The sequence below is a fragment of the Colossoma macropomum genome, unplaced genomic scaffold, assembly GCF_904425465.1.
Source record: "Colossoma macropomum unplaced genomic scaffold, Colossoma_macropomum, whole genome shotgun sequence".
Classification (NCBI taxonomy): domain Eukaryota; kingdom Metazoa; phylum Chordata; class Actinopteri; order Characiformes; family Serrasalmidae; genus Colossoma; species Colossoma macropomum.
In genome coordinates, this window is record NW_023494792.1 from 10,865,954 (window position 1) to 10,933,055 (window position 67,102).

General features: G+C 39.3%; 1 protein-coding gene across 1 annotated transcript; it reads left to right on the plus strand.

Annotated features, from left to right (window-relative positions):
• The first annotated feature begins 6,177 nt into the window (after positions 1 to 6,177).
• On the plus strand, positions 6,178 to 51,357 carry pdhx (pyruvate dehydrogenase complex component X). Its single transcript, XM_036575917.1, has 11 exons — positions 6,178 to 6,345; positions 14,140 to 14,223; positions 19,843 to 19,943; positions 27,778 to 27,971; positions 32,527 to 32,625; positions 42,236 to 42,431; positions 43,695 to 43,842; positions 45,516 to 45,574; positions 47,226 to 47,384; positions 49,412 to 49,476; positions 50,508 to 51,357. The coding sequence occupies exons 1-11, from the start codon at positions 6,210 to 6,212 to the stop codon at positions 50,776 to 50,778; spliced, it is 1,512 nt and encodes a 503-aa protein (XP_036431810.1). The 5' UTR covers positions 6,178 to 6,209; the 3' UTR covers positions 50,779 to 51,357.
• Positions 51,358 to 67,102: the final 15,745 nt, after the last annotated feature.

The following is a 67,102-nucleotide window of genomic DNA, read 5'->3' on the forward strand; positions in this document are numbered from 1 at the left end:
GGGAAAACTATAGATAAGTCAATGAGCAGCAAACTAACAAAAGCAACAGCAAAAAGGAAAGCTGCAGTTGCCTTCAAGAACATCCTGGAGTTATATGAATGAGAGTAAGAGGCTACAGTCACAAAGGATTTGGAAACACTGACTGTACAAATGAAATATACACTCATTGGTTGACAAGTGCAGCCAACATTGCTCTCACTGGATGTCGGTGAGGTAGCTCACTCTGTAGAAATCACTTGATCTTCATGTTCAGGTTCAAATGAATCATATGTTCACATGAAAAAAATGTTATTGAATTATTGAAAGTAATGAATATGTTCTGATGAAGCTTTCTTTAGAAACACACACACACACATGTTCTGACACACACACAGAAACGCAGAAAGGGGAGAGAGTTGCCGGGGTGACATGTCATCTTGGCAAATGAGTCAAGGCAAATCTGCCTAACTGATGTCTCCCATCAGGCACCTCAAAGGGTTTTTTGACTGTGGGGTGCAGTGATAAGAGACTATGATTTGGTATCTGCAGAAAGAACACAATAGCTCCTCTGAACTCAGAGCAGCTAACAGGTCTGCCGTCTGTGCTGTTGTCTTTACTGCTATCTCCCATCTCTTCCCTGTTCTCACCACAGCATCTGATTGCATTGATGGCCTCCCTCTTAAGTGATAATTTTCAGAGGACAATATGCATTGCCCATTCAAATGCGAGTATAATATGGCCCATGTTTTAAAATACTGAATGTGGGGTTGGCTGGGTCAGTGTACGGAAAAGCTTTTATAACCTTAAGGTAATAATGGCTTCAAATGCTTGCAATAAATAATGCATAATGCAATATATCGCTGCTGTTGGAAGAAAATCTCGTATCTCCAAAATGATAACTTTACAGGAAAAGGACAAAACTTTACTTTTAATGTAAGTCAATGGAACCAGACTTTTTTCAAGTCATTTTGGGCTGTTTCTTTTGGTCCATTCATCATGAAAAATGAGGGTTTCTTCCGACAGCAATGATATGCTCTGCATATTTACAAAGGACTGCTTATTTTTAATATACATTATATGGTCAAAGGTATGTGTACACCTGACCATTACACCTATATGACCTTGTAGGACATCCCATTTCAAAACCATGGACATTAGTGTGAAGTTGGCCCAATCGACATTCCAATTTAAAAAAAAAGGGGAGTAATGTGGTGAAAAGCATGAAGGAGATCAGAAATCATCACTTGTAGTGAACATATATGGCAGTGCGGTTTATGCACTGTGTGAAGTAGATCACATTTCTGCAATATGGACCTCACTAAAACTTTGATCCTGGTTATGACCCTATGTGATATCATCTGCCTCATACACAGCAAAAATCCTGAAGCACAGGAAGATGTGATAGGAAGAGTGCTTGTTTATAGTTTCTGTACGTGATACTGCTTGTCCAACAAAACTAGCAAGGATCTCTAAATGAAGTGAAGTGCTGGCTCTAAAAACACAAAACATGCGGAACTAACGTTAGGCGTAATTGCCAACATTCTCTACTACTTTCTACGTCTTAGCCTCAAGCTATCCTGTTATTTCCTGTTATGATCACATGCCTTTGAGAGGGGTTTCCCCTTGTGGGCTAACCCCCCATGCAAATGGCAGAAAAAAACTTGCTTATTTCCTGGAACAAATTTAGTTGTTTGGATAATAAGCTATATTTTTAAAAGTTGTTGTTAAGATTGCCTATAAGCACTTCGGATTAAGGATAACTTTTTTATTTAATTAATTTTGCTTATATTAATTGTACACTGCAGTAAAAAGAGAAATGTGACTTCTCAGAAAAGAGCCTACATGCAGTTTTAGCAACTGTACTTGAATACATCTATAGGAATTCAGGTCAAGAACCTTGGTGTTTAAAAGCACAAGCACAAAGGTGTTTCAAACTACAGTGTTAAATTCATAATTTAAAGGGAATATAAAGAAAACAGGACATTGCCACTCAAAATCTCAATCTTAGTTCAGGATAGTGGAATTCCTGGACTTCCTAAAGTCATGATTAAAAAGTTAAACAGGTTTGTCTGAGTTTAACTGAAAGGAAGCAGATGAAGTCTATCCATTTTTATGGGTCAGCCAGAGTGAAAAAGAAAAGATGTAAAGATGTGTGATAAAAGTAAATGTTGTACACAAAACTTGTGTAACAGGTTATGATGTTTCAATCAATACTCAAAGTTTGTCTTACTTCATGAAGAATGGACCAAAAGAAATGGGCCAAAATGACTTGGAAAAAAGTCTGGTTCCACTGACTTGCATTAAAAGTAAAGTATGTTTTTTCCTTTTCCTGTAAAGTTATAATTTTGGAGATATGAGGTTTTCTTCCAACAGTAATATTTCAAACAAACACAGTTAACAGTTCAGATGATCATCAGATGTGTGAGGACTTGACAAATATTAAAGTGTGTCCAGTGTTTTTAAATATCTTTGTCATGGTTGGTCCTGGTGCTGTGTTGGACAGTCATGTTTCAGTCTCTTTTTCTACAAAGGGCAGTGCCGCAAAATCTGCATGCCTGCTGGGCCGCTAGAAGGAGAAATAAAAGAGAAAAATAAAACTTATCTGTATTCAGGTATGCAAACAAGTAATCAAATCAGAAACATAGCATGGAAAAGACCAACATAGTAAAAGTGAATATACAACAAGAATGTCCACACTACAGGATGTTTTCTCCAATACTGCACACAGGGGCCACGTGTTCAAGGTGTTAAATCAAACTCATAATACTTAACTGGTGCATAAAACTGAACCACATGTTTTAAAAGGGGAAAAAGTAGCAAAATTAACCAACGTCAGACCAATGTAGCATGACATACTGTACTGGAGGAAGGGTTTTAATGAACATAAGAACAACAGACAGACAGCTTGGTTAAGGGAGTTAGGGGGCTAGACAGAGTGTCTCTGACCACACCTGATACATAACTGCTCACCATGGTTGCCAACCCAAATTTTCCTGCATTTTCCCAAATTGGGAGTAACTAGCAAGCTCAGTGCACATTTTCTGTGAGCTTTCTAGATAGCTTTTCTAGACTTTTTTTTTTCTCATCTTGTTTTGACTCATTTTGTTTTGGTGAAACATTTCCAGCAAGTTAATGAGGTCAGTCTGAGGGAAGGTCATTTATACTGGCTGAGTATAAATGTGAGGCCTAACTAGCAGCTATCAGTGTTCAATAAATTACATGAAATCTTTCAGTCAAAAATTGTCACTCAATATAAGAACGTTATATATTGTCAATCACTCAACTATAAGAACGTCCAAAAGCTCATATAATTTGAATAGCCTTTTAGTTTACTTAAGTTAAAAACAAAGGTTCTTTACCTGTGGGTTATTTTGTGATAAATTAGTACAATTTGTGTAACTGGTCACCAGTAAACCAGCATATGTTGAGTTTTGCATGGTGGTATGCTTGTCAGCTGCCAAACCAGCATATAGGTGACCAGCTAAACCATCACCAAACCAGTATAAAACAGTTTAAAGCAGCATGGAGAGAGAGACAAATAGCTATCAGCTAGTGCAAACCACCACAGACCAACTTTAAGGTAAATTCTAAAGGAGTATTTTTCTCAATCTGTTAGGGAGTAATTTAGTAGTCAAGCAGGCAGGTGTGAGCCCTCAAACTGAAAAAAACAAAACTACAGGGTAAAGGCAAATTACTTTACTTCTTTTGAAGTTAATTTCTAAACATTCAGGGAAGACATATGCAAATACATTTATTTGTTTACTTTCGTTTTCTTTGCTAGCCTCCGACTCCTGTGAAACCTGTGTGGTTATTAATTTGATTCACTGAAATAAGTTGACAGGCTTGTGGAAACTTGTTCTCTGTGCCAAGTAGTGGAAGAGGAAATTAAATATTATTTGTAATGTTGCATAATGTGGCGACCATATTGTAGTTTGTAATACCTTTACAGTCCTAATAGAATGTCATGTAGGCACAGAGTTAAAGCCAGTGACTAGCCAGGATAATGTGTGCGGTTTTCAATAAGCTGACTATTGTAAGGACACTTACACAACATGCATGTTTTTGATAACATTTTTTGCACCCGTCAAGTTGCTGACAAATCAGTGTTACTGAGTAATATAGCACCAAACTCTTATAACTATAATAACATATGTATACGAAGTGAGGCTTATTATCATCACTTTATGAAGGTTACAGGTGTTCATGCAAAGCGCTTCAAACGGTGAAAAGTAGTTTAGAAGTTTTGCTGCCTTAGATGGAATGTATATCACTGCAGAAGAAGTCTAATGAGTTTTAAGACCATATCAAATATTTTGATTTATTGCTTCCTGTTGAGCTGATTGAGTTGAGTGTGATCTTGTGTGTTCCTCGCTTTAAAAACTCCAGGTAACTGCATGCAGTGGCTGTGTGTGTGAGACATTAGACATTGAAGAGAAAGAGATTCTATATGCACAGTCAGGTCTATAAATGTTTGGACAGTCACACAATTTTTGTAATTTGCACTCTGCACACCATGACAATGGATTTGAAATGAAGCAATCAAAAAGTGATTGAAGACTTTTAACTTTCTACACTTCTTCATCCTTGTGAAAAAAGCTGTATATTTAATATGGTTTTAGTTAATTTAAACTATATACAGGACGCTCCAAGTAAATTTTATTAAAGTGTAATTTATTTTAAGTCTGTTAGCTAGCTGTTCGAAGCTTAGCCAGTTAGCTTTAGTTACAATGTTGCATTTAATCTGCTGCATGTACCTAACCTGTATGGATTTGACATTCTGTGGGTAAATTCAAATGACAGTTACTCAGGTAGCTTATATGTATGAATAAAACAAATTCATTTTTTGCTCAGCTTCACTTTATGCTGAAATCTTATCTCTGTTGGTTCAGCTCCTGTTCTGCTTTACTGTTGCTCAAACCTCTCACTTTTTTTTTATTTTGGACCAAAGGGATCTTAAAAGAAAATAACATCTAACAAACTGATGCTGAATGTATTAAGTTCAATTGAAATTCAATTCTACTTGAAGTTTTTAAGGCTTTTGGAAGTTCTTATTGAATTATACTGATACTTTTTACTTCTACTATTCAAGCTGTGTTTGCTCTACACACCTCCGACAAAATCCTATTCATAGATGCTTATATGCTTATAAAATTTGAAAACAATATATATTTTGTACAGAGTGTTAAAAATGTTTTTTTTTCCTTTTCAAGAAAAACATTTATTACATTTATTATTATTTATTAAGAAAAACATTATTGAACGCCACCAGAAAGCAACAGAAATTCTAGTTTTCAGCAGGGCACAAAATTTTTATCAAGTCAGCCATGAATCATTTTAAACCAAATTTGAATTAAATTGCAAACTAGGGATATTTAGTAGTGTTCTTATTATTGAGGCAGATTGTGCTGGACTACCTCATTTTTTTAGTTAAAAAAATTTACGAAGTCCAGAATAGTGCCACATCTCTGACAGTGGCACAGACATGCATTTTAAACCTAACGCAATTTGGCGGGAAACCGCGAACCCGGCAACTCTGCGGGTGAGTGTAGTAGATCATCACAGACTGGAGAGCAGTGTGAGAAAAAGGTGGACAGTGAAATAATTCTATAACGACAGAGGTGAAATGTTGATGATAATCCACGGGACTATACACAGAATAGGCTCACAACGGCTGTGTCCCAAACTGAAGGCAGCTGTCTCGATGCCTTGCTGGCTGTGCTGTCTCGTAAGTGCTTAAGAAGGCGGCGTAGTTTTATCAAAGTCTTTGATTTTGTACAAACCTGACTGGGTCCCTTCGTGCCTCAGAACACTGTCTGAGTGGGCACTGTCTGTTTTAGACACCGCCCATTGCTTTTCTAATTATGATGAATAAATCTTGTATTGTGATTTATTATTCGATCAATTTTCTTTCTCATATTGGTCTATTCATCCTCCTACAGCTCTACTGGGGAGCTCTCTGGGAACTCTGACACTGTCGCTACACTAGATGGCGCTATTCACAGCATCATCTGGGGCTGTCAGTGCATAATTTCTTCAAGGACACTGAAGATTTAAATTTATATTTTATATTTGAGTACGTTTGTTACAAATAATGAGAAAAAAGCCGGATGTATCTGATTAAGTGCACGTCTCGAACAGGCCGGTCTTACTCAGAACAAATGAATCAAACTTCGCGCTGATTTATCGTCAGGCGGTCGTTTGAACACACTTAGGTGCCAAAGGACACAAACATGGCGGCCTCCTTATGGTTGGGGCGTCGAGCCGTATTAACCGGGCTGAGAATAATCAAAATTAAAGAATGTCACTGGAGTCCGCATGGGGGTCGGGGTTCATTCAGGCAGTTATTTCAGTCCCCGTCTTTTCTGGGTAAGTGTCTCTCTTAGTTGTGCCCTTTTTGCCGGTTTTGTGTCTGGTAGCTGGACAGCTGAGCTAACGCTAACTGTCAAGGCTGCTGTCAAGGTAACGTTAATCAGCTAGAAAATCAGTGAAGATTTAGATTTTTCAGCGGTGTGAATGTTTTTATCACATCGGTTGTTTGTTTTGTGTTCCCACGTACTGAGATTTGAGGAGCTGTTTACGTGGTATTGTTTTTCAGAACAGAACTGTGAGCTCATCTGAGGGGAGGTCATTTATACCGAGTAATCATTCAGCAGGTTGAGTAGATGCTGCTGCAGTACGAGATTACAGTAGTTAGCGTGCTGTTTAAGTAAAGTCACTGGTCAGTGTGGTGGGGTCCATGTCCAGTCCTGCCCCTGCACTGCACAGCGGGAGTCTAAGCAAATCAGCCCCATATGAGAGCAAACAATCCATAGACACTTTGCAGTGAGTTTGGCCATCATTGCTTTACTGGGCATTACTGTGTCTGTTGGCCAAATCTATGTGGACACATATATCGCACCCATATGAGCTTGTTGGACGTCCTATTCCAAAACCATGGGCATTAATGTGGAGTTGTCCTGCCCACTTGTGGGCCACATCCTGGCAGAGTGTACGGCTGGATCCTCAGCCCAGATCTGGCCCACACACTGTAAAATAAGTAGAACTATTGAACCCAAATCTGGTCCAACTACATTGTCGGTCCACAACATTCATGCCATAATTGGTACACAATTGTTGCTTCCAGAGGCAGTCACTTGGTTTTTTAGTTCAGCCAATTCTACTGTCAGTGTTTGTCTAGGGAGATTGCATGGCTGTGTGCTCGATTCTATCCATTTGTTAGCAGTGGTTGTGGCTGAAACATTCTGACTGGTTTGCACTGGTCTTTACTAAATCCTTAGTTAACACCAGATACTTTCAAACTATCCTTTTACGAAATTTGGTTGCACCACAAATCTGAAAGTCGTGAAAAAATATCCAGCATAGGAGAACGATGTGTACAAGCTAAGCTGAATGAAACGAATGATCTATGGCCGTTTATTCTTTAATATTTACCTGAGACAACCAAATACACAGCATTTTAAATGACGTTTTCTGCCTAACCAACACAACAGCAGATCAGTTTAGACGTTTGGGCAGCTGCTGAGCCTCCCTGAGCTGGAGCTGTGGGTGTTAAGTAGTTACTACTAAGCTCAACATTAAAACTAGTTTGTGTGGTGCGACTCATTCTGATTTAGTAATGCATAAACCTGAACTTGGTTAACACTTACATTACAACTAGCCTGTGTTTGAGCTTAAGCACAGCTGATGCAACTGGCCACTGAACTCAATAATTAGGAGGACTGTCCACATATTTTTGTCTAATAGCGTAGTTCACAGCAGTAAAGCTTAGAGGTGGGCGATATGGCAAAAATGTAATATCAGGATACTTTCACTTTTTTTTTGACATTTTACAAGCTGCAACAGAGAAAGAAGAACCAGTAGTGCCACATTTCAAAAAATACAATGATCTTTATTCAGTCTCTCACACACTGAACTAAATCCAGTTAAACAAGACTGATTGTGCTCTCTTTGTAATGAAGCATGCAGGTTGTAGTGTTTATGAAGTACTGACGATATCCACAATATGCTCAGAAAAGCATATTGTGAAGTAATATGATTTGATTTGTCACTAATATTTCCAGACTCTTACCCTAATCCCCAGTACTCTGTCCTTCACTCCCTGTGTGTACACATGAGTTTTTTTTCATACTGTGGGTTGCACTTGATCCCTTTTTGGGCGTCTACTGCTTCCTTGTAGTCCTCGTGATGTACTTTGGCAGAAGGATTTATCTTGTACAGTACCTTTTCCATCTGTGTCACGTTGATTTCATGTGTGTTCTGAATTCCCAGTTAATAATGCAAACTTGATTTTTTTTTCCCCCATTTGTACATCTGGCTGAGGGAGGGTCTTGGACCTTGGACCACTCTCAAAAGCAAGCAGTTGTTGAGAGATTTTTGGAGCATCTAAATGTGTGTGTGAGTTGAGTGTTGTGTAACGTATCATTTTTAAATCAATATTGCAGTACTGGCCTTTGTAGCAAGATATGTCAAAAGGTCATGATATGCAAATAGTTGCCCTACAGAAATCACTGAAGCCTCCCATGTGAGCAACCAATCACAGATTTTTCCCGATGAGTGATTTGCAGGTGTCCTATCCATTTCTGGCAGATTTAGTCTTTGTACCTTATACCTTTTTTGTTGAAATCACACAGTTCTACTGTTGCTGACTTGTTTTCCCAGTTGCTATTTTGTTAATGTTTTATTATGACACAGTTCTTATGTGTTTCAACATAATCACGAGATGATACTTTGCCAGTACATTGTAGCCCTGTGTGAAATAGAGAAACAGGTTGTGACAGTATTTAGTCTTTTCTGTTGAATAGCATATTGGCTTGCAGTGCTTTGCAGCCTTAAGACGGTCTGTTTGTGCTTGTTCCATGGATGTCAGGAAAGGTGTCGTATGATGTATTAGTACAATACGATGTGTTATATTGTGTGAGTTATGAGTTATTATTATGAGTTTTATAGCTTTCCATAACTATAGTTATATAGTAGTTCTGGGTGATATTGATGAAATTTGCTATCACAGTATTTTTGAAACATATCATGGTATCAGATGATGTTTAAGTTAATAAAATGAATGATCCACAGAAGGGGCAAAACAGAATAAAAAAACTGAAAATAAACTGCTTGGAAATGGAGACACTACTATTTTATTGGAATTTTTTATGCACATGTTGCTCATTATCTGTCACAAATATTGCTAAAAATACCACCAAACCATCCCATTCCCACCCCTTCACCCCATTTCATCCAAGTACTTTAATGTTATGAATAGCTGATACCAATCAGATCTGATCTTTGTGTATTCGTAGATAATACAGCCACATAATTTAGGTAAGAAATGCTGGTAATGCTAGTATACTATAATATTACAATGCTGCCTAACTTGTGGAGTGCTAAAGTTCTGTTACAGAGTTTAAAAAAAGCTTTTGCAGTTACAGCACATTTGGCTTAGCATAGGGGTTTAAACTGCTCTGTTTGAACTGGTCTTGTGTGTCATTGCATCTATATGCTGATGTAAGTGATCAAAGATTTGTTTTAAGTATACAGTGCTGTGAAAAAGTATTTTTGCTGATTTGTCACATTTTAAATGTTTCAAATCATCCAACTAATTTTAAGATAAGATAAAGACAACATGAGTAAACACAAAATGCAGCTTTTGAATGATCACTCCATTTTTTGAAGATGAAGATTAATTCAAAACCTATGTCACCCATGTAAAAAGTAATCGCTCCCTAAACCTAATAACTGGTTGTGCCACCCGTGGTGGTAACAACTGCAATCAAATGTTTGCGATAACTTGCAACAAGTCTTTTAAATCGCTGTGGAGGAATTTTGGCTCCCTCTTATTTGTAGAATTGCTTTAAGGGTTTTTCAAGCATGAACTGCCCGTTTAATGTCTTGCCACAGCATCTCAATGGGATTCAAGTCACTTTGACTCGGCCACTCCAAAACCTTAATTTTGTTTCTTTTGAGCCATTCAGAGGTGGACCGAAGCTTGTCTGCTTTGGATCATTGGATCATTAAGTCACAAACTGACGGGTGGACATTCTCCTTCAGGATTTTCCGAAGGGGGGGTAGATTTCAGGGTTTACTCAATTATGACAAGTCGTCCAGGTCCCGCATAAGTAAAGCAGCCCCAGACCATCACACTACCACCACCATGTTTGACTGTTGGTATGATGTTCTTATGGTGGAATGTGGTGTTAGCTTTATGCCAGATGTAACAGGAGCCATGTTTTCATGTTTTTCCAAAAAGTTCCACATTTGACTCATCAGTCTACAGAATATTATCCCAAAAGTCTTGGGGGTCATCTAGATGTTTTTTGTCAAATGCGAGTTGAGCCTTTGTGTTCTTTTTGGTCAGCAGTGGTTTGTGCCTTGCAGTTCTCTCATGGATGCCAGTTTTGCCCAGAGTCTTTCTTATTGTGGAATCGTGTACATTGACCTTATCTGAGGCAAGTGAGGCCTGCAGTTCTTTAGATGTTCGTCTGGGTTCCTTTGTGACCTCCTGTATGAGTTGCCAGTGGACTCTTGGTAAAATTTTGGTAGGCTGGCCACTCCTGGAAAGGTTCACCACTGTTCCCAAAGGCTCTCACTGTGGTGAGTCCCAGAGCCTTAGTAATGTAACCCTTTCCAGACTGGTTCCAGACTTTCAATGACTTCGTTTCGCATCTGTATCTGAATCTCTTGAGATCGATGCATCATGTGTGGCTTTTTGAGACCTTCTCTCCTGCTTCACATTGCCAGACAGATTCTATTTAAGTGATGTTTACTCAACAAGTCTGGCAGTAATCATCCCTGGGTGTGGCTTGTGAAACTGTTGCCAGTAGTTAATTAAATTTGGTTAACTGGTTGAGGTTGGTAGGGCTGAACTGCATTTTTCTTGATGAAGTCATTGTTTGAAAAGAGCATTTTGTATTTACTTGGGTTATCTTTGTCTAACATTCAAAGTAGCTTGATGTTCTGAAACATTCAAGTGTGACAAAAATAGAAGAAATTGTGAAGGGTGCAAACGCTTTTATACAGCATAAATGTGAATAATTTTGAAAAACTCCAGTGGATAAGTTAGTTGAAATGATCATATCTCAGGTATTGGAGGCCCATATGTTGTACAGCTCAGCCTGTCCATACTTTGTATCCCATATTTAATCTAGTAGTTTAGTATGTGGCATTATGAGCCATTGTGTAATACAACTCACTAGCTAATAAATCTTTAGTGGCTGTGTTTGTTTGCCCACTAGGGGGCAGCAGTACACCACTGTTAGGTTTCTTATTTGGGCTTACAGTACACTCTTGTCTAGTGTTTTTCGTACCGACTTGTTCGTGCTCTGTCACTCATCAGTGTCATTAATGTTCCCTAAATTACTACCATTTCTTAGGCTGATCTGTATTCATCATAGCCCACACCTTGAGTCCTCTTACTTTGTTATGGAATGGAAACTAGGCCCTGCCTCATAGATCACTTTTTATTGTTGTACAAGGTGTCCATTTCATCATTGTGTTTATTTTATGAAAGAAAGAAGACTGCAAGAAGTGAATGTCTTGGCCTGTAGTTCCTCAGTGGATATGGCCTAGTCAGAGCTGTCTCTGTGACAGTACTCAGGTCATGTGTGAGTCAGGCATGCATGACCCTGTGTGTGTGTGTGTGTGTGTGTGTGTGTGTGTGTGTGTGTGTGTGTGAGAGAGAGAGAGAGAGAGAGAGAGAGAGAGAGAGTTTGATGGGGAAATGGGGAAGACGAGGGCATATGACACATTTTAGTGCTAAGGGGTTTTTGACCTTATGCGTGCTTGTTTTGTCAACTGAATAATGTGAGAAGAATAAGAAAAATTCGAAAGGAAAGTTTTTTTGGCACCCTCAGGGTGTTGACACTGTGTATTAGGACCAAAGATTGTGACTGCTTTACTGTTGCATTTTTAGTCACACTAAGCTAACATTGCAGGATTTTGCATCATCTTTTGGTCTTAGGCCCAGGTCCCTGAATTGTGAAATTAAGCTTAAAAGTAGGTCTACAGGTGGAAAAAATATTGCTGACCACATACATACTATGTTTATTAAGCTCCTTTTACACATGCACATTTACATGGAAATGTTATCATAATTAAACGAAAAGGGATTAAGTCTCAACACAAATTTAACAACACTTTATTGTAAAATTCTTCGTAAAGTTGACAGAACAATTTACCTGCACAGGACCTGGTAAAGTTCCCAAGAAATTACACTGGAAGCGCAAGGGTACTCAAGTACTCACTTATCCATTCATGAAGCCAGTGTTTGAATACTGAAATCACTATTCAGGTAATTCATTGCCTTCCATCATGGGAAGATATACAGTCTAATAATTCAGTGAAAATCAGATTTTATGTTTTAACAGGACAGTAAAATGTGAAAGTTTTGCTGTTATTTACGAGCAAGTTATATGATACTTTACTACTTTAAAATTTGAATGCCTGAACATTTGTGCCTGAAGATAGCCATGCTGTTATTGTTAAAAAAGATAAGTTGGTGCTAGGTACAGGAACAGTTCAGTTTTATTTCTTTATTTTTCGTATTGGCACTGATGTGGAAAAGAACATCTGAAGAAGATGACAGGTTTCCATCAGCTTTCATTGTTGAAGCTGTTGGCTGATGTTGATTTGCTCATCTGAGGCAGACGTTACTCATCTGTCACAAAAAACTGCCAATTTCCCTGAATAATAATAATTCAGACAAAATCCATTTTCCTTCTTTTTTTAGATGGGTTTTTTTCCCTCCTTCTCCACAGTTAACGGAATATCTGTTCATGGTCTCTTATGGATACTCGGATATCAAAATTAGTCAGAATGTGCATCTCTGGAAATTACCGGTAGCACTTATGTCTGAACAGACGGCAATACTTTACTGGGAAATATGAAGACCTCTAGACCAGTGTTTTCCTCAGGACCCCATAGAGTGTGTGCATTTTCCATCATCCCTATGTGTTATAAGCTAGGTTTTAGCAAAAAATGTGGACTGTCTGAGGGCCCTGAGGACTGGGTTGGGAAACACTGCTGTAGCCAGATGAATGTTTCAGACTTTTTTTATAGTTTAATTTTTTTGTGGGTCAAAACATCATGGGGGTGAAGTTTGTGCAGGACTCTAGAGAGAAGTGTTACTGTTTTTACGATTAGGTTTTAAATTTTTTAATGACTGTGGGATTGTATTTTTGTACTTGATTCAGAAATGAAATTGGCTGTTCATGCTGAGAACATCACCTCCTCTTTACCAGGATTTTTGGCATAAATGAACCATACATCCTGGTGAAATGCAGTTTAGCTCACATTTTTAACGTGGAAGAGGTTTTAGTAAGAGACATTTTCTTCTGATAGCATCTTTTGATAAACTACAAGCTTTAAACTGCAAAGTGAATGTATTTGCAAGGCTTTTGAATAAATATGAGTTAACGCACCCAAAATGATTCTCCACAGGATAGAATGCATAATGTACTGTGTGTTTAGGATGACCTCTTTATGGCTGTGCATTGATGTATGCATGTCTAGTGCTCTGCGTTACTTGCATGTAAACTAGTCTATGTAGCTGTTCTTTATCTCTTAAACTCCCCTGTGGTGTTCCTGTTCTTGCAAATAGACTCTTGAGTTGAACAATTGTTTTGAAATTTAGGCGAGTGAGTACTGTCACTGCTTGGGCAGATTGGTTTTTAAGGGGTTAGCAACACACACACACACACTTATATACACATATGTGCTCATATATATGTGGTCTGGTGCCGTTTGGGGGGGTGTTGGTGAATGTGTGTGTGAAAGATGGCAGCTGTCTGCTGGAGCGTGAAGCCTGCAGCGCTGAGCTGGTGCTGCTCTCCCGCTGGCCTGCAGCGTGACACTGATGTACTCTGATTCCTTTATTGTCTGTGTGCATTTACTGTGCACTTCACAATCTTCGCTTGTGGTGGTCAGTCACATTTTTTTTCCGGTTGAAGCAGAGTGCTGCAGTGATATTCATACGCATAATTTAATAGCAATATCATTTTTACTCCCTCAATAGATAATGGAACATATTTGCCTATTTTCACCTGGGAGAATTTCTCCTATCTCATGTAGCCAAATTATCTTGTGCACCCAAATGTAGACTATTAACCTAATTAAATTTCTTCATTTGCTGGTCCTCTCTCCTAATAGTGAAATTCTGTGTCTCTCCTGTAGGGGCCGCCCCTATCAAAGTGCAGATGCCGGCACTCTCCCCAACCATGGAAGAAGGCAACATTGTGAAATGGCTGAAGAAGGAAGGTGAGGGTGAACCACTGGTTCTTCGTTTCTCTGTCACTGCAAAATATCAAATGTCCTCTGACAAACTACATTACTATTTTGAACAAGCAAATGCATGTGTCAAAATACAAATCGCATATCAGTTGCCCTTTAATTACACATTTTACTGTTGCCAACGTGAACATTGACCTGTACAAACTTGCCTGTTAAGCCCATCAAACTGAACGTCCTGCTGGTGATCCATTTAGAGACTCTGGCAAAGTGTCTGTGTAGTTTCTCCAAATTACCACACTTAGCCTGGACTGGAGCATTTTGGCTGTGATGTAGTGTTATGTGAGAGATACACCGTTCAATAACAAAAACAACACTGCGCACAGCAGGTTTTGTTACTGCATTAGAATGAGATCAAACAGGATAGCCCTACTGAGGGAGCTCTAAAATTAGCTAATTGCATAATTCAATTCAAAATTATTACTTGTGGACTTGTCAGAAAGCTAAAATTTGTAATCATTGTAATCATTTAAATTACAATCCCCTGTAAAATTAAATATAGCTAAAACCGAATTCAAGTACTCATTTGTATCAGATCCTGTGCCTCTGGCTCCTGCCTCTTAACCTATTGAGACTCCATCTCTACGGCATGGTTTGTTGACCCATGTTGGTGATAAGTGCAATCATCTTCACTATGAGGGCAAATTACTCTACTTCAGATCACAGAGTAGCCGGAAAGCCTTTTGCAGCCCATTAGGCTTACAAGTAAGGGTTGAGGGCTCCTTTCAATTCATCACAGAGCTACAGCACTGCCCATGCTAGGGCACTAAGCTCTGTGTCATATATCACAGGCTTACCCCAGGCTGCTTACAGCAAGGCTTAATGTGCCAGCATCAGTTTTTTTTTCTTTATTTTTTCCTTTTTTTTCCTTTTTTTTTCTTCGACTCCAGTAAAGATGAATACAGAGACAGGGCAGCCAGTAAGCCAGTGCATACATGTTTATTAACATACACATACAGATGAGCTGAGTAGCGAGATCTTTGCTTCAGTAAACAGTCAATATAAGAAAGGTGTCAGCAGGCTTTGAGTTAAATGCCCAACAAAAGGTGAGAAAATAGATTTTTACTCCCTGTAAATGGAGGGGTAGTGGATACAAATGTCAGTGAAACAATCTCCCAAGACCTTTTCCCACTTTCCACATTGGATTTTCTTTTGTACTCACCAGTTTGTGTCATTGCCAATTTCAACCGTTTATCTGAATCTCGCCTGTTGTGCAACACTGATTGATCTGAGGAGTGTTAAAGCAAGCTTGTTCTTATTTCCAGGTAGGTCAAACAGTGTTGAATGCCTAAGCAGAGATGGGTCAGAATTTTTTAAATAGCCATGTAAGTGTAAAAAAAATCTTATAGTAAATTAGGATTTTTGATAAGTAAATTAGCTTCTCTCTAACATAAGAGATTCTCATGTTTAAAGCTGTTTTAACTTCACACTCTACAGAGGCCACTGAAGACCCCGTGTCTTACATTTTGGTCAGATTTGTAAATCTGTTACTCCAGTGAAGAAAAGATTGAAAGACTGCTGTAGCCATCTAAAGGCACTGGACGAGCCATGCAGCAGCAATAGCACATAGGAAGCATTGCACAGCCACACTTGAACATCAAGCTCAAACTGTTTTTACACTCTACCCGTGTAGATTTAATGGTATAAAATGTTCACCTTAATTTAGTGAGTGTCAGGGTGTCTGCAAGGTCTGCAGGTCTTGCTTTCTCTGAATTTGCTTTTTAAATTAAAGGGCCTAAAAAGTTTCACACTGTCTAGGTAGCATACATGGAGACATGATGATGTGTCAGTGAGTTACTTGAGTTACTTTGAAGACTGTTTTTATATTGGCTTTATGGTAGCAGAGTTGCATTACAAAGTTTAAAAGTGTTACATTTAATTTAAGGAAGCCCTCAGACACTGTGGTCATGGAACAGAACACTTTTCACAGTTCTGTTAACACGTAGCTAGTGTCGCATCTTCTAATTATAAACTTATTTGTTCCTTTTTTTCAGCAGAGTTCTTTTTATGTTGGCAGTGCAAAGAAAGAAAAAAAAAGCAGTCTCATTTTGGTGTGAAGTGTGAAAGCAGTAAAGAAGGACTAAGTGACTTAGACTGTTGGCTTGTAGTGTGTCATTGTGTTGTTGAGGGACTGACTTTTTGATGTGGTTAGGGTGGGATCAAATGGATTTCGGTTTAATAACTGACACAGTCTCTGACCCCTAAAGAGCTCACACATCCCCCTCTACCCCCTCTACTCTACACATGAATGGCTTTCTTTACTCCTTTAACTCTCGTTTCCTCATCCTTCATTTTTAAATATTGAATATCAGCTGCCAGTGACCCGATATTTTTTCTTTAAAATCTAGTAAACTTTAAATTTAGCTACTTTTTAAATGAAGCACTTCACTTAAGAAAATCTATCATTCTGAAACCTCTCAAACGCTCAGCTACCCAACAGAAAGAAATACACAGCTGACATCATATCACACAATGTGAGAGCGCGCGAGATTTGGCTAGGTTTGTTACAGGATTGAATCAGATTAATTCTTTTTTTTGACCGACATCTGACACAGCATTTCCTGCCTGATACCAGTAGCAACGCTGAAAGGCCATCTGTAGTGATTTACCTCACAGTATGTTAATAAGTACAGGCATCATAATGCAAAAAGTATGACTTCTTTGTAACAGCTACTCTTGCACAGTAATGAGGAGTGTGCAGAATCACTTACACTGCATTAAAGGCGCACTGGATTGTACTTCATCTTTCTCTCATCCCTTTACCTTTCTTTCTTCCTTCATCTCTCTCATATCTTTCTCTTCCTAAAGAAGGATCCAGTCTGAGAACACTGTTTGAGGGGAAACTGTATTAGTGCCTAAAAAGGCAGGGCCAAAGATGTGAAATAGGTGACAAAAGCATGAGTGCATCATTTTATACCCAGGTAAAGTTAAATGAATGTGGATATGTTGGTACAGGTCTTATTGTGTTGCTGAAACTGTGAGCCAAATGATGCATTTGGTTTCAAAGGTTCAGTATCTGTCAGCTGACATTTTAGCGATAAATATTGCATATCCTGGTCATTGTTAAGCCGAAATGTTAGTGTGTTTTGTACTATACTGTCTCACACACGCTTACACACAAATATACAGTGTGTGCTCTGGCCTAGACTAATAGTCTGGCAGTTCTCAAAATGAGGCTGCTCTGGTACTTGCTCTCTTTTACTACCTTCTGCCTCTCTCCTGAGCTACTCTTGCACAGTAATGAGGAGTGTGCAGAATCACTTACACAGCGTTAAAGGCACACTGGATTGTACTTCATCCCTGTCCCTCATCCCTCTACCTTTCTTTCTTTCTTTCTTTTTTTCTTCCTTCACTCTCGCTCATATCCTTCTCCTCTCCCTTGGTCGTTCCCTGTCTGTCAATACAGGATTAAATGGAGTAAGATTGAATTTCAGCTCCCCTGATGGAAAAACAGAACATCAATATGTGCAATCCACTGTTTCAGGCTGTGCTTCTAGAAGTGTGAATGTGGGTTTTTGTGTGTGTTCATACATGTGGTGGGAGAATTTCCTGGTCCCTGAATGGTGTCTAGGTAAAAGTAGGGATGGGCAGTATGGCAAAAGTGTCATATCAAGATAGTTAATGACATTTTCACGATAAAGATATGTATCACAATTTTACACACTCCACTGCACTAAAACCAAATAAACAAGACTAAATATGCTGTTTTTTCAATGAAACATGCAGTTAGAGTTCTTTAAGTACTGATGATATCCACAATATGCTCAGAAAGGCATATTTTGTTTATCACAATAACGATAAAATATTGTCATATTGCCAACCTCTAGGTAACAGTGTATGTTGCTTCTTTTGGCTGAGGAGTCCATTTTTCAAGCCAGACTACATACTATCATCAAAGAGGCTGGTGGGTTTTGTGGCCAAAAAACATTGACAGAAAAGGTGAAGAATATTTTAACTGACGTGTGAAATAACTAACCACAACCGGATCTTCCACTATAGTGTATTGGAGCAGGCGATTCTCAAAAATGAGGCCACTCTGGTACTAACTCTCTTTTATTAGCAACTGAATATTTGAAAGAAAACTCTTCACCACATTTTCCAGATATGTGGCTGGTGACTATATATTGCTCTGGAAGGCTCATTGTTGTTGCAGCGCTCTGAGCAGGTAACTGTTTGCGAAGTGTATCTCTGTTAGATGGATATAAACTGGTGCAAGGAAGTAGACAGCCAATCAGAAAGCGACGAAACCTTAATGGCTGTGTCTGGCTAGTGTTCTAGAGCTCCGATGGTCCGCGTACTTCTGTGAGCAGAGCGCCTGAGGCTGAGGCTAGCTTGTAGCTTTTGCTGCCGTGCTCTTACTACTTTGATTCATATTGTATTTTTCCCCAGGCGCTTTTCACTCTAACAGCTAGTTAGCACTCTGTCTACTGCTTGATCTTTGTCTGATGCAGACCATCAATAACATCACTTATCTGAGTTTTAGGGTGAATGAAGTTTTTGTTAATTATAGAAGGATAGTATTATCTGTTATGGCGGGTTAGTCACTCAGAGCTGTAGTTTTCTCATCAGTTTCATCATCCACTTTGTTCTAAGCTCTTTAATCATGCTGTCTATGTCATCTCCCCCTCTTTTTCTTCTATCTATAGTATACACACTGCCCTGAAATAGAGCGTACATATCTGTGCGTGTGATGGAGGAAACCGCTGTCTCCTAATCGCGGTAGTTTTTCATCGATAATCAAATTTAAATGTATTCATGAGAGCTCCCAGCTCTGGAATCTAAATGGAGATAGTGGTACATTACTGTGTGCTGCAGTGTTTGATGGCCTGCTGTGCAGCACAAATGAACTGGGATCATAGAGATGGGGGTTATGATGGTGTGGAATACATCACGTAATAAGTCTTGTGGCTCTTTTAGTTTATGGGACTTGGCTGTGGGCTGGGGATGAGCCTCCCAGAGAAGCTCTGAAACAGCACATATCCTCCGCCTCCATGATTAAGGAATTCCTTGAAATGTATTTTGATGCGCCTTTTGCATCTCCTGTATCTCCAACATTTTACAACAGTGTAAAGTGCTTCTGACTTGCTTCCATGATTTTGCTGTGTTTGCTACTGAATTCAACTCTACTACATCCTAGAGACATTGCTCCACTGTTGTTCTCTGGGAAATAAATGTGATATCTGGGGATATCTCTGATAGTTCAGGCTTCAGCTTTTTCTATTATTTACAAACACCTGGGGACCAGACACAACACCATAGTGGCAAAGGTTGACATCCTGCAATGAAACTGTTCTGTTCTTGCAAGCTGGGCATTAGGCATACAGTTGAGCTAGCAGGTTAGCTGTGTATTGTGTTTATTTTCACATGGGTAGTCTCACATATAACTACAGAAAAACTACAGAATATCTCTGAAATTCCCATTGGTTTCTGAAGTACATCAGTACTTTGGATTGGATAAATGATAGTAAAAGTATTTCTTGTTTTTGTTGAAATCCAGTCAATTTTGAGTGAATTTTGGAGAAATTTTCTTTATTTATTTTTATTATTAAATTATACATTTTTGTGTTTTGTGTTTTTGTGAGTGAACAGGTGAAGCAGTGGCAGCTGGCGATGCTCTCTGCGAAATTGAGACAGACAAGGCTGTGGTTACCATGGAATCCAACGATGATGGTGTTCTAGCTAAAATTCTGGTGAGTGAGTGAGTGAGTGAGTGAGTGAGTGAGTCATTGAGTGATTGAGTGATTGAGTGATTGAGTGATTGGGAGTCCTCTGGATAAAAGCAAAAATGAGATGGTTACAGAGTGAAAAAGAGATGAGACTTTTTGATTTTGCTGTATTGACTTCAGTCTCCTGAGTCGTTTCACCATCAGCTTAGCACCTTAACTCGTTTAGAAGCAGTTATAGAAAGTGTGTGTGTATGTGCGTGTGTGCGTGCTTGCATGTGGGTCTTTATTAGTGCATGTGCCTGCGTGAGTATTCTCGGCTCTAATTAGAGCTACTCATTAAGGTTGCTGAGGACTGGAGGAGCAAAAACAAGCCCTCTCTAAAAAGGCATGCTAGCTCCATTTTATATTCGCTCCCTGCATGCTTAATGCAATAATGAGTCAGTGTCTCTCTCTCTATCTCTCTTTCCCTCTCCCTCTCTCTCTCGTTTCATGTGTCGAGGAAAGCTCCTGAAGAAGCTGCATTCTTCGAAAAGAAAAGATGAAAGGGAATTGCCTCTTTGTTGTGAATTCCCTTCCTTTTGTCTTTTGTCTTGTAGAAAGCCTTCCATCACCAGATAATAGAATTGTCAGCGATAGTACCTCATTTCCATAATCCAGTGATCTCTCCAAGGAGTCTAGGAGGCTTCCCACGCTTAAAACATTTCTTAATGAGCGTTTTGTTTTCCACACATTTCCCTCTATTTTTGGCCTAATTGTGGAATGTCACTGAATGTGGCAGTAGGGAATACCTTTTGAATGTATCTCTGTGAATGCCAAGTGTGCATGTTCGTCCGTGTGTATACATGTTCATCCTTGTGTATACGTGTTCGTCCGTGTGTGTACGTCTGTCCGTGTGTGTGTGTCCATCCGTGTACGTCTCCACCTGTGTGACTGTGTGCCACCCATGTGTATGCTTATCTGTGTCCATGTCAGTGATGAACTAAAACATCGTAATCCAGATGTATTTTCTCTACATTGGTGAACGTGTCCTAAAGTGGTCTGTCAGTACTGTCGGAATGAAGGCTTATCATTGCTTGGGGCAAGAGATTACACACAGTGAAGTCTGTCTGTCTGTTTGTCAGTCAACAAATATAAAACACAACGTATATATATATATATATATATATATATATATATATATATATATATATATATATATAATAATATATATATATAATATATATATAAAAGGGTTCCAAGAAATTAATTTATTGGTGAATTAGCTTGATCTCACACTCAAAAGATCCTAATGCCCTCTGTTAAGTATGGTGGAGGGTCTGTGATGCTGTGGGGCTGTTTTTTCTCCAAAGGCCTGTGAACCTTGTTAGGGTGCATGGCATCATGGACTCCATGCAAGGACATTTTACATCAAAATCTGTCTGCCTCTAAAAATGGGCCGTCATTAGATCTTCCATCAGCAAAATGATCCAAAACATATGTCCGTACCAACATAAAAAATGGTTTACTGAACACTAAATCAGACTTCTACCACGGCCTGATTTGAACCCCATTAAAAAAACCTTTGGGGTGAGCTAAAGAGGAGAGTGCACAAGAGAAGACCTTGGATCCTGGACAGTCTGGAGAGATTCTGTGAAGAAGAAAGGTCTCTGCTCTGTATTCTTCAACCTTATAAGATGTTACAGAAGACCAAGTGCTGTTTTTTGGCAAAGAAAGGTTGTACAAGGTATTAAATGCAAGGCTGACAATAAATGTAGCACATGCTGATTTGTAAAAAAAAAATATTTCTTGATGAAGGATTTTTTTTTTCCTGAGAATGAATTTACTTCAATTAAAGGTTTGGATTTTTCAAGATGAGGTTAAGCTAATTCATCAAAAGGTGAATTTCTTATAACCCTTATATATTTATATAGTGGTCTTTCTGAGGATTTTTGTCAACATGCTAAAAAGAAGAGCAGATTGCAGGATTGAGAACATAGAGAACGGACTCAGATGGGTTCAGGTCTTTATTACATCATCAGTTTTACGCATGTCTAAACACGTGCACCTTGAGTGGTCTGTAATAAAGTCACATTATAACATTACAGTAAAAACATTGACCTGTAGGCCATTGAGTGTGTCACGTCGCCTCCTTCTCACACACATTTCAGCTTCCTCTGTGAGGGAGTTTCCATGGCAACAGGCCAGGGGAATGGAGACTGGGGAGGGGGAGTTTAGGAGCAGAAGAAAAATGGCCTGAATTAGATAACCAGCGTGATCCTGCAGGGCACCTGCCTCGCCAGCCAGCTCACGCTCGCTGCACATTTGTGCGTGTGTATGTCTGTGTGCATGAATATGTTATAGGGGTGGGAATCTTAATTTATGGAGAGGTCAGTCTCACCATGGCCCCCTAATCACTGTCCACAGTGCTTTATAGGTTTAAAGGTGTCCAGGGAAGCAGCAATATGGACTTCGGTACACATATTATCCCCCCCATCTCTGACTGCAGGCTTATGCCACTTTGACCCCAGTGACTTCTATCTGAAAAGGGCCATCTGCCAAAGATTCAGTCGCTCACATAGTGATGAGATATTGACATGGAGAGAGTAGCTAGATAAGCAGAAAGGTGGATAATATATGGGTGGAAGATGGGGTTAGAGATGGCATGGAAGAGCTTAGAGATGAGCTTATGGTTTGAATGTCAGTATATGATCCCATCCTAAAATAAAAATGTTATTTTGCTGTATTATAACTCTAATTTTTCAGTCTTTATTAAATGTAAATTATTTTTAAATACCTTCAAAGTAAGACTGTTTTTCTCTCATTCTCTTTCTTCTCTTGAACAGTTGTTATTTTGGTCCAGTAGTTAATTTCTCATGAAATCGAAGACTCATTTTTTTCGCAGTCCATAATACTGGATTTTGGCATTTGCAGTGTGTGACTATAGCAAACATGCTATCTTTTAAAGCACTAATGCATATCTGTTCGACTAAATGTTTCAGTCTCTGATGCTTGCCGCTGCTCCACATGACTTCCGTTTCATTAGCCCAGCAAGGTACGCCTCCGTTCCACAGCGTCCCAGTTCGGTGCTTCCTGCCCTGGGTACGTGTGCCAGCCGCTCCCCTACGCCCCATGCCGTCCACCATCTGCGGCTCCATTTCAATGGGACTTACTCAGTGCTATTTTTATCGTATCTTGCTGAAAGCTTACTCACTGGTTCATTGAGAAATAAACAATTGTAGGTGGTAATTTTTCTTATAAAGAAAGAGGCTGAGGGGTTGTATTGTTAGGTATATTGAGATTTTATAGCTCATGGTATAGTTGTTATTATTGTAAACCACGGATAAGCATATGGCTTTTTTCCTCCATAGTTGTTTATATTTGTTGTTTTTTTTCCTTACTCTTCCCAACAGATGGCCAGCAGAACCCAAGCTACTTTATTTCTTTTCCTCTGTCAAAAGCAGCCCTGAAGTGCTAGGAGCCTCTAACACATTGTTTGTCAGAAATCAGAGGCATGCATTGATGTTTCTTGTAAATCGCCCAAGTCCCCTTTGGACGCTGTTCTGCCTAGTAACAAGCACAAGGGTGTTTAGTTCGATCATGGCAACCCTCACCACCCCTTTGACCAGATCGATGTAGCTGGTGTGTTTTTATAGGCTTGGAGTGAGGAAGCCAAACCCCCAGGTCTAGTGTTAGCTCTGAGACGAGAATGGCACTGAAAGGGGGGAGGGGTGGATATTTATGGCTTACGAAAACACAGACTGCCATTAGATTAGAAGCACATTTCTCATTTTGCTTTTACCTTCAGCATGTAGTTTTGCTTGCTTCTTAAATATAAAGACATAGTCAATGTCTGTCAGTTAAGCTCTCTAGATGAATTGAAACAAAAACCGAACAAGATGATAAACCCGTCTGCAATTACTTTGACCATCCAAGTGATGGCAGTGTTGAGCTCTTCAATCCACCCGGCGACCAATTAAGCCAGTCTGGCCATCTGTGAGAAGAGAAATAAATAGCAGAGAATGGTGGAGCTTACCAGCAATGAATGAGTGAATGAGTGTTATGTTGCTAGTAGCAGTAGAGTGAGAGTTACAGCGCATGAAAAGAATTATTAAGCCTGTATAAATTCTGTTTATTGATAGTGATTTGTGTTTGTGTGGTACTAACCTCCCAGAGGTCTGGATTTTTTTTTTTTAACTGTGCAGCACTTTTTTACCATTTCTGTTTGTGTATTTTTTTGCGCAGTTCACAGCTTGCGTGTTGCAATGCTTGCATGATTCTCTTATGACAGGGCTGGAAGGTGAATCCTAAGAGAACTGGTCATGAGAGCTGTATTAGGCATTTCATTAAAGGTTTCTCACCATATACTTTGTAATCCTAGTTAGTAATAAGATTACAAAGTCAGAGATACTCTGTTCCTCACTGACTGCATACTGTTCAGTCCTTTGTAAAAGGTGGCCCCCATCCCCAAGTCTTCAGGGTACATTGAGAGTAAAAGGCATGTGTAATACAGGCTCTAAACATTTTTCTTGTATTTTATTTCTTTCTTTGAAGTCCCATTGTGGCATTTGTGTTGTCCTACTTGCCAAGGACAGTTATTCATTTTTTACGAGACCATTTTCCAAACCTTTCTTTATCCCTTAGAACTAAACAGGCTGTTTCCTTTGAGAGTGATATATGTAAGTGACCTCTCTTCTGATTGACTGCTCTAAATTGTGCCCAGAACACTCCTTATAACTTCAACGTAGATGGGCAAGGCTAAACATTATTATTATTAAATGCATTGGGGTTTGTGGCATCACAAATAGAATGTGAATTAGTTTCCATATAAGGGAAAATGTGTTTTTCCCTAGTATGTGAATTGTTTCCATATATGGGATGGTAAATTTTAAAACTTTGAAAATGTTGATGTACTGCAGCAAACTCTTTTATTTAAAAAGTGAGAAAAATTAGTTTTTCCCTTATGTGGGTTATGTAAAACAAAGTTATAAGCTGCAGTGATATAATAACACATGCCTTTCTGGGTTACCAGAGATATCAATCACAGACCAAACAGAGGTGAGCACCAACATCTTCGATGATGTGCTTTATAGCAATACCCTTTTGCTACATCAATGTAGTTTACAGATTTTGCTGATCTGTTGGTTATTTCTTAATATCTTTAGCCTCTTTTTTGAGGTTTCTGTATAATATGAATGTGTAAGATCCACAGTAGTGGCAGGAGAGCTCCAGTAGCTGATGAGATTATTCCTTGGCGTTTGTCCATGTAGTGTTAGGAAGTTGTAAACAAGGCAAAATAGATTCATACACTGTTAACTGCCATGGCAACAATGTGTATGCGCCCAAACATGTGTTCCTCATTTGGCTGATGCTGACTTAAGTCTCAAAACAGCCCACAATTTCCTAAAAATATACTGAAAGCAAATTTCTGGAAGATGTTGTTAGGCTACCTTCAATACAATAAACTTTCACAATACCACAGAGAGGAACATGTCTGCAGTGACCCATGTATGACTAACATTCCAAATAAAGATCTGATTAAGCAAATCCTCAGTTAACTAGAAGACTTTCCCTGGGAAATACATCACAGTGTATATATGTTGATTTCCAATTCATGTTGCCTAATAGACTGATTTAGCCACAGAATGGCATTTTTACATTGCAGCTATGAAAGCAGTCAGAGGTGGTTTACTGATCGTCTTGACTAGTGTGTTTAATATTGGGTAGTCTTAAAAGGTTTGTTGAACAAAACATGATGTAAAATCCTGCCATATTCCAACCATAATCAGCGCTGGAGATGTGCATGGACATGTCTTAAAACTGGTACTGGATCACCTTCCGCTTAACACCAGAACAAACACTCTGATTCCTGGCAGACTGATCTTACTGAGAATAAAGCCTGTTCTCAGTTTTTTCCTCCCTTGGTAGTGCTCCACCTTGTGAAGGAATGGTGACTCAAAATCCATTCACATTTTCCAAAGCTGAACTGTTTAAAGTGCATGGTCTTTCATTTAGAACTAATCTGTGTTGACCGTGTAAGAACAACAAAGTGTTGTGTTTGTTAGAAGGGTTTGCTTTTTGACAGTTATGGGTCAAGCCAGGTGGTAGTTGTGTCGTCATGTCCAGCTGCTTATATCCAAAATAAACGGTTGTCAGCACACAAAAGCAGAAACTAATAGGAGGAAATTGAATTGAGGATATGTGAGGTCTGCTCATGGTCACTTAGGTGGCATAAATAAATTGAATGTGGAGTCTCTCTTTCATGCTTTCTTTCAGTCCCCTGTTTCTCTCTTTCACTGTCCTGCTCACTCATTAGGTATTGAATGCACAGGCAAATATACTACAGAGTCAGCAATATGTTGACTCGATGATGCTATTGGCTGAAGACTCTTCCTATTTCATCTGTACTGGTATTGACAGGTGCTCCTCCAGTATTGCTCTGAATCTGATCTCCTCCAGATTCCCTGACTGATGGTAAACAAAAAGGATGAAGGACAACAGGGTTTGAACTATTTTGCATAACCTACTTTTTCAAACCAATCCTATAACACTTATCGATCCACATAGACATACAAACAGTCCACAAATGTTTGGATGTCGACAGAATTATCATTATTTCAGCTGTGTGCCACAGCATATTGGATATGAAATTAAACAATTAATATGAGCTCATAGTGCAGACTTCCAGGTTTAATTTGAGGTTTAATGCCATTGCCGTATATAGCCCCAATTTTTAGGGGCTCCAAAAGAACTGGACAATTAGCTGCTCAGCTATTTTCATGGCCAGATGTGTGTGTTACTTCCTAATTATTCACTTACAAGTAAGCATACATTTCAAATGTGACATTTGCATGAAGCATACCGGAAACATAGTGCAAATGCAACTCAAGACTTTTTAAGGTAAAGAAGTGGACTGTTCTGCACCCAGAACAAACAGGAACTGAAAACCAAGGAAGAATCCCAGCGTCTATGGGATCCAGACTTCAGGCAGTCATTGGCTGCAAAGGATTTGCAACCAAGTAATAAAAATGACCAGTTAGTTAATCATCGTTAGTTACTTTTGAGTCTCTAAAATGGGGAGCTGTGTATGATAATGGTATGGTAATGATAATGCAGTAGTAGGCATCTAAAATACCAATAACTTCGTTGATGTCTAAATATTTATGGACCTGGCTGTAGTTTTTAGACCCTATTATAAGAAAGCAAATAGGCCAAACCATATGGCTGATATGAAACATTTAAAAAATAAAATTTCAGGGTGTGATCCATAACATGGATTTACATAATTTACATAATATAGTAAGCCGACCTTTATTAATTAGTCTTTTTCAGGCTTTTCAATCAAGTCTTGATTGGTTGTCTTTACTGAATAGAACATTCTGCATATCGGCTGATATGTCAGCTAGGGGCAACGATAGCTCAGCTACAACGTGGTAGACCACACAAACTCACCATGCACGGCTGCCAAGTGCTAAAGCGTGTAGTGTGTATAAATCGCCTATCCTCAGTTGCATCACTCTCTACTGAGTAGCTGTATTAATGACTATGGTTTTGGAATGCAGTGTCCATCCAAGCTAGGTGTGTTGGCCAGGTGTCCACATATTTTTGCCATACAGTGTATATTGTACATCTATAACATTAATTGCAACGCTGTTCTGCTCCTAATTCGCCAAAGATGTCTCTTGTCACCTTGTAAAATAAAATGAATGTGTACTTATTAATTAGTAAATTTGTACTTATTAATTGGGCAAACAGCTTGAGACAAGTGATAACAAAAGCTCATTAGAACTTAACGCAGTTTTCAGAGAACTGATAACCGATCTCTCTCTCTCTCTCTCTCTCTCTCTCTCTCTCTCTCTCTCTCTCTCTCTCTCTCTCTCAGATAGAAGAAGGTAGTAAAAATGTGCGTTTAGGGACTCTCATTGCAGTGATGGTCGAGGAAGGGGAAGACTGGAAACAAGTGGAAATCCCTTCTCTCGTCTCCTCACAGCCTGCTCCATCTCCTCCTCCACCTGCAGCTGCTCCGCTCTCTGCAGCTCCTGTAGCCCCACCCCCCAGAGCTGCACCTGCTGGACTGTATGTAAAACATTTCATTCTGAAATTTATAAACTCTATAAGTGAAGGGTAAAATGTAGTGACTTTTTTGCATTTAATATCAATCTCAGTCATTTATTGCCACATTAGCACTGATTGGAATTTGTTTTTGTGAGCTCACAAACCACAATACATTTCCTGTCAGCAAGTGCAGTAGAGAAGTATTAGAAGTATTACTTTTTCCTGAAGTGAGAAGTGACTTTTAACATTTTAAGGGTGTTGTATAGTCTAACCTTATTCCAGCCAAGGATGGTAAATCACAGCCAGTTACTCCAGAGGCAGAATCAACAGTTTGTCAAGTTCTAATACAGGTCGATGCTTTCATTTTCACTTACTAGCACACTGCTCATGAGCTTACAACCAGCTTGGGCTACTAGCTCTGGTTTCACCAGACTGGAACACTTGCTGGAACAGCCTTATTTTAATATATTCAACCAAAGCCATGTGAATATACTACTGACACTAAGTGAATATTAAGCAAATTAGGCTGCCACCCCAGTGACAGTTCAGTTCCTTCCTAATCTAATAGTAATAATATTTACTTTCAGCTTCTGTTATGTTTGACTTGCCTCTCCAAGTTGTTTTTGCATCCACAAGCTCTGTCATCTGCGCCATCCTTTAGTTCATCTGAGACTAGAAGCAAGAGTATCCTGTTAGTCTCAAGTTGAAGCGCAGACCTTCCTGACAGGTTTTGATCTGAGAAGCGCAGAGCCCCAAACAATTCAACTTTAAGAAATTTTAAGTTTAAGAAATCTTTTTTTCCCAATAGAGGTGACTTGCCTTCGCCACATGCTTTGCCACATAACTCCATGTGCTAAAAGAATGCTACTTATGATGTGTCTTCCACTGTGCCCAGTAGAGCAGTGTCTATTCTGAGCACTCTTAAATCAACACATATTCAGTAGGGCCTGGATACCCATTCATGGCCTCTGAGCCCAGTGTGTTTTTCTTCCCTGAAATCCCACCCACAAGCATTTTGTGAGAGACCTTACTAATGCCTGATAAGCCTTATTTTTGCACAACTGTGGCCGCAGCACTGCTGCAGAATACCTTTCTACACTTGCTAGCCGCACTGAACTCATTGCTCCAATTTGGTAATATTGAGCCAACTTTTATGGAGCTCCTTGATGCTGCTAGTCAGGCACTGGACTGGACAGAGACATTGAGCCAATCCCAAGTATGGCTGGCTCCTGACCTTTTCAGTTGCCCATGCAAATAGACCTTTTACATCTTTGTCAGTTCCAGACTGTACAGATTTTATCTGGTCGAGTAAAACAGCAGTGCACCTGTTGATGTCTCCTCGTTGGACTTCCAGGCCATAATTTCCATTCAAAGAGTCCATCATGAAGTATTAATCATCGCAGCTTCCACTGAGGAAAAAGCTGTTTGTCCCAGTTTGGATAATGGTTCTCAATAGTGTAAAATATACGTGGATATACAATACTATTCAAGGACTGAATTGTATTGGAGAAAGAAGTGTCAAGAGCCTCTTGCTTAAAATGGCAGGTATGGCATTCAGAGAAGTCAGGAGCAAGAGCTATGAAATCACTTCTTTTGAAAATGAAATAGGCCTTTTATTCAAATTGCCTTCTGTAGAAGATATTTTGTGCTTTTTGCACTGCTCTCTTAGATTCCAGTGCAAGTTATAAAAAGGGACATAACACCAGCTGGACAAAAGTCTTATGTCTTTAGGCTTGTGTTAATTTACGAGTGAGTCATGTCTTGTGTAAGTGTTCTGCTAAGCTAAAAGACATATTTACTGTAAGCGCCATGTGGCAAAATGTGCATACCCTGCTCAACTCCCACTGGGCAGTGTGTGCAGTCATTAGTTATTTGTTACACTCATTAATATAAATTTTGCATTGTGTCATTATTTGTGTTAATATTATAACCAAATTTCAATGACTCTCTTTACTAGGTTTTAAGTCTGTTAATTGTTAATTGTTAAGTGCAGAGTAGGGTTGGGCAATATGATGATATTTTATCGTTATCATGATAAATTGTGTCGTCACACACTTTTCTGAGCATATTGTGGATATTATTTGATATTGTTAAGAACATTGCTGAGCTATGTTTCATTACAAAGTGAACATAGTTAGGTCTGTTGAACTGGATTTAGTACTGTTTGTAAAACATTTAATAAAATTGTTGTAGTTATAATATTTTAGGCTCTATTACTTTTACTCTAATACTTTTATCATATTGTCCACCTCTAGTGCAGAGTGCTGTTTATTTCACAAGTCTTGTTAACAACACAGTCTTTCATGGTGTGAGCCGTGACCTGAGTGTATGAATACGTGTACAGCACACAATCATTTTAAATAGCTAAAAGAACTCACAGACTGAATTTTGCTGTTGTTGCCTTACCACTTTCCAGTTTGGACTGCCTTGCTTTGTTCCATTGTTTCCATTTATTATTTTACATGACATCTAATTATGACTGTCATTACAACTGTTAATGGAATGCCTACAAAAACACACTCATTCTAGCTGTGACCATGTCCACTTTTTTGTTGAGTGCAATGCTGGCACAGCAACACCGCTTACCATTTCTAAGGTGATTCACAGGAGTTTGTTTGCTCTACTATGTATTTTTAGGTAACCAAAACATATGGCATGTTTATTATTTTAATGTGCTTCATAATTTTGTTGAAATGTCTTTTTCTCCTTGTATGTACACACTACCCAAATTCATAGACATTTTTGCGTTGTTGATCAAATAATCTGCTAGAGATGATCACTTGAAAACCAACATCAAACTTTGAAATGTAAAGAAGCCAACATGACTGAATTTTTGAAGCAGTTTCTAGAGGTATCTAACAACTTGGAATGAAAGAATGATGACATTAATTTAGCATTAAGTGCTCTATTTTCTTGCACGTTTAGTGGTATAATGCTGGTGTGTAGCTAATTTTTAGGGCACAAGTACATTCTTTTCCTGTTTGTACCCAGTTGCTATTTTGTTGGTCAGATATGCTGAGAATGATAGTGCCTGAAAGAACATGTATGGAGTGGAGCAACAGGGGGTACATCATTCAAAATCCACTAGCTTAGTGATGTTTTCAAACAACTGTGGTCCAAAATTGCGCTTGTGTTACTGCTTCAACAGGCCCACACTGTATGCTTCAATTAGTTTTATATTATTTTTAATGTTATAAAGCAGGGGTTAGGCAATACAAACACTTCAGAAGTTCACACATACAAGCGGAATGACCTAGAGGCCCACCACAAGACAGAAAACATTTGCAAGTTATGTCAGTTTTACATTTACCACTAAAATACTGATGTGAAATCTAAGATAATCAGTTTCTTCACTATCCATAGACGTAATAGAATACATCTATTTTCTTTCTATTCGACAGTATCTGCCATTTGGAAAAAAAATCTTTGAACTGAACTACTGGTACACACTCTGCTCTTAAAAGTAATAAGAGGACTTGATTTGATTTGCTGTTGCTGCAGCACACCTGACCATGCATGCTGATTTATATTTATTAATAGTAACTCCACCCCTTTATCTAGACTTGTAAATAACACTTACACAGTAGCTGTTTTGTGAATCGCTTCATATAACGTTTAAAGTTCCAGGGAACCTAAATCCATGAGCACACAATGTCCATTGTACACTGTATGTCCTGTGAATAACTTTCAGCTGCAGATTAAGTGACCTGAAAATGCTCCTCTTTCAGTGTAAACTAGGAAGTCCTAATCTTGAGTAGTGCTTACATAAGCAGTACTCTCACAAATCACAAGACTGGCGTGGCATGTTATAATGAACTACACTACAGTCTGTCTGTGTCTCTCTCTCTCTCTCTCTCTCTCTCTCTCTCTCTCTCTCTCTCTCTCTCTGTCAAGCTAGCTCATCTGTCTGCTTGTTGTTCGGCCATCAGCTCATCCATCTATCCATCCATTCAGTCAGCTACACTAGCATTCCCTGCTCGGTCATCCAGCAATAAAGATGTCTCCATACAAAGCTATATAATGTTTTTGAGAGTCACATCGGATGCACCACCACCTGTGTGTGTAGAACTGTCATTTCTTCCCATTAAAGCTGTTGTGTCTAGTTCTGCTCCAGTGGTGTAGCAAACTGTGAATGTTGGACTGAGGGCTATCAGTCAAGTATGCTTATTAAACTATTCGGACCATGTCCAGATAGTTCTCAGATAGGTCTGATAACCGTTTTTAAGATGTGTTTTATTACATTTCTGGCTTGTTTTTATTCCATGCTGGATATTTTAAAATAACGCACTTACAAATATAAACATTTTTAATATTTTACATTGTGTTTTGTGGGACTTTAAGCCACATTGTTCGGTTAAAGCAGTACTTTGGCTAAAAGGGCATTTCTAAAATGAATAGTGTCTAATAAAAATCATTTTTTTGCAACAACACTGACTAAATTTTGTAGCCTTGTGCTTCCATTCATGCATGCCTTATTTTACCCTAGAGTCACTGACGTAAGTGCGTGTTTCTCTTTTATCGTCTGCAGCAGTCATTTTCTGTTTATTAATCTTTATGTTTGTGTGTTTGTTCCCAGGTTGCGGTTAAGTCCTGCTGCCAGACACATTCTGGACACACATGGTTTGGACCCTCACCTAGCCACAGCCACTGGCCCACGAGGCCTCATCACTAAAGAGTGAGTGTAAAATAACATGCGCTTGCTCACAGACAGAGAGAGTGAACAGGCACAATATTAACGCTGTTGCAAAGAAGAGATGGAAAGAGATGTATTTTACTAATGCTTGGTATAATGGAGTGGGAGCTGTGAGCATGTTTCTAATGCACTCTGCCTGCCACTGGGGGCCTGCTGCACTACCCAGCATCCCACTGGCCAGTCTCATTAGCAACATGCATTACCATGACAACCCTGTCTCCCTGCTTCTCCTCCATGGAAACAGAGACCATGGTGTGTGTATGTGTGCGGTGAGCAGCGAAAGAGGTCAGGCAACTTCACAGACATTATTGTAACTTTAAGGTCATTTGAAGCTTTAGGAAGTAAACCATATAGAAAGCAGAACAGAAATATAGAAACCCCACACTGAGGAAGGAGCCAGTAGCCCAGTGGAGCAAACCAAAATTCCCCCACATTTCTCAGTATGAACTCCAGCATGTGTTCCCTCAGATGTTCATGCTAAAACCCAGAGTGTAATCAATAGAGTTTTAACTGAATGCCTCTTCTCTCTGCCCAGTGTATACATACACAGGCAGAAACCACAGCTGTGCTTGAGATGGGAGCACCATCATTCCACTCACCATGTTGCTCAGCTTCTGATAAGGGAAATTGTCCATGTGTATGTTTGTATGTCTGTCAAACACTGTATTTTAACCTTCCCTTTTAATAACACCCTCCATTCTTTGAGGCAAGGCCTTCCTCTCTATTGTACTGGTTTATCTGATAAGATTCAGCTCGAGGCAGCCACCCACCCCGCTGCCAAGCTGTTGCTGTGGGTCTGCAAAGTGGGTATAAAAACAAAACACATTACATTAGGATGAGATCACCCCTCATTACGTAATCCCCTGCAAGAGTTAATGAATTAGAGAGAGTGGTGAGTGAGGCATATACGAAGGTGCTTGAAAGACATGGCATGCCTCTTTTATCCTCATATTCTGCGTCGTATATATTTTATTAGTGTAGAATTAGTATAAATTCTTTACTTGACGATTAGAGGGACACTCTGACCAAAATGAAAAATGTAACCGTCGATACATCTGTCGTAAGCATACTTACTCACTTCCTACAGCAGTTCCCCAGTGGTCTTGACAGTGAGATTTTCTGATTTAAACACGAGAAAAACCCCATCTGATGATGTCTCTTTAAGGTGGGGTGGAACAACTACTTTGGTGCGGATACTTGAGGGCGGTTGTGAGTTCAAAACAATGAAGCTGAGGGATGCAATGTTGAACTACAGAATATTACGTAACATGACCAATAATATATTTAATGCGAGTTTTTGGCCGACAGGGCACTACAATGTTTTGTATGAAGGCACAAAGCACAAAGTGCTGTTTGTTTAACTTTTTTTTGTATTTACAAATTTAGTTAGGTTCATGTGCTCTACATACACAGAATAGCATTTAGTGGTCCTGGTCAGTGTTTATTAGAGTTTTATTGACAGAAGACACTGAAACTGCTGTATTACACATGCATATCAGTTCAGTGGCTTTGTGGTCTGCTATTCCAACTCTTAAGTAAATTACAGTGACAACATCTGTTCAATTGTACTAATGTTTTTATGAAGTTATAAGGAAATGTTAAAGGAAACTGTTCTCCTCCAAAGAGACACAAGGTTGCTTCCATCATTAAAGAACACAATGTACTTCAAAATGGCCAAGACAGAAGGGCCTCTTATAACATTTCTGAGACTTCACAGACTCGTCTAGTCTCATATAACAGCAGCACCTATGTTCCTGTATCCGTTCCCAATAATAAAAAAAAAAACAGGCAGATACACATGATTGCCTAAAGACTTACTTTCAGTTTTTCCACACCTCCAAAGTTTAGTCTTAGAAACACTTGTATTTTCTGCACAATCCAGACACATTCAGCGAGGTGGACTCTGGGGTGGTTAGTCCATTGTTCTGAGAACACCAGCAGCTTCTCTCTTTCTTCTTTTTTGTCTATTTTTTTCTAACAGCTTTTAGCAGTTTCCAACAGCTTCTTGACAGCTACACAACTAGATATTTTTTATATTTGAAACTAGAATAAAGCCTGATTATCTCCTGTTTCTCATATATAGCACTGCAGACTGCAACTTCAATTTTTCAGTTACTTTCCTTTAACATTTCCTATTATTCAGGTGGATTATTTTATATCTAATCTCCTCAGAAATACAAAATCAATTAATAACTGACTTTTTCATAGTGCTCTGCCTCTTGAAATCTAGATCAGATGATTTTTAATAGCTATAGTAAAAATTAGAAGCTCTGCTCATTATCAGATCATGAGTAAATGGTGCATGGACAGGTGTATGTTGTAAAATCATGCCAAAAGTTCCACTGTTGCATGTAGTGAATAGTGATCTACAAATTATTTTACTTGGAACCATAACCAGTAGCCCCTTTAAGCTGAAGAGGATATTGTTGCACTGGGTTTTTAGAGAGAAAAGGAGTTGCTCCAGACCTTGCTATATGGCATATAGATAACTCCTGCAGTAACAGCAGGGTTTTACCAATGGTTCTAAGGCAAGAATAAACAGTGTAGTGCTCAAAGGGCACCCATGACATGTTTCAGTGTGAGCTATCTATGCAGTATGGCCATTGTGGAGGCCATTTCATAAAATATGGACAAAAGCCAGAGGATATGCCACTCAGACAATCGGAAGCTTTTTAGATGTTGAGGATATGTGTGGATATGTGCCATGGCCAGTCTGCTCTTTGTGGCCCAATCTGATTAAGACAAGTGAGCCATGGAACCAGCACCTTCTCGTACGGTTTCGGGTCAGATAGTTAATGTGTGATAGTGGATCATGTTAGAACACATTTTTGTGTGGGCTCATTGAGGGGTTGTGTTTTAGGTGTGGTGCACAGGAACTACACGTACTCTTTATGCATGACTTGCTGCGGTTACCTTTAGCATGTGCAGTCAATAAGTCTAATTTATTGGTGTGATGTGTAATACGGCCTTTGTCTAAACACTTCTTATCAATTAATGCCATTTGTACGCTTGCAGACATAAAGCAAAATAGCCAGTAGTTATGTTTCAAGTAGTGCTGTCACCCCACACGGTGAATTTAACTGAAATAGGCATTCTTAGTTTCAAAAGAATGGTTCTGTGAGAAATCAAGTTTATGCACTTTTCGGCTTACCCCAGATATAGCCAGTCATCCAAGACATGGCTTGGTGTCCAAATTTTGCTTCATTTTAATTAGTGTTGGAGCTAAGAGGCTAACAATGCTAATAACCACTAGAAGTCAGTAGTCACCCAAATATTTATGTAAGTCTGCAAAACATGTCTCAAACCGCATACAGAGTTCTTTCTTCATTAAGGTTGCACAGACTTGTCAACGTGGTTTTTGACAATGTGCGAGTTATAAAAATGAGCAAAACCTCACTGTGTAGCTGAATGTTGTGGGCAGCCACTTTAGACTGCAGGCGTTGTGCCAAATTCCAACTCCTCTTCATGTGCATGTCATGATTGCAGTTGAGATTTGTTTGTTTTTCTGTTTATAAGTAACAATTAATCTTGAATTTTCAAAATGAAGGCATGTTCTTAAATACAAACAACAAAAATCACACAATCTGGAGTCCATTTGTCTGGGCGATGTGTGCACTCAAGCCAGATTCTATGAGTCTCCTGTTGCCTAACATGGCTGCCCACTGTGTTTAGCTGCATACTGAAGTTTTGGGTCATTTTTAAAGTTCACAATGAGTCATACTGCGTCCTAATAAAGACCTGGATGTGGTTTTCAATGGTGTCATGTTTTGGCTGATTGACCACATTTTGGGGGTAGGTGGAACATTGTGCAAATTTGGTTTTTCCCCCAAATCATTTCCTTTAAGGACATTGTGATTCCTGAGAGACAAAGACCAGGCTTTTTTTACCCACATCTAGCTCAGTGCTGCTCTCTGATCATGCAAATAAAGAGCTGGCAGTGGAAGCTCAGTGTTGACATGGATCAAAACTTAATCAGCTATGCTTGTTGATTCCTGGTCACAGTGAGAGCCCTCTGCCTGCGATGTAGCTGGGCAGATAGGTGAGTGTGTGTTTCTAGTAGTCTGAACAGTACAGTAGGAGAGTTACGGCTGACTGGCTGTGGGTTTTAATATTCCAGTCAGGTCTGTGCTTCACTTGTGTGTGTATTTGTGTCAGCAGGAGTGTACAAGGCTGGATTGAACTGAATTTCCACAGTTACCACATCTTTGTGAGGGAGAAATGCAGCAAGTTGTTGCTAAGTGTTGGATTGTTTTGTTTGTTTGTTTGTTTCTTTCTTTTTTGTTTTGTTTTTTTTCTTTGCTTTACTTTTTTTCCTATTATTAATAAGAAATAGTTCAGAATATTTTTGTTTTATGAACCCCCCACCAGTTCCCACATGTTGTAATGATGGATTTTCCAATTCCATTGAGTCTTATTTACAGTTTTTCTTTGAAGCACAAATTCCTGCCACTTTTTTGTTATTTTACTTTTCATGGATCCCCAAAAAGGATGTTCAGCTAGGTCTATCACAATTATTAGATAACTGCCTAATCACAATAATTTGAAATAATCAAAATCATTTGAGATTATTACAATTATTTAAGATGACTGCAGTCATTTTCCACAGCCATTAGATTTCAGTCATGTTATGCTACAACAAACACAATGTGAATGGTTTGAGTCAGATTGAGGCAAATAAATGTAAATAAATGAAAGCAAATGCATTCTTTGTTTAAATGTTTATGTTTAAAGGGCAGCTCTGAGAAATGTGTTTATTATTAGCTATATAGCTCATTTTAATGTGTTTAGCAAGTATGCTGGTGGACGGGTTGTGACTGTAGACATTTGTGAGCGCACAGTACTGATTTGACAGTACAGCCAGTGTTAGCTACCAAGCAAACATAACTGGCAAGTAAACTGACTAATCAGCCAATTTGGCCACGTTAGGCTTGTGTTTTAATAGTTGAAACCAATGAACATAAAGACAAATACATTGTTAATCACAATTATTTATGTGACAATTAATCGGCAGCTAAAATATGATTGTGACAGTCCTACATTCAGCACGTGTGTGTGTGTGTGTGCTTTTGCATACATTCATGCTTATGTGTGTACTTAGTGTGTGTTCTCTGATTGCTCCCTGTGGGTCGGGGAATTCCACCATCTCTAACAGTGACTGACAATAATACCAACAAACAAGAGGAAGAAAAGGGAGTGGAGGGGTGTGGGTGAATGTGGGTAAATGGAGAGTCTAGGGGCAGGTGGCTGACACTAAAAGGCTTGATGTATGGAGAGAGAGAGCGTGTAGAGGTCTCACGGCACTGGGCTGTAACCAGAGAGTTGACAGGTAGCAGCGTACCCGATACTTGACCAACGCTCACAGTCTTCTCACTGAACCATAAACCACCCCACTGCCCCCTCCTCTTACTCTCCCGTTTTTGAAGTGACTTACATGCCTTTGAGGATGTGAAGGGCAGGTTATTGCAAAACATTACTGCCATAATGCATTTCAGTTTCACTAAATCCCATAATAACCTGTACTTTTTGTGAGCACAGAGGCGCGATTCATTGTTCTGTACAGTGCTAAAAAGCCCAGGCTAGTGTGCGTTATTTTGACGTGATATTTTAATGTTTTTAAAAGAAATGTTGTCTTGACCTCCCTTAGGCAAAAAAAGGCCAGTTTAATTAACTTTTGATTTTTTTTGGGATAGCAAAAGAGGGGGTCTGAGTTGGAAGCAGGCAGTTTTAGATTAGAATTGTAAGGGTTGGCAGACCTCTCTTTCTGCACCCTCTCTTTTCTTTCAATTGTTTTAATAGGTGTTGTTTAGAAGTATATGAATTTCGTTGTACATTGCTCTGCATAAGTCAGAGACCCTTTCATTTATGTTATTTCCAGTCCTAATAGCCATTGACTATAATTCTTTATTTTTCTGTGTCTGAGGGAAAAAAAGCAAGAAACAGACGGTTATGTGGAACAGTTTAGGCCTCCCTGGTTAAATTTTTGTTTTTGTTGAACTAAAAAGAAATAGACTTTGCACATTTTAATGAACAATTACTGTTTATTTGCTGAACTTTATCATACTGTAAAAAATAAAATCAAATAAATCATGAAATGCGGCCTGGGTGACACTTACGGTCCTTTTTAGATTTTATATTTAATTTTTTTCCCTATATGTTAAATTCGGCAAGTAAATAGAAATTGTGCACAAAAATTTGTAGAAAGATTGCAGGAAAATGCCATATTTAAGTGTGTTCTCTGAATAGGATGCTATATTATACTTATTATCGTAGCTTATTTTCATTTAGAACATCAACAAAACGTCATTTGAGCTGGGGTATTCAAACTTTTGCATACAACTGTATATTTAACAGACAATTACACAAAAGCCTCCAACATTAAGTATAATTTCAACTATGTCATTATGTAATCTGTGTACTCACTCTATTTTGGGCACCCTACTTTTGTACACTTTCATCCTTTCGGTCTTTTTGGTCGTCGTCTTTGACTTGCATAGTAAATTATGGATTGTAATATATGAATATATGAACAATAGACTTAACAGCTAATCATGTGAAAGTTAGTTGCCAAGACATACATTTCTGACTTAATAGCTGGTATTCTACGTACTGGTTTAAGTGGCACAGATGTGATGTGATAAGACATTAAGACATTCCTTTGTTTGTGCTTTGTAATGAAAGGAGAGAGGCATGCCTGAAGGTATGAGCTCTTTGATATCTATAAATGTCAATCAGCTGTGTTTAGGAGATGTTAATCAGGTGTTTTGTCACTTTCTTTTAATCACACATGAGTGAGAACCGCTGAAACGTGCCAATTGCTAATAAAGAGCCTTGTTTGTTTATCCATCCTCTGCTTAATATGTAATAACATTTCTCGTTTTGGATCAGTGAAACCAGTATGCCAGTGTCCGATTATCATGTTTTCATGTTACTCATTCATTGTTTCCTGAGTACATTTCTTTCATGTGATGGTGTGTGTCTGTATGTGTTCTGAGGCTGTCTGGTTTGGAACTGAGAGTTACTGACAGTTTCCTCACTGAGCAGGTGTGGAGCGGTATGTCTGTGTTCTATAATCCTGGCATCCTGCTACTGAAAAGATAGGTCTTTTACCCGAAAGTAACCCCAAGCCAGCTGAACAACATGCTGCAATGTTTTTGACGCGTTTAAAGTTAACAATGAGATCACTACAGGACATGTTAGGTCAGTCTAGTCTGGGCTTTCGTCCGAAAAAAGACAGCCAGACTAAAACTCTTCAATTTATTACCACTGACTGTCATGAAAGCTCTCTTATTTCCTTTGTCCAGTGTTTACAGCAGAGCGTTTTAAAACACAACAGACCATAAGAATCAGAAAGCAGCCGTTGGCCACTTGGTGTAAATGTTTATGTTACTGAACGGTAGTTTAATTTGTGTAAGAGGTTAAAAGGGGTGTTTCTGAGAGGGTGGTAGTATTTACATTCTGCACATTTTGGGGCCAGTGCTCCGGGATGTTTGTTCTAGCACAAGTACATGCAGGGGTGGGGGTGGGGGTGTGTGGAGGAAACGGTTGAAAAATGGTCTCTTGCTAGTTTTTTCTTCTTTACCAGCAGCTTCACTGGCCCTGCAGAGAGAGACACATGTTTACCTCAGGGTAAAAAAAGCGCACGTGCTTCCCTTAGGCTTGGAATAACACAAACAGCTCAAAGCCTTTTTAAGGGAGTTATGTTTTCCTTCCTCTTGGAACATACTCTTTTATGAGCTTCTGTACAGCAACTCATGTTTTCATTATATGTGTGATACTGACCAGCAGGGAACCAGAGGGCGTGTATGAATTCCTGTTTGTGTCGTTGGTATTATTTAAATAATTAGAGACCCTTGCATGGTAGTGCAGTTACAACCACTGTTTTAACACGGTGGACTTTATCTGAGGAGTTTCCCCCAGTTACCATGTTTGATGCCTTGTGATTTACTGGTTATTAGTGAGAAACTTGGGTGTTTCCACTAGCATGTGTGCAGGGGAGAGTGCACACATGCTAGTAGAAACTTGGGTGTTTCCACTAGCATGTGTGCAGGGGAGAGTGCACACATGCTAGTGGGAGAGTGGGTGGAGGTAGAAAAAAGCCTCTCACAGTCTTTTCCTCTGAAACTCTCCTGTTTCAGTCTCAGAAATGAAACAAAAAGATGTGTCGTTCTCTGTGTAACTTGTTATTTCTCTTCCTGCCTTGCAACTGTTCCCACGTAACCCTCTATGTATTTACATTGCAAAGTGATCAGTTTATGGAGAAGATCCTGCTGCGTATAGAGCTGGCCCAAATAATTTGAATGCTCAAGAATTTATTGGTTATGTTGGTATTCATTTCCTTATTTAGTGTTTGGAAGCTTTGTGTTTTGTAAACCCTTCAGACCACAACAGAACGTTTATGGATTCCTCGTGATTTTCAGAGTCAAATGCTTATTTATCACTGTTTCAAGGAAAACATTTTATGATAAAACCAGAAAAAATGGCAGTTACTTAGCAATAAACATAATGGTACACAATGAGTGGCTGATATTCTGCTGTCATTGTCTAGTCCTAGATGGCCTGTCTAAAAATACATTGTTCTACAACTCTCACATCGATAGTCCAACTGCAATCACTTTAGACAAAGTGGTAAACGAAGAAAATGTACTGAAAAAGTGACTTAGAATCAATTAACGTTGCCAGTGCCAAAACATTTACCCATCTAAAGGAGTTGACAAAGGAGAATCATGCACAAATTAGCCAGCCAAGTTCATTTAAAATAGCTCTCCAAATGTCCGTGTTGTGGTCAAATATAATGAAATATTGTACTTTCAATTTTTGTCAGATTCCCTTCTCTTTGTCTTGGGGTCCTGAGTCGAGATTATTCTGTGGAATCGACTCTGTCAATTCCCATCACCAGTCTAATGCGTATTAAGATTTTGTATTAAAGTATTTTTTGGCACGTTTTTTTTTTTCCTTCTTCTTTTGGCCATTTTGTCTTATCAGTCTATTCCTCTGCAGTGGCCACCTGTGACTCAAAAAACAGGCATGCAGTACATGCAAACATACTGCTTTACTGTTTCATATGAGGGCGGCATGGGTAGCAGTGGGTAGCGCTGTTGCCTCACACCAAGAAGGGCCTGGGTCCGATTCCCGTCCAGGGACCCACGACCCAGAAGAATAAGCGGCTTAGGAAATGTGTGTGCTTGTGTGTGTATGTGTGTTTCAAATGTACTGTGGAACTACATGTTGGTGTATATATATCAGGAATGCTCTTGAAATGTTGTCTTTAAAATCAAAAGCATCAAGATCTTAAAATCTTACTGAGGTTAGAAGTTTAGTTGCCAACAAACCTTGTATAACCCTTATATAGTTTTGCTGTAAACTGTTCTGATTTTCAGTGATTTTAGCGCTGCTAAGTGCCTACTGTTGAAGATTCGTACTATCAGAAACGTACAGCATAGTTTCCTTTTATTTACTATTTGCTTAAGGGAGGAGTGCGCATAGGTGTAGTAAGTGGTAACAGATCTCATTGTCGTGTCAAATTTAGCAACCCTGTCACTTGAGTCCGTAATCTCTTTCTGCCCTTCTCATGTCTCTCCCTTCTTGTCTGCAGGGATGCTCTGAACCTGCTGAAGAAGGGAGACGCAGCCCATCGCGTGGCTCCAGTGTCTGCTCCTCCTCCTGCTTCCCCTGCTCCTGCAGCTCCAGCTCCAGCTCCAACCCCTGCCGCCCCCGCTCCCTCAGCCGCTCCAGCCTCAGGCCGGCCTCTCTACCCACCCATATCAGTGCCCGGCAAACCTGGAGCTCCAGTGAGTATCCCCACACCCACATTTTTGTTCAACACTGCTGTTGCTAAGGTGATGGTTAGACCAAATATTGGTGAATGTTCCCCTAAAAAGTCCCTGATGAGTCTCTCTTAAAAAAAAAACTTTCAGATTTCCTTGTTGTAGCTGAATGCTTTGACAGTGTCAGTGCTGTCATAGAAAGTATGTGTAGTAATCTCTGGCGTGGGAACTGCTGTTTCACTGTGGGGCAGCATGGTTTCTCTCATAGCCCTCACTGGTGCATGAAGAAATTGAACCAGACAAGCTCACCCTGTAGGTTCTGATTCACTCTTTACCAGGAGCAAATGCCAGAACCCTCTCCACCTTCTTCCTTTCTCTTTCTCTCTCTCTCTTCATTCTGTGCCATATGCTGCCACTATAACCCGGTCTGGTTTGTGGTTTCCCTCTGGGCAGTTGCAGCAACAAAGCTCACCCCAAGCCCTCTAAAAGGTACATCAGGAGAGTGTGTTCTCTTCAATAAAGCAAGCTTAAAGCACAACAAGTGAGGAAAGTAAGAAAAAAATACTCAGCAAACTGAGCTGTGCAGTTTTTTTCTGGTTTCTGATCAGTCACTTGTTTCCTCACGTTGAGGAAGCTGCTTTTTTCTTTCCATTGCAGTTTAATCATTTCATGCAGTGGTATTGTGGAGTCAGATGTTGGTAAAACATTAATGTCTAAAATCCTGAAGAAAGACAGATTTGCTTTTTAGCGTTCGCACTCAGCAAGTTTCAACCATTTGACCTCTTTCTAAAGAATGCCCCACCCCAGAAACAGCCTGTAGGGAGGGGAGGCTTCTAAAGATGTTGTACTTTTTTTTTTTGTTTCAGTTGACAGAAATCATGCTGTTAGATCCTTGCTTTGGACAAGTTGAAATGCCTTAACATGCTGGATGGTGAAAGGGAGGGAGGAAGTATTGCAATCTGTTGAGGATCAAAAGGTCTTTTGAGATTGCTTTTGTACTACCATCAGTGGGCTTAATTGTATGCTTTTCTCTCATGTGATCTCACTCTTTTACTTTGTCAATAATGCAGCAAATGGCCCTGATCTACAGTGCTGTGATCAATGCTTTTTAAAGCGTTGGAGACTGAAAGGCATCCACCTTTGTAATGACATCACCAAGATATTCCAGTCTCACTTAAGTCAACCAGGCAGTCAATTATTCACTGTACAACATCAATGTATTGAGGGTCTCCCTGAAACTGAATATGCTTTTAGTGGGCTGTAGTGACAGAAACCTCTGATTTCCAGGGCACCTTCACAGAGGTCCCAGCCTCCAACGTGCGGAGAGTCATTGCACAGAGGCTGACCCAGTCCAAAACCACCATCCCTCACGCGTACGCCTCAGTGGACTGTGACCTTGGGGCAGTCTTGCAGCTTCGTAAGGAGCTAGCTCAAGGTAAGAGCGTACAAGTGGAAACACAGAACATGCTCAGTGAGGAAAAAGCTAATTATTTGCCATTACTTTTATATCATAAACACATATAATGTTTTAAAATACATACAATGCAAAAGTCTGAGACCACACTTTCATGTCTTTAATTTCCAGTAAAAATTGCCATTAAGTAAAAGTTGTTCATTTTTCAGTATCAGGGAAAAAAGCTGAAAAATTATACTTCAGCTTATTTTGCAGGAGACTTACTTTGAGCTTTTCCATAAATCTGCAGGGATGTTTTTCTGTCCTTCTTGTAAACACCTCCAAAGTTCAGTCTTAGTAGTTGAGTGCATTTTTTTGCTTCTTACAATCCAAGAAATCTCAGTTACACACTTTGTGTCCTAGTGCAAATTTCTTTTTCTCAGTAATGGCTTCCTGACAGCTACACATCCTTTCAGACTCATAGTCTTGAGTTGTCTTCTCACAGAGGATGGACAGAAACACCTGTGGATCTTTTAGATCTGAAGAAAGAGTGGAGCTTAATTTTTCTCATCTCTCTCTCTCTCTCTCTCTGTCTCTCTCTCTCTCTCTCTCTCTCTCTCTCTATATATATATATATATATATATATATATAAATGCAGTTCCCAACTGAATGTTTTGTATCTCCGTATATTCAGACTGAATATATTTGTAAATCCAGTCTCTAACGTTACACGTTTGGAGCCTACACCTGACTTACATATTGAATACACTGAGGCTAAGAGACGCCCACCAGTCTGATTCTAATGACTCTGACTGAACTTATGATGCAGTTAACACTAGCCTTACACAGTGCCACTGTTGATCTGTTTAATCATTTACAGAGTGGTTAAAAAATGTTTACAAAGTGCTTAAAATAATCAGGGCTGTCTAAACCACAGATCTGGTATGGAGGGTGTGTCTGAAAAGAATAAGCACAGTTAAAAATATTTCAGCAAGAAGGTGAATGATGATTACACTCTGTTCCTTTGCACAAATGTACATAAGATAACCTTTCGGTGAATTCAGTCTAAGGTGCTTCCTGTTTTGGTCCATTTTGTGGTAGAAACACAAAGCAGAATAAAGAAAGCAAAATATAACCAACATGTTTCAGAAAAGTCATAATCAGAGCTAATCAGAGTTGACAGAGGGGCTTTTACAGGATCATGACTTCTGATCTGATTAGTGTTTGTTTTTGTTTTTGTTTGTTTGTTTTTTTTGTTTTGTTTTGTTTTTTTAAACCAGTTTTACCTAATTGTCTCTGGAGGATTGGTTAGTTGTTCCGAGTTCCTGCTTCTAGATCTGTCACATGACTTACCATGCAGAGGATGGCCAGTTCTGTGCTTTTGGAATCCTGGCCATGCTATGGCATAGCTGCGAATCAAATTCTTACCTTCTTAACAGGCTTCTTTATACCTCACTGTGTGGAACTGCTTGAGATTCTTTTAGGTGTTAACACAAGGCTGTAACTACACATCACTTCTTTACAAAAAAAAATAGTTACGTAAGAAATGAATGAAGTCTGTGATTAAGTAGGCTACTGGATAATGTGCAGTTACAGTTTTATAATGGCTGTGACCAATACAAACGCATTGAATGTGGATTGGTCAGTATCTCATTATATTGGATCAGTGCACCACAAGTTTCCTCCTCATATTTCTCTCTCTTTGTCTTTTCAGAGGAGATCAAGGTGTCGGTCAATGACTTCATTATCAAAGCTGCTGCTGTCACACTCAAAGTAAGTCATTAGCCTCCTTTTTATTTTCAAAGCTTAGACATTTAAGTCTTTTCACTGTTTAATCACAGTTGTAATGCAAAATGGCTGTTGTATTATGTTGTATTGCATCTGTTGTATTATATTAAAATATAATATAACAAAATTAGCAAACTGAACTTCACATTAATAAATTGATTCGGCGTTATCTACAGGTTGTTAAATGCGTAGTGAAGGCTGTCACCTCTCTAGGATGGGTTGCAGCTTTAAAGAGCAGTCACCAGCAATATACACATAAAAATCACATCTGCCATCTTCTTATGTAGTAATATTCTGTCACCATCATTTTGACTTTGTCACATAGCTTCAGGCTTTCCCTCTGTTCCCCTTTGTCTTGCCCTAATGCTCTCCCTGTAGATTCATCAGGTCCCTGCTTTATCACATAGACTGTGCTGATGACAAGTCTTTAAATAGAAACTGTTTCAAGTAAGTCCCCTTCCCCTTTTTTCTCCGTCTGTTACTGAGAGTAAAGGGGAAATTAGCAGGATGTATGTCTCTGTAAAGACAGGCCTTTGAAAGAAAGAGGGAAAGGAGAGAGAAAAAGTACTAGTAATGTCTGATTGTCACATTATTGTCTGCAGCTCCCTCCCATCCTGCCTCTGCCAGCGTACTCGTTGATGTGTGTCACAACACAAAGCGCTTAGCTGGGAGATGCCATTCACAGGAGCCATATTTTCCTTCATACAATAGCCTCTTAGCTTGTCAGCTGCTTCCTCTAAAATCACAGACATCTTGCAGCCAGTGGCTCTGTTCTCTGCTTGGGGTTAGTGAAAGAGGAAGAGGCTGAAAGTCTGCATCCTTTAGGCTCGGATCAGTTAGGTTCAGACACCAGGCACCAGTCATGTCTGCAGTGCATATGCTTGTTCTGAGCTGTGAAGCAGTGGCTCTGCAAAAAATCCAGTTTACACCTCACCACAATTATACTCAGTCAACCAAGACATGTAACCACAGTTTGCTTCTTTAGTTTTGCAGTGGAGCTACGAAGCTAATATAATGGAATACAAGCTAAGCTCACAGTCATATGCAGAGGTTTGGGCACCCTTAGTCAAACTGCTTTATTATTCTGCTTTATTATTTTCTAAGTGAAAATGAGCTACATATCCTCTACAGAGAACACACTTCTGCACATTTTAATGCACAGTTACTGTTTACTTGCTGAATGTATTGCTGAATTTAACATATTGGGAAGAAACTAAAACAGTCAAAGGTACCACAGATTGGCACATTTCATTTAATATGTTTTTTTCTCAAATATGTGAAAGTCAGCAAATAAATAGAAATTGTGCACTGAAACTATAGGTATGTAAACTTTCATTACTTGTTAGCTACATTAGCCTCATTGTTCCAGTGCAAAAAAGGTAATTCCGGACACCAAGCATGTCTTGACTGTTCGACTGTATATGGGGTGAAGCAAAAATTGTTTAAAGTTGTTCTTAGCACTGAACTATTGCCAGGGGCTCACATACAGCATTGGTTAACAGTCTCCTCAGTAATCCTGTGCATATGCGATGCTGATCTCTCTTGGTGGTAGAAATCTACTGCTCTCCTTCTTCCATAGTGTATGTAATGAATTTACTCACTCTGTGTGCCCCCTTACTTTTGACCACTTCTACAGGAGATGCCAGAGGTCAACGTGACCTGGTCAGGGGATGGACCTCAGGCCCTCGACTCCATCCACATCTCCATCGCCGTGGCGACCGACCGTGGCCTCATCACCCCCATCATCAAAGACGCGGCAAACAAAGGTGTGCAGGAGATTGCCGCCAACGCCAAGGTAACTGTTGCCATAGCAACCACACCATTTTGAACATTAATGAGGCAAAACAAAAGGTCAGATCTGACTGCATGCTGACGTTTGAAACACCTGTGCTCGCCTTCAGGCTGCTGTGTCAAATGATTCGTAAAACTCTGCTGTGTTCTCTGATGACTAATGTGATTCAATTAGCTTTAATACTTTAGCCAAAGTTTCTTGTCTGTTGGTTTGCATGACGATGCAGTATGATAGATGTGATTTTATATATGTATATATATATATATATATATATATATATATATATACATATATATAAAGCTGTGAAGATTGTCAGAAGAAAACCTCGTATCTCCAAAATGCTAACTTTACAGAAGAAGGAAAAAACACACTTTACTTGTACTGTAAGTCAATGGAACCAGACTTTTTTCAAAGTAATTTGGGGCCATTTCTTTTGGTCCATTTTATCATGAAATTTTGACACAATATAAAGGGCAACAGGCAATTTTGAATTATATCAAAAACTGAAAAACGACAAAAGTGGAGATACAAGATTTTGTTACAACAGCAAGTATATATATATATATAGTGTGTGTGTGTGTGTGTGTTGCTGCTGTTGGAAGAAAACCTTCTATCTGCATTTTTGAAAATGCCTGTTGACCTTTACATGGTTTGTAAATTTCACGAAGAATGGACCAAAAGAAATGGCCCCAAATTACTTTGAAAAAAGTCTGGTTCCATTGACTTACAGTAAAAGTAAAGTGTGTTTTTTCCTTCTCCTGTAAAGTTAGCGGGTAGTTAGAGGTTTTCTTCCAACAACAGCGATATACATATATCTATATATATATAAAAAATACTTTTTAATGGATCAGAAAGAGATAAACCAAAGGAATAACACATTAGGCAGACCTAAATAAGCTAATATGGACCACAGATCTGCACAGACAGCTTGCTTCCCCTAATCAGTGGAATCAGAATGATTGGCAAGTCGTCGGTATCTTATACCCGAATTTGCTGCCATGGTAACAAGAGGACATGAAATTGTCATTCTCCACATTGAAGCTCAATCAGCATATTAGATAACCTCTTGAGTTATTTAGAAGCACTCCAATCAAGTGTGGTGTTTTCATTATGAGTAAAACACTTCTATTAGATGCTAATATTGTTGTATTACTAATATAACATAGTAAAACAATAGAATGTCGCAGAGATTTTCTGTTGTTAGAGGATCCTTTCATTTGCCTGCATTCACAGGCAGTCTCCTTCTGATTTCACTGATGAAAAGCAAATTGCTGAATGTTATGAGTTGAGAGCAGATCCCACAGCGCTGTTTAGCTGGACTGGCTAAATGTTGGATCTGCATTTAAGGGGAATTCAACCATTTTTCTGAAAATTCTGCATAATTCAGTTGTTGAGAATAAACAAAGTGATTTAGAGTGGTTTGCTGTGAATTGATTTGTTTTAAAAAAAAAAAAAAAACTACCAATTCAAAGTCTTTACAATAATGGTGATAGGAACCATGGGTCATGACTTCTACAAAATAAATAGCCATGTTATTTGTTATTCCAAATGACCAGTGAACCTACATATGTCATCTGAGTTTTTATACATAATGTTAATAATGGTTAAATAGTGATAAATCTAAAAAAAAAATATATAAGTTGCTTGTACCTCTCCACCATACAAGGATTTAAGAATATATGTTTAAAGCCAATCAGTGTCCCAGGCATCAGGCAATGTATGCATAACTATTTAACGTAATAACTTTCTATGTAGTATGCAGATACATTAAAGGCTTCAGATGTCTGGTTCCTATTACCACCACTGTGAACACTGTGAAGTTTCTCTAGCGCAGCACATTTCTCATCAAGCCACTCTGCGTTGTTTTTGTCTTAATGATCAAATCATGCAGAAATGTTAATTCCCCTTTAAGTCAGTGCTGATCACTGCTAGGTGTTTGTTAGGTTAGATGGATAAGGCGTGTAGTGTGTGTAGTGTTGCTCATCAGCCTTCTCTTGTTCCTCTCCTCTTCCTCTTATTTCCCCTCCTAGGCATTGGCTCAGAAAGCAAGGGCAGGGAAACTGCTACCAGAAGAATACCAGGGGGGATCCTTCAGGTAAACACCCCATTAACAGCTTTAAATTCCATTTTTTTCCCTTCCCATCTTAATCCTTGTCACCCTCAAAACCCAAGTGAATGACTTGAGGTTCGTCAGGAATGCCTGCGAGTTGGAAGCTGTAACTCATTACCCTGTTGAACTGTGTCATGAACTTTTCTTCCTTCATTTCCTATTTGTCTCCCCTAGTGATAAGCTATTAAATACATGGTTAAACTGGAGGAACACGGAAGACTGCACAGTTTAGGAAGATGTTAAAGACATGCATAAACTGCTGCACATTTTATTTATCCCTCTCATGGCCGTGAGTGTGTGTGTGTGTGTGTGTGTGTGTGTGTGTGTGTGTGTGTAAGAGAGAGAGAGAGAGAGAGAGAGAGAGAGAGAGATTGCACAGAATCATAAATTATGGTCATCAGTTTAATCACTTCCACCCAAGGCACAGGCAGTCATTTTTTTTATCATTACAGACTTAATGGGGTCGCTTAGAAATAAATGGGCTTTCTGTGGTAAAGATAGTCCAGAAATCCCAATAGTAAGCCATCGCTCATTGTCTTATTTCCGGGGTTTGTATCACCTGCTTTGTTCTGATTGTCCTACTGAGCCACATTAGAAAAGACAGTGTGCTAAGCACTATAACGGGTTTTTTCTGCCAAGGAAGCATCCTTTAGATGCCGTCTGTCCTCAAGCATGGAGCAAACAGTGTGCACTGTCTGTGGGCAGCTGAGAAGTGAAAGCATAATGCTACAACATTGCAGTGCCAGTATGACTGGATCTAGTCAGGATTTAGCCTTAAATGACCCATTTATTGTAAAAACCCTCCTTGACATTATGAAAGACTGAACAGAACAGAGTTTAACAATAACAACTTAAGCAAGCACTTCTGTTTGCTGGCTGTTCTTTCTTTGTGGTAGTGCTGTGTCCATGAGAATGTATCAGTGATGAAAAATGAGGAGCACTTTTTCTATTTAGTACATGGTGAAAGCTTTCTGTAAATACTAGAGCTTGTGTTGCTGTCCTCTCTGCTTCAACAGTGTCTCCAACCTGGGCATGTTCGGCATCAGTGGCTTCAGTGCAGTAATCAACCCTCCACAGTCCTGTATCCTGGCAGTGGGCCGCTCCAGGGATGAGCTGACGCTGACCCCAGAAAGCCAGGATGGCTCAGGCCCCAGCCTCCGTACCCGGCAACTAATGACCGTCACCCTGTCCAGCGACGGACGACTAGTGGACGACGAACTCGCCTCCCGCTTCTTGGACAGATTCCGTGCCAACTTGGAGAAGCCCCAACGCATGGCTCTGGCCTAGCCTGCCGAGTAAGAGAGTGAAAGAGAGAGAGAAAGAAGGGCAGAGTGTGAGAGAGAGAGAGAGAGAGAGAGAGGAGTATATTGGACTGAGTGACTGTTACCAATGAAGTAGCATAGCAGGGTTTTCAAATTTCAACTAAGAAAGATGTTCATGCCTGGATTTATTTCTATTCACCATTGAAAGCTGCGTAAAAGTACATAAAGGTGTTCTGGTGCACACTGTGTGCCAGTTCCAAGTTCCTTCTCTGTTGGGTACATTCATGGCTAATCTGTAATGCAGAAGTGTAACGACAAGTGGTTTCGGCTTTGTACATTTGGACATATTTGAGTATTTATTGTGGCCAGTAACATTATAGTTCACTAATGGCTCACTGTAAGTGTATGACACTTAAAAAAATTTAAATTGCTTTATTAATAAATTTAGTGTGGCCTATTTTTTTTCCTTATCCATTCTGTCACAGTCCTGTTTACTGTAACTTTGTTTTTTTTTCTGACTTACTGAAAACTCAGATCCCACCTTCTTCTGGAGAGTCATAAACCACAGAGTCAAGCAAATAAAAACCACGTCTACAACACTAAACCAGTGTTATTGGATATTAAGTCAAGTTGTAGTGCAAACATGGACTTGAAAGATGTCACAGCACATGCACTGATAAAATAATTGCTGTAGCAACTGAATGGTTTAATAATTTTGTGGGTACATAGACTGGCAATGCCAGTCTCACCCAGCATCTTGGCACAATGGAGCAGCAGAGGGTTGCTTTTCAGCCTTTGGTGTGGTTTCAGCATGATGTGTGCTTTCTGTGATGAGGGGTGCACGGAATAGGCACGGGGGGGTGTGAGAATTGCGAGGTGAAGCAGGTGGGTGTGTTTTTTTTTGTTTTTTTTTTTCGCTCCTCACAGCTGCCTGCTACAGGGTACCCACTGTTCCTCCATTTCACAATTTCGCCATGCACCCCTTCACTGTCTCCTAGTAACCACTGGGATGGAAGGTGCACTGAAGAAGAAAAGAAGATTGGGGGGGTGGGGGAGCACAAATCCCTTTCCTGACAATAGGACTGGAGTTATAGCCACACTTCTACAATGGTTAGCCTTGAAGAGTTTGTCACTGGTGTTGTTGCACGATGTCAATCATGTTCTCGCAGTATTCTCACAGCCTCAGCCTATTTCCTCTTTACAGCAGCACCACACCCTGCCTAACCACAAAAAACACATCACCACTTTTGCTGTCATGCCTGCTGGTCTTTAAAACAATTTGAAAGACATGTCATGTTCCCTGAAAGATTTCACCAAGTTCTCTTTGCTCAGTAATTGTTGCTGCAGTGATTTTTTTTTGATGTGAGGTACATCTACAGGCACTGTTCATTGTGCCTATTCCAGGGCTGATTGGTATGCAGATGAGCAATCAGCATGCTTGGATACAGAGGGAGATGTCCTCAATCAGCCTAAGATCTACCATAACAAACTGGCCACCAAGCAGAGAGGAGCAGATGCTTTAGTATCCATTGTCTGCGGCTCATGCTTATAATGTGAAGATTAAGGCTGGATGCTAGTGGATGAGGAGGAGGGAGAAAGGGTTGTTTTTTTTCTTTTTGTCTAATGCTGAAGTGTACACATCCTTTTAAGACCCCAGACATGAAACAGCAATGTTAGACACAATGTGACCCTGACACTGCAGTAATGCACTGAACCAGTCTGATATACTGGCCATCATTGTTTTTTTTGAAAATGAATGAAACAGCACTGCCATGAATTATGGATTTTGCCGTTGGTTACGAAGAGGCAGACTAAATGACCTTGTTAATTACTAATGAAGAAACGGTAATCGAATTAGGGCGTAATGTTAAAGAGCTCTGTCAAGTCAGAAAGTATAAGATTCGGTAATTACCTCGTTAGCCTCCCTGTCGTGAAACCACTAATACCAGACTAGCTTGGCTTTAAAGGCATACAGGCAGACATTCAGGCCAGTGCTAAATCCATTTAAATGAAATTGGGGAAAATCTTATGGAAGGCCTCCAAGAATAAAAGCCACATTAACACAGCAGAGCAAAATCTGACATTTTGCCTGCCCCCAGCCTCAATTTGACATTCTCTGCTTAGGGGAAGGAAGCATAGTGGGACAGGGAGATCTCATTAAAAAAAGCAGTTGGAGGTGCGACTGGTGGAAAATCTAATTTGCCATTGGGAGTATCCATTGCTCTCTTATAAATCTGATAAAATTCCTTGTGGTCTCATCATACATTGTCATTTGAGTGATTTCTCTGTGTCTACCATAGACAGTGCGTTATTGGCACAAATACATACCGTACAGTACTGTGCAAAATCAGAGGCCACCCTTCATTTAAGTACAATTATTCATTTTTGAGTGCCAGCGGGAAAAAAAACACAGACGTCTCAACAACTTAATAAAACATCATGCTGCATTTTCTGCTTCTCACAATCCAAGCAATCCCAAACACATTCAATGATGTTGTGGTCTGGACTCTGGGGAGGTCAGTTTGTTGTTATGAGAAAACCAGCAGTTTTTTTTTGTTTGATTTGCAAGTTGTTTTCTTTTTTATCTGTTTTGTTTTCTCAGTAAGGTCTTCTTGACAGCTACACATCCTTTCAGACTCATAGCGTGGAGTCCTCATCTCACAGTGGAAAGATGGACAGAAACACCTGTGGATTTTTTCAGATCTGAAGCAAGAGTGGAGCTTGATTTTCTCCTCTTCGTAAAAGATAAAAGCTTTAAGTACTGTTTATCTGATGGTGACAGTTTTGGTGCTCTGCCAGGTCTTGGACAGTTGTTAGGAGTCTAATTTTCTCTTTCAATAATTTTTTGAACCCCAGTTTTAGAAACTCAATTTTTTATCTCCTTGATTCTTTTGTCTAATATCCTCAAAAAAATCTTCTGAAAATGAATAACTTGCATTTAATGGCTGTTTTGACTGGAAATTAAATGTGTGCCTTTTACTTTTTTGCAAAGTACTGAATGTCTATGAGATGATCATCTTCCACTTCAGCAATATCATATAGTTAAAAGGTGCAGTCATAGTATCACTTTGTTCTGGTTTTCCCGTGCTCCCAGGAAGCATTCTGGGGTCAAAATTTGCGTTTGTATTCATTATTCAGGATTCAAGAAGAGCAACATTTAAATGGACCTCTGTCCTGCTTGAATCCATAGCAGTATCATGGGAGTAAATCTAACAGATCATGCTGTGAATAAAAGGAAAGTAAACTTCCCCTGTTCATACAGGGCCTTAGTCTACGACCTCCCTGAGCACACTTCAAGAGAGGTTAGAGAGAGGAACTGAGGCTCATATTTCATCAGAACAAGACTCTAGAGAGGAGTCCTAGCTTGTCCGCTACTTCAAAGAACATTTATACTAGGCATTGTTAGAAACCCACTCCCAGTGAGTGAGTCAGTTTTACAAAACCAGTCTGCTTTCACATGAGCATATTAAAATCCTTGATCCTCATTGGGCATATGCAGACAGGAGGGCCTTCTTAGCTGATGAAAGCAAACTGAACTAGGTGTGGGTAGTTGGCAAGGTCATCTCAGCTTTAACTCTCTTGTCTGGATATGCCTTTACGGTTTTTTTCCTCCAACATATTGGGACTTGACTAAGAAAACGTCCAACAAACCACCAGTAAGTCTTCATAAAAGAAGAAAAAAAATGACGAACTGCAAAAGCATTTAGTCATTATTATGGAAGTGGGTTGGGCTTTTTCACAGAGAAAAAAGAAAAATCTCAACCTACAATTGTTGACGAACGCACATGTAAAAGGTGGTTTTAAACTTCCTGTGTCATCACTGTTCTTACCAAAGTGACTAAAACCTGTGGCATGGTTTGAACCTTCTGGTTTGACTTTATGACTGACAGGTTTGCTTATCCTGTCACATGCTTGCATCTTGTGCCTTCTGTGTTGACAACATTTCCTCGCTTTTGCTTTTCTTTCACAGTCTGCGTTGCTTTTTCCTGTTGCAATATTGCACATGCAGGATTGCGTATGCATTGTGTATTTTTCACAACCCATTAATAACCTTCTATCTAAGTACCCTGATTTCAGTTATAGAAGCCTTTAGTTAACAAAAGCTTATGATGTTTGTGCTTTTTAAACAAGTCAAACACCCGTGACATGTATGTTGCACTGAGTGTGCGGAGTTTCCTAACAGGCGCATGACACACAGCAGTCCAGCTGACTGTACAGACAGTGACGACTGGGAGCTCAATCCAAACAGGACTCTCTTCTTCCCTACCACTGCACCCAAACACAGGCTAGGCTCTCTGTGTGTTTGTACAGTGCAAAGCCCCAGTCCTTTCACCCAGCCTAGTCATGCTCCCCTAAAGGGGCTAACTCATCCTGCCTCATCATCACTCCACTCGCCTCATTCGGCTATGTTAATCAGTCCTGGAATGAAGAGTGGGCAGAGTCCCTCTAATCACACCACTACTGCGTCCCAGTCATGAACAATCAATGATACATGAGTTTCGAGAGAGAGAGAGAGATGAGAACTGAACAAAAGAAAAAAACAAATGAAAGATAGAGAAGCATAAAAAGAAAAGGATATATATATATATATATATATATATATAAAAGAAAGACACGGATAGGAAGACAGTAAAGAGAGATATATGAACAAATGAGCAAAAGAAAAAACAAACGAAAGATGATAGAAAGAAAGAAAGAAAGAAAAAGAAAGGGATAGATATAAAGAAAGAAAAATGGATAGAAAGACAAAAGGAAAGAAGGATGGGTAGACAGAAACATTATAGGTAGAAAGAGTAAAAAAAAAGATGGACGGACAGACAGACAGAAAGAAAGATGTGGATAAATGACTGGTTGGATGCACAGTACAAAAGAAATATAGAGGAATGGATTGATAGAAGGAAAGATGGATGCATAGATTTGTCTTAATCTTTTTATTAAACCTGAAAGGAAATTGCAAGGAGCAGCAGCAAAAAAGACTGTATATGCATATATTGGTGACACTGTGAGAAACCGTGTGAGTGTCCTGGCTCTGTTTAAAAAGCTCAGGAGCCGCAGTCAGGACCAGTCTTGTCTTCTTGGCATGTAATTACTAGCTTCAGTTTGCGCAACATGAACCTGATCCAGGCATCTCGGAATAAAGTGCGCTAATCTACCATCATCATAATGAACTTCATCAACATAATAGTGTTGAAGATCCTCAGTCTGCAGCCTCTGGCTTTTAGATGTTTGCTGCATATTGCTTCTTTAACGCAGTCATGTGAAGATGTGCTGCTGGCCTGATGATGTTTTGGTGAGCTTTTCCTGTCACACATGAAGGTTAAAAATGCGTTTCTTGTTTAATAGAGAAAAAGCCTGTTAGTGGCTAAAGTGGTATGACTGGTTATGAGTGCAGAGGTTAAAAGAGTGAACGCTCTGTGTTTTCGTCAAGCCAACTGTGCTTCCGTGGTAATGTTTCATGCCACAGGAAACCGCTAGGTTCTACCACCAGAAACATCCTGTCACTGAGCTGAAAGTTAAACTTAATGTTCAAATCATTTAGTCACTCTTTGAATAGTTTGTTCTGAGGAAAACTGTTTCTGGAGGGATGGATGAATATTTTATTGCATCCTTATTTTGTTGGAGGGCCTATATCCTGCTTTTTTCTTCTATTTTACTTTGTCTGAGGTCCACCTAAAATGTTTGTGTGGTTTGAAATACCGACAATAATCATACTTAATTTTACATGACTATTTTTCTACCTCTCTTTAGCCCTTATAATTAAACAACCTGGTTTTGTCAGTGTGCCTTTAAGACTGATATATGCAAATGAGCTGTGTTCTGTTTGGCTGCCCTGTATTGTGCCTCGTTTGAAAAGCAGTCCAGGTTGAAACACCCTGTGTAACTTCAGCAAAACACGTGCACTGTGTATGGAGCTCTTTTGATTTGCACATGGCCTCACCAGGCAACCATGCAAGCCAGTTTGGGCTAAAGGAAAAAAAGTGCATCACTTTTTAGGAATGAAGGAAGTTCCGTTAGTCTGCGAGACGGTTACCACAGGACGCACCAACCACTAGACGATATTGAGGCTCATATCCCCTGAGTCATGCCAGAGACCACGCTATTGGAAAGCTCTGCTGGATGACTTACTGCTGAGTGAACAGTCTAATGTGTAATTTTGGGATAAAACGCTTGGCAACCCTGATAAACCTCCTGTGTGCTATTAAAGCTGGTATAGCAAGAACCTCAGTGGAATAGCTCTAATCCTATTCTCGTTCAGATCGTTTTCCATGATTTAAAAGCTGTATATTACATCACTGATTAAAAATCAGGGGTGGTTATTAGATCTTTGGTATTGCTGTTATAAATCTTAGCATGGCCATTTCCAGCAGTTCATAGAACAGCTCTGTCTGTGCTACTGATATAATCAGTGTTTTTATATGGCTATATCAGTATATTTAAAAGGGCAACCTTGTTTTGACCCTTCCTTGAAAATTGACATGGGAAAATATCTTCATGTGTATTATAAAGCACCCTCTTGCTGTTGAAGCGTCGCTATTATAGTGCTCAACATTCCAGTTTTTATTTGTATTTTGATTGTCAAGTTGTATGTATGATTGTTAGTCCACCTGCAACATTATACATGTGCAAGAACATTCCACTGAACGATATTCCACCCACTTCTTTTCAAAGTAAAAGCAATGGTGTTTCACTCCTCAGTGATAGTGATTAAAAGGCTTTGCTCTTGACTGTAGCGATGAACCAATTGGAAGCTAAGCCATTTATGCCATTTTTGAACAGTGAGTCCACCCCCAGTCAACTGACTCTAAATTATCTAAAAGACAAAATATGAGTCACTCTTTCAATGTTCCTGAGATGTACAAAAGCAGGTTAAAAGTATAATCAGAGTGAAGAGGAACACGACACCATTTTCTTCATATTTTTTTAAACCACCTGTGTTGGTACTTGAGTCATTCCCTGAAAAGAGTGCCATTTGAGTCCACAACATCTGATGCAGTGTAGAAGGGACAAACCTCTGCTTAAATATAGCTTAAATATATTAGCTCAATTTTCATCATTAACATGGTGTATGAAAAGAATGACTGCAAATGAAAAAGGTGTGTTTTTATGTATAACTATATTAAGAATATGACCAGAAGTCATCAACCATGGTCCTGGCGGTGTGCCTTCCTGTGGAGTCTAGTTTGCCACATTGTTCCAACTACAGCTCTTCATCAGCTGCATTAGTGTTGGATAAGGAGAGCCAGCATGTCACATGCAGGTTGGAACTGAACTATGCAGAAAATTAAATCTCCAGGAGGAGGTTTGGTGACCTTTTGTGGACAGTCACACACTCACTGAGCACTTTATTAGGAACACTAATTCTTATATATAGGATATGGCCTCCTTTTGCTCTCAAAACCGTTTGTTCTTCATAGCATGTATTACATAAGTTTTTGGAAACATTCCTTTGAGATCCATGAGGTCCATGTTGACATACTTGCATCATGCAATTCCTGCAGATTTTTCTGGTGCACTTTCATGCTGCAAATCTCCCGTCCCAAAGGTGCTCTTCTGGATTCAGATCCACAGACTGGGAAGGCCACTGAAGAACAGGGAAGGTGAGTAAACAGGGAACACATGGTCAGCAACAATACTCAAATATATATGTGTCATTCAAGTGATGATTGCATTAACAAGCCCAATGTGTGCCAAGAAAACATTCCCCATTACACCACCTCCACCAGCCTGGACTGTTGACACAAGGCACTTTGGGTTCATGGATTCATGCTGTTGATGCCAAATACTGAACCAACAGAAATTGAGATTCATTCGACCAGGCTGTCCAGTTTTGGTGAGTCTGTGACCACTGCAGCCTTGGCCTTCTGTTCTTGGTTGACAGAAGTGGAACCCAACATGGTAATCTGCTGTTGTAGTCTTTCTGCCTCAAGGTTCAACATGTGCATTCTGAGATGTTTTTCAGCTCACCACAATTGTGGTGAGTTACTTTAGCCTTTCTGTCAGCTGGAACCAGTCTGGCCATTCTCCATTGACCTCTCTCATCAACAAGGCATTTCTATCCGCAGAGCTGCTGCCCACTGGATGTTTTATTCTTTTGTTGCAGTGTTCTGAGTAAATGCTAGAGACTGTTGTATGTGAAAATTACATTAGAAGGTCTAACCTTGATAACAAGCAGCATGGCAGACAGTTTTGCATGAAATGTTCCACCCCATTACATTCCTATCCATCATTATTTCAGTATGACTTTTTAGTTAATAAATAAAATTACAACCCCATTTCCAAGAAAATTGGGACGCTGTGCAAAATGTAAATAAAAACAAAATGCAGTGAGTGCAAATCATTTAAACCCTATATTTCATTGAAAGTAGCAAAGACAACAAATTAAAGGTTGAAACTGAGAAATTTAATTGTTTTTTGAAAAATATATGCCCATCTTGAATTTGATGCCAACAACATGTTTCAAAAAAGTTGGGACGCGAACATGTTTACCCCTGAGTTGCATCACCTCTTCTTTTACCAACACTCTGTACGCGTTTGGGAACTGAGGAGACCAATTGCTGTAGTTTGAAAGCAAAATGTTTTCTTGTTTGATATAGGACTTCAACTGCTCATCAATTTGGGGTCTCCTTTGTTAATATGGAGCAATGCTGTTGTAGTGCATGCAGAATGTGGTTTTGCACTGTCTTACTGAAATAATCAAGGCCTTCCCTGAAAAAGACGTCATCTGGATGGCAGCATATGTTGCCAAAACATGTATATATCATTCAGCATTAATGGTGCCTTCACAGATGTTCACGTCACCCATGCCATGTGCACTAATGCACCCCTATGTCATCATGAATACTGGCTTTTGAACTGTGCCCTGATTACAAGCTGAGTAGCATTTAGACCAGGGGACACAGTGTGCACGATTTCCAAAAATATTTCAAATTTTGATTTGTCGGTCCACAGGACACTTTTCCATTTACCCTCAGTCCATTTTAAATGAGCTCAGGCCCAGAGAAGGTGGCAGCATTTCTGGATCCTGTTTATATATGATTTCTTCTTTGTGTGTTTGGGTTTTAACTTGCATCTATGGATGCAGTGATGAACTGTTTTCACAGACAGTGGTTTTGAACACATGCAATGATTTCCACTACAAAATCTGTCTGTTTTTAATGCAGTGCTGCCTGAAGGTCCAAAGATCATGGCCAGCAAATACTGGTTTTCGGCCTTGTCCCTTGCATACAGAGATTTCTCCAGATTCTTTAATGTTATTATGTACCGTAGATGATGAAAAGCAAAAGTTCTTTGCTATTTTATGTTGAGAAATGTTATTCTTGAATTGTTGAACTATTTGCCTGCGCAGTCTTTCACAGAGTGGTGAACCCCTCCTCATCTTTACTTCTGAAAGACTCGGCAACTCTGGAATGCTCTGTTTATACTCTATCATGTTACTGACCTGTTGCCAATTAACCACTGGGTGTTTTTTTAGCATTACACAACTTTACTAGCCTTTTGTTGCCCCCATCCCAAATTTTGGAACATGTTGTTGGCATCAAATCCAAAATGGACAAATATTTTTCAAAAAACAAAAAAATTTCTCAGTTTTAACATTTGATATGTTGTCTTTGTAGTATTTTCCTTTAAAAATATGGTTTACTTGATCTGCATTCTATTTTTATTTACATTCTGCACAGCGTTCCAACTTTTTTGGAAATGGGTTGTAAATAAAATGCATACTGAGGGGTGTTTTTTTTTTTTTGATAAGAGCAATATGCAATTGAAATGAAATTCTTGACAGGAAAAAAAAAATGTTGATTTTGCATTGATCTCCACACTGACTCACTTAACATTAAAATTGATGTCCTTATCTTTTTTTCTGCAAGGGACTTAATAAGTGTGAGTTATTTTCTTCAACAGGATGTTCTGTAAATTTCTAAATCATTATCTGTTAATCTTTTTTTGAGGTTATGAAGTATGAACTTGATTGTGAAAGTAAACATTGGTGTTTACTCAGCAGTCAGATCTGATCTCCAGCTTTTTGGGGTGAAACAGCAGCAGAATCTTGTACATGTCACGTAACCCTGTGTACTCTAAAGATGCATTCATTTAGGAAAGTTCCTTTTTTCTTGACGACATCTTGTGCAAACAGAATGCTTAAGAAGACAACAGCAAACATTTGACAAATCTCAGCTAGCAAAAGAACAGATTGGCAGTGTTGTAGGAACCAATGTTATTCCACTGAGAGAGAAACTGGGACAGCCATTGTTCTCTGAGGTGTTCTGGAAATGGGGTGCATGCTGCTTTACTGTTTCCCAGACAGCAGCGCAAGAATGGATAGCTGTATAATATACACATCTGAGAGAGAAAAAACAGGGACACCTGCCTTCTATCTCAGTTCATGTCTTTTAAAAAAGTTCCTAATTTATTTATTTTTTCTTGCAGATAAATTGTTAAAGGAAGAATTTTCAATTGATAGACAACCTTTGCAAATGTAAGCAAAAATTTGAATGCCCCTGGTCAAATGACCACTTTTGTTGATTATGAATGGTAATAAGTAAACTCATCTTCTACAGGGATTTTAGGGCACAAGGGCACAACAAACATACAACATAAAATGTACCATAATTTTTGCACAGGCCACATTTTGAATTTTATTTAGTTTTTATTATGTTACATTTAGCCAGTAAACACTAATTGTGCACTAAAGTAAGCAGAATTGTTTTCTGTTTTCTCTGTAGTGAGTGTGTTCACATACATATAGACAAAAGTCTTGGGACACAACTCCTAATTGTTGAGTTCAGGTGTTTCAGCCACATCTATTGTTTGCTAACAAGTGGACAAAATTAAGCACATAGCCTTGCAGTCTCGATATACAAACACTGGCAGTAGAATGGGTCGTACTGAGGAGCTCAGTGACTTTAAACATGGTACTGTCATAGGATGTCACCTCTGCAACAAGTCAGTTTGTGAAATTTATGTCCTGTTAGATAAGCCCCTGTCAACTGTAAGTGCTATTTCTGTGAAATCAAGGTGTCACGAAGTGGTAGACCACTCAAACTCACAACGTGTGGCCAGCGAGTGCTGAATTGCACAGTGCCTATCCTCTGTTGAATCATTCACTAATGAGTTCCAAATTGTTTCTGGAAGCAACATCATGAAAAGAACTGCACATCAGGAGCTTCACGAAATGGGTTCCCATGGCCGAGGAGCTGCACATAAGCCTAAGATCAGAATGCACTATGTCAAAAGAAGGGCAATCTGATGGAGGAGTCTGGGTTTGGTGAATGCCAGGAGAAGATTACCTGACTGACTGCATTGTGCCAAGTGTAAAGTTTGGTGGAGGAGCAATAATGCTATGGGGTTGTTTTTCAGGGGTTGGCCTAGACCTCTTAGTTCCATTGAAGGGAAATATTAATGCTTCAGCATCAAGACATTTTGGACAATTGTGTGGGAAGGCCCTATTCTGTTCCAGCATGACTGAGCCCCAGTGCACAAAGCAAGGTCCATAAAGGCATGGCTGGGTGAGTTTGGTGCACAAGAATGTGACTGGCCCACACAGAGCCCTGACCTCAACCCCATCGAACACCTTTGGGATGAACTAGAATAGAGATTGTGAGCCAGGCCCTCTTGACCAACATCAGTGAAAGCTCCCCTCTGTTATAGCTGCAAAGAGGGGACCAATTCCATATACATATATATATATATGCGTGTGATAGTGAGAGAGAGAGAGAAAACAGAACCTTTGTTCACTGTGCAAAACATGACTTTGTTTATTGTGTTCATCATAAAGTAAGGCTGAGAAGTCAGAAAGCTTGTTGTACGTGCTGCCATCAGTATTTTATCACAAGTATCTACATGTTTATGACTATATTCGTCATAAGCAGAAGGAAAACAAACAGCCATCTCCATAGCAATGGAAGAAACAGGAAGTGAGCAGAGGGTAAGATGTTAGATCTGTTGCCTTAGATGATGCAGTTGGGTTACTCATTACCCTTTTATTCTATGTTTACCTAGTCCCACACTCAGGCCAAAGAAAACTTATATCAGACAGTGACCTACTGACCTATCCTTGCTTCATCTACACATGCATTCTTTCATGGCTGCTGTTGTAAATTAGCAATAATCCCATTCAAACCAATGACAAATTCTTGCTGTGCGCAACTCTCCAAAATACATTTTTGACAGCATGCTGTAAAGTTTGTTTCACCTTGCACCAGTTGCTACAAAAGGGCAAATTTGTGGATGGGGAATGAATAGGTCAATTGTCTGTGAAGTCTGGTCAGGACTAAAACTTCACAGACATCTCCAAGTCCAGCCTGGAGTCAATGGAGGACTCTGTTCAATGGCACTCAATTGTTTGCTCCACTCGTTCATTAGCACTGACCACTGTGCACATTCCCCAGCCCCTCTGGAAACTCAGCTAACCCTGCCCGCACACTCCATGCAGCACGTTAGTGGTTATGTCACGGTAACGGGAGCATGTTGTCTTCAGGGTCTTGATCAATTGCTAGATCTCCAGCAGTTCATCCATTATGCTGCTACAACATTGCCAATCTGTTCTTTTGCTGCGTTTATATGTAGAGTGTTTCCCTAATTGACTCAAATGGCGAGTCTGTGCAGGATGTGACTGCCATCAATCTTCATGTGCTATTTAGGTTCACACAGCACAGAGTCAATGCGGCAATGCCTAATATAAACAGAGGAAGGAAACAGAGCAAGACAATAGATTATGCTCCTATTCAAAAACTCTTTTTTATCCATTTACAAGTTAGTGGCCATTGGTGTGTCATAGATGTACTTTATTGGAAAATTGATATGTCGTGCTGTGAGTATACAAAGCAGACACTTTTATGGAGGATGAATTTCGACACTATATCACATGATCTTTTAACAACTTCTATGGATTTTCTGCAACATCACAAAGAATGATTGTATCTTGCTCAGTTCTCTGTACTTCAACTCTGTGAGATGGGGCAGAGAGGGAGAGAGAGAGAATGTTTGTTCTTGAAGTTTACTGGTAAATGAGGTGTCTGGTAAGAACATGAAGCCTTCACGGTGATGATTTCTGCCATTTTTATTGGTGTAATTTGTCTTTATGACAGAGATAAACTACAGAGAGGTGACATTGTGCTTTGACCACTCAGAAAGAGTTTATTAAACTTGCATTATTAAATCTAGGACACCGACTTGTAGTCTTCAAACCATAAATTTCTTATAATGTAATGAAACAGGAGGTAGTTTTCTTTCTCGTATGTGGTGTCTAAGCCAAGTCAAACTTTAATGTATTACTCATCCAGAGACACTGTCTATGGTGAGACATTAGGCTCATTAGAAGCAGGCAGAGGGTGGGGAGGTTGCGTTCCTCTATCCCCCAAACACTGATTATAATTATTTTACTCATGCCAGTGAGTGGGTAATAACATTTGGCGCAATTGAAGTTTTTTCCATCATTGTGCAACTGCCCACTTATTTCTTTTTTTCCTTCTTTTTTCAGCTGTTGCTGCTTTGCCTCCAAAACAGTTTGAAAGTGTGGGCTGTTGGAGATGTTAAAACACCTCTGTCCTTCTGTTCCTATGAATTAACTGACATAGGTGCTTTATATTACCCATTTGTATCCAGTTTAAGTAATGCAGTAATGCTCTGTATGTAATGTTCTTTATACTCCATATATCAGTGATCAGAGGTGGGTACTAACTAGTTGTGTTTATCCAGTTACATATACTTTAGTACAATTTTGATGGACTTGTACTTTATTTTCAGATGATAATATCTTTGACTAATTATATTTCATCGCTGTCAGGACAAAACCTTGTATCTCTAAAGTGGTAACTTTACAATCGAAGATAAAAACATTCTTAACTTTCAATGGAAGTCAGATCAAATCTTTGAAATGATGTAAGCACATCAAAGAAAATGGAGATGCAAGGTTTTGTCCTATCAGCAACAACTTGCCTAGTAATCTACTTTTTAATATGTTCCAACTAAGTTACTCCAACTAAGTCTCTTTTTGTATTTGATGTCATTGAGCTAGTTTACATCTTTGCATTAACATATTGTCACTGTCCAAATCAAAACAAGTATCTCCAAATTAGTAGCTTTACAGGAGAAGGCAAAAACCTTGTTACCTTTGAATGCAAGTTAATATGAAGATATTTTATTCTTATTCACATTTTTTGTAGTGTTTTTGCTTGTCCATTCATCATACAATGTGAAAAGCAGATCAAGGTTTGTTCACATATTTCCATTAATAACATTTAATGTGAAAATAGCACTATTATGGTAATACAGTAGGTGACTCAGGGGCATAATCCTGGGTACAACTGGCCCTACCCAGATTGATCACAGGCTTACCCAATCAAAAGGGGATGGAATAGTTAATAAGCTGAATTTTTTAAGATAACGAATTTTGGTTTGTTTTCTGAGTGCTGTCACTGTATTATGGCCAATAAAGTCATTGCAGTCTCTGCCAAGGTCCGCCTTATTTCCTCAGCCCTCCAATCACTGCTTAGCAACCACTGCTATCACTGCTATATTATTGCCTCAAGCCTTCAGTTTGTAATGAGCGCTCATCATGTCTATAACTACCATGAGGACACCAGAGTCCTTGATAGTTTCGAGAACATTTTATGAGATTCAATGTGGAAAAGCAACAAGACCAAATCAGCAGTGACTGGTTCTCAGCTGACCTCAGAGCATAGAATTTACTGCTCACTCTGTTTAACTCTGTGCTATATGCTACACTCCCCAGGTTGACTTTGACTTTATGAGTTGTTCAGGTATATAGAATACAAAGTATAGGCCGAAATATAACTTAGCTATGCTAAGAATGTGAGAGGTTACAAGAGTACTCAACAGATGATTCTTGTAAAATGCAAACCCCATAATTATTTTTTTATTTGGACTGCTCATAACATTGATGGCTGAATGAGTGTGCTGTTGCCTAGTTCTAGTAGCCACTCAGTTTAGTCTACAAGCTCTGTAGTTGCTACATTAGTTACTAGATGAGACAAATCAAAGTTGTTGTGTGTTGCATACTCATAGCTTACTACAACCAACCCAAGAAAGTTAATTAAGATGACTAGATTTCTGAAATGAAAACCAGGAACATTTCCAATTCAGCAGTCAATATATCATTAAAATATCAAACGCTTTTATCAATAAAAATAAAAAAGGGGGACAATTCCAGCTTCTTTATTTCAGCCATTGTAACTGTTGTACTGTAATAAACTATGATGAAGGCCAACTCATAAAATTGGGTACTAACAAAGTAACTTTGTAAATCATGTCAGAAAATTATACAGTAGCCTGGTGAGCAAAGCTATGGTAAACTATGGAACACTCAATAAAGAAAATGGTCAGCAAGCATTGAAATAAATTACAACAGTCCTACAAAAAGATGTCTATCTCATGCTTTCCTCCTCGCAAGATTTGTCAGTCATTGCTTTTTAGAATTAAAGTCTGTAAGTAAAAAGGGTCTCAAAAGTCACTGAGTCTAGCGACTTAGGAAGGGATGAGGCAGGGATATGTTTATCACAGAAGATTTAGTGGTTGTATGAGCCCATAAGTTATATTCATATTAAACATTTTGGCTGTAAAAAGAGACCCATGGTTACAGAAGAAAGACCCATGGCCATGGCCCAATAACCAGACCCTAAACACACCACTGGGCTAGCTCCAGTTCTGGAGAGACAGAGACAACTGCTATCAGCATATGCCATATGTCACATATGGATGGCTGAAAAAGTGATGCAGTTTTTAAAAATTATGCACTATTTGTACATTGTAGCCTACGTTCAAGTAGATTGTATGCCTCTATAAACCAGATTATGTTACCCATCACCTGGTAATGTTAGTATGATTCAAGTCCCATAATCCTCCCCTGCTTTTAATCACTAGGTTACCTTGTGTCTTGAAAAAAATGTTTGTGGACTCACTTGACACTTGCTAAGTTCTAGTGAAGTTTTACACAGTAGTATTCTTTAAAACTAGGTGAGAAAGTGGTAGACGTGGTTATTAGATAGCAGCAGCCGGACCCCTCTGTTGGCCAAAACAAGCACAACACAAGATGTCTGCCCTTCTACTCTGCTGCCAGGGCTTTCTTAGGACTTTCCAATGTGTTTTTAATTCACGTTTAAAAACAGGGACATTTCCAGGGACAGTTCCAGCCAGGGACAGGCCACCAAAACAGAGACTGTCCCCAAAAAATGGGGACATCTGGTCACTCTACTGTTAACTAGCATGTCAACACAAATAAGGAATCATCAGGTACAATTGGCTGTATTATGCCTGGTTACCTGCATGAGTAACCTATATTCATCCTTAATGTGGTCAAGATTCATCTCTGACCACCTCTGACCACCTTGTGG

What these genes read in the sequence shown, in the direction of transcription:
- pdhx (XM_036575917.1), top strand. Translation starts at nt 6,210, where the DNA reads ATGGCGGCCTCCTTATGGTTGGGGCGTCGAGCCGTATTAACCGGGCTG. An exon ending in TCGTAAGGAGCTAGCTCAAG is followed by an intron (nt 43,843 to 45,515) that starts GTAAGAGCGTAC and finishes TTGTCTTTTCAG; the next exon opens with AGGAGATCAAGGTGTCGGTC. An exon ending in TACCAGGGGGGATCCTTCAG is followed by an intron (nt 49,477 to 50,507) that starts GTAAACACCCCA and finishes CTGCTTCAACAG; the next exon opens with TGTCTCCAACCTGGGCATGT.